Source organism: Haemorhous mexicanus, chromosome 11 (genome assembly GCF_027477595.1).
Source record: "Haemorhous mexicanus isolate bHaeMex1 chromosome 11, bHaeMex1.pri, whole genome shotgun sequence".
Classification (NCBI taxonomy): Eukaryota; Metazoa; Chordata; class Aves; order Passeriformes; family Fringillidae; genus Haemorhous; species Haemorhous mexicanus.
The window spans coordinates 3,342,488-3,405,778 of record NC_082351.1 but is presented as its reverse complement, the minus strand read 5'-3'; the positions used below and the strand labels follow the sequence as shown (position 1 = coordinate 3,405,778).

The 63,291-nt window shown below is 44.1% G+C and overlaps 1 protein-coding gene and 1 long non-coding RNA gene across 3 annotated transcripts; one reads left to right on the top strand and one right to left on the bottom strand.

Annotated features, from left to right (window-relative positions):
- The first annotated feature begins 17,347 nt into the window (after positions 1–17,347).
- On the top strand, positions 17,348–41,992 carry HDAC11 (histone deacetylase 11). Of its 2 annotated transcripts, none has more exons than XM_059856065.1 (10): positions 17,348–17,408; positions 18,809–18,957; positions 21,007–21,107; positions 24,920–25,036; positions 27,080–27,122; positions 27,270–27,346; positions 28,548–28,610; positions 30,476–30,572; positions 33,294–33,472; positions 36,360–41,992. In XM_059856065.1, coding segments are annotated over exons 1-10 (1,071 nt in total). In that variant the 5' UTR covers positions 17,348–17,406; the 3' UTR covers positions 36,603–41,992. The 2 variants fall into 2 exon arrangements, with proteins under 2 accessions (XP_059712048.1, XP_059712049.1); XM_059856066.1 differs by lacking the exon at positions 17,348–17,408 and adding an exon at positions 17,677–18,220.
- Positions 41,993–52,550: 10,558 nt separating this feature from the next.
- Positions 52,551–60,435, bottom strand: LOC132332102 (uncharacterized). The gene is made up of 2 exons (XR_009487797.1): positions 60,154–60,435; positions 52,551–58,384 (listed from the first exon to the last, which is right to left on the bottom strand). It is a non-coding gene; the product is annotated as an uncharacterized LOC132332102 (long non-coding RNA).
- Positions 60,436–63,291: the final 2,856 nt, after the last annotated feature.

Sequence of the window (63,291 nt, the reverse complement as noted above, 5' to 3'; positions counted from 1 at the left end):
AACAGATCGTGTGCACACTGCACTCAGTGTCTCCTAAAATCCTTTCAGGGTCACTTTTCCAGGTAAGCCACCTACTAATCAAGTTACTGTGTGGAATGGAATATTCAACATTGAAAAACTGGATTAATTTATGGAGCAGAAATGTTGTCTTTGATGTGAATTTGCAACTGTAGATTTATAGCAAATAAAAAGGTTAAATACAATGTCCCTGAGACAAATTCATTGCAGATAGTGAGGCACAGGACAGTGATTTTAAAGGTCAGGCATTTTGTAAGCTCTTTTAACCTGATTAAAGGAATCTGCTTTGATAGAACTTACTGAAAACATTAGTAAAACATGGCAAATTTCCCAAAGAACTTTATGGTTTCCCATGGAAAGGCCTATTAGTTTAGTAACACAGGTTTAGTTTAATAAATTTTTAATTAAATGCATTATTACACCTGCACACTTTCTGTGAAGTAGCACACTTCTTCTAAGTGCTAAGAAAATTTGGTCCCTAAAAATGTTCATGCATGAAGGAGGTACACTTCAAAAGCATGTGAATATGCATTAACATTTTTTGTATTCTTCTACCTCTTCTTTGGGACAAAGTTCAAACAAGACAATTTGTACTTGGAAGACTCTAATTAGAGTTTTTAAAGCTGCTGTATAAATTACACACCTTTTAGATGCTGAACTATTGTAGTTCCAGGAATAACTCTAGACTTTCTGCTGAAGTTTTTTACACATCTAAGTTCTAATATATTAGTTTTTATAACAGTGGCAGGACAGTAAGAAACTGCCCTTTTTTTATGTGGCTTGGAGATGTTTGTTCCAAATACAATTTTTGCTTTCAGAAATATCCACTACAGATACTATACCGAAGTGTCAGAGAAATGCTGGAATTTTTCTGATATCCAGAAAAATCTAAATGACTTTGACAAGGCAGCATGTCCTGCCAGCATGATTAAAGCTACAGTAGTCATCAGTTTGGCTCATCTTGTTCATCTTTGACTTCAGGCTTGATTAGCTATAAATGCTTACCTTGTCCCCTCTGGATCAAATACCTAAACAAGCTTTGATGTTCCAAGGATATTCTAGCCAAAGCACTTTTAGCAGTTTCATGGGGGGAAAATGCTTAAGGTAGTGTTTTACAGTTCAATTATTCCATAAACAGCAGAGGAAACAGAAATACAGAGGTGGTTATCATCCCCCCCCACCTTAAATTAGATTTGGTTTTTCCTCACCTAGCCTGTTTTTTTCCAAGACCCATAATTAAATTCAGTGAAAATCGCAGATACTTGCACTTGCAAAGTTCTGGGAGGGGTTTTGGGTTGTTTTTTTTTTCTTCAGCTTAGGAGTAAATCACAAGTCATCCTGATTTTCCCTATGTCAACACTGTTGTTCTCATGCAAAGAGTTTTAATTCATTAGGCTGTCAGTTTTCAATTCAGTAGCAGGTTAATATTAGTATATCCCAAGGAGCTGGACTTTAGTTAGCATTTAATACACTCATTCATTATCCAGAAAGGCAGAAATGAAGTGTAGAACAGAAAAATGAGGTCAGCAGGATTTGCAGATAACAAAATTATTTATCTTCCTAAGAGAAGGCTGTGATGAACTTCATGGGAACAGAACCAGGCAAATTGGCAGCATAATAGTTGGTGAAACTCAGACATTGACAAATGCAGGGGAGAGCACGGGAGATTGGCAAATGTGAACTGCCTGTACCCAGGGCCCTGTTCTAACTTCTCACTAACTGCTAAGGGAAAAAGAACACCCAGTACAATTATAGACTCTTCTCAATGCACAGCAGCACTCAAAAGCTAAATAAGGTGGTGGAATAAAAAAAAAAAAAAAAAAAAAAAAAAAAAAAAAAAAAAAAAAAATAGCCTAGAAACGACCCAAAATACAGTGGGAAAACATTTGTTCCTGTTTTCCTCTGAACTTCACAATAAGCTGGGGTCATTCCTGCTCACCTGGAATCTGTCATAGGAGAGGGCTGTGTCTCTAACTGTGCCTAAATCCATTGCCAGGTGTATTCTGTTGCTGAGGCAGTAAGCTGGAAGCCCATTATCAGAACTCATGCTGGCTTGTGTGGAACCTGTGAAGGTCGTTTGCCTCCCTTTGCTTTCCATTCTGGAGATCAGTGCATGCAGTGAAATTGGGGTGACTGTTCTCTCCCAGAGAAGAGCTGCTCCCCCCACAAGGTGTCATCAGTCTGCTTTTACTCCTGTGTGATCTCCCTGAGCACACTGACATCCATCTGCCTTTTTATTTCTCCTCACCAGCCAACAGCTTGGCCCTACCAGGTTTTGTGTTATTTAGAAATGTTTCCTCTTGGGATCCTGGGAACATATTTGTTCTCCTTTCTCCCCCACTGGCCTTTCTCGTTGATTGTGGGTCCTTTCGAATAAGTTGTCACTCCCTCAGATCAGTTCTCTGCACAGCACTGCTAAGGAGGTGATGAAGAGAAAGGAGGATCCCCTTAGAAGTTCATGAGCATCTCCCATGCCACACTTGGAGCCTGGCTCAGTTACACTGGAAGCACAGGAATCCTACAAGATTTTTGTCAGATGAACTCTGCTCCAGCAGAAAACTGCATTTTTAACTTTTCCTCCAGTGGAACTGCCAAACAGTTCTTTACAGTTCTGATAGTGACCCAGACCCAAAATGGCAGAACACTGTTTGTCAACAGATTTTCATGCCATTCGTAATTTTTTTCCTCATTTCAGTTTACTTTTAGTTTAGAATGTTAATTTTCTTTCTCATGTTAGAGGTTTGTGAAAAGTTGTGTGAAACCCAGGAAAAAATATAGAAGATTCTCCATATAGCCCAATATTGGCTAATTTTACAATCACTGTGTTCTACTTAAAATTTGTAAATCGTTTAAGCACCTCAGACCCCAAAGTGCCATTCTGATTTATGTAACTACATATCTGATCTAGTTCATAGAAAGAGGAAAAAAGCCTTAAAGCAACTGCACCATGCAGTTTCTCTCTGTGAACTATTCTCCCCATATTTTTATGTAATAGTGTAAATTAATTACAAGGGTGCCAATTTTAGCTCTGTATTTATCAAATGAAATTTCAAAGAGATTCCCAGGAGTACACTGTATGAAAGCTTACATTTTTAGAAATATTGAAGTTGATGAGAAATTAATTTTTTCCTTATTAGTTCTCATTTCACAAACAGAATTTTGTTTGTTCCTAACTAGCTGCTATAACAGCTTTGAGTCTTTAAATTATTACTAATTATTGACTAAAGATTTGTTATTATTTGAAAGTTGCAGCCTTTTGGCCGTAACTAATGAATAGGATGGGGCGAAGTAAAAAGGTACTGAATTATTCACTAACATTTGGTTTAATTACAATCAAGTGACCCTTTCTAAATTGGAAAGCACTTGGTGAAAAGCAGAAGGCAAATGAGATTTTTCTGTATACATAATGAATAGCCCTGTTTCTTAAATTTAAACACCAAATTAAAAACCAAACAAGCAAGGAAACAAACAAGGAAAAAACCCCATCCTACACTATCCATTCTAGAGCTTTGCAACAAGATGTAGTAGTTTTTTGTGAATTCAGAACATATTCTGTTTGACCTTTCTGGAGTTCTCGTTCAGATCTGATGTTGCACCTGCTTGGCTTTAGGGACTGTAATTCTATTCCACTAAAAAAATTATGCTGAAAACTCCATAAAGGGTTTTTCCTTCCAGCTTATGCCTGATTTTCTTCATGCAGTGAACAGAACAGATGAGTTATACTGCAGGACTGTGTGCAAGAACAGTATTTGCAAGAAACCGTATTTGCTTCAGAATTCAAATGTGAAGCAGTATCTCAGTCATTTAACTATGCTCTTTTTAAAATCCTAGGTCTTCTTATAAAAGCCATGTTTTAATTAAGAACCAATTTGGTGGAGCATAAGATACTCCTTCAGTGCAAAGAGCAGCTGTAAGGATCTAAAAATTGTATTAACTTTCTAAATTCTTTTCAAAATGCATCTTTCGAATTACAGGTGCTCTGCTTCTCAGCACATTTATGCATGTCCTTATCCTTGGATACTGCATGCCCTCCAAATTCTCATAGTTAAATTGCATCTTTTGCTGTAAATTGATCCAGATTTGTAAGATGAGTGTATCTGAAGTAGATGCATGGCCTGGAGTTCACATCAGCCTGCCTCTTATGAGTAAAAAAAAGTTACCTTTTTTTTTTTTTTTAAGAGAAGGAGCTGCGGAGTTTGGAGTTGAGCTGGGAACTGATCGCTGGCCAAGAGTTCTTTTGTTAGTTAAATGTTGTGATCACCTGTTGAGTATCGTTGAGTATCGACGTTTAACTCTCTATTGTGGAGAATTCTTGTTTTTCAGCACCACCCTTGCCTGCTGCCAGGAGGATGACACCCCCCCTCCCCCTCCCCCCGGTCGGTGGGGAGAGAGGGAGAATTTGCATCTCAGGAGACATGCAAATTTATCTCAAAACCCAGACTACATTGGGACGAGACCCTCACCAAATCCTGGAAAATACCCCAAAAGAGACAAGCCAAAGCAGAATTGAGAGGTCAGGGTGGTGTTTAGACAGCAGGGCCGAGGTCCGAAGCCGGCAGAGACGCTTGAGAACCTCGGTCACTCCTAGCCCCGACTAAAACGATGCCAGTCGGACCCAGGAGCCCCTGGACCAACAATCCGAATGGAACCCTGGGTATACCCCCAGTGCCCTTGCGAGGACAGAACACCCGGCCTTGCCTCCTAGGGAACAGAGCTGCAAATACTCCTTTTCCAAGACTGCTGGGAGCAGCGGCAGAAATCCACGGACCTGCTAAAACTACTATTTTAAGCTTAACTCTTTAATATAGGCATTAAAGGAGGAATATCTTCTGCCCCTGTTTATTTCACTGCCTAAGCTTGCATTTTAAACAGTAAAGGATTAGCATTTTGGATATACTGTCCTGAATGAATCCTGCCTCTGGAGAGGTCGAATCAGTGTGTGTGCTGCCAGGGCCAAACAGTCCCTGTCCCTGCACCCCTGCAGTCAGCTCTGCCCAAGCACTCCAGGAAGAGGCAAAGAGTGCAATACCCAAAGCGTATTGCACCGCCAGGAGACAGCATCAATCCCTGTCAATGTTACCTGCAGCTGCTTTCAAACCCAGCCAGGGTTCACAATCCTCCATTTCTGGAGCGAGGTATTTGCTAGGGAGTTTGTTCCTAATGATCTGTAACTTCAGGTATCTCTTCGTTCATCTCAAATCCAAAGCATGCAGGGAGGTTTTGTGGAACTCTCTGGAGGATGCTGGCATCACACCAAATGAATGGAGCGTTTACAGTTGAATACAAGTAATCTGTGATGACTGATGTGGTGCCTCTGGCCTTCAGCTGAAACACACTTGAAACTGTGAAGAAGGTGCCTCCCAAAAGGCTTGGTTGTTTTAGCAATTAAAACAAATGAAGCATACTGCAAGTGTTCAGATGGGATTATGTGATGGTGGCTTCCAATTTGGGTTAATTTGGCACTGTGAAGAGGAAAACACTGGATTTTATCTCCTTATAAATCTGCTCAGAACAAAAAACCCAGAACACTATTTAAATTGTTTTCTTTTTTGCCAAATGTGACTGTTCAGTCGTGCAAATATTCAAATAAACCAATAACAGCTTGCCAGAAGATAGGCTGCTAGAAAACACACAGTTTGTCTTCTGTTCACAATTCAAGAGTGTGCCCTGAAACATTATCTACTGCATGTAATTCAAACCATGGTCTGTTGAAGAATAATTAACTTCTTTTTCTGTCACATCCACCCATCCAAGACCCCCCCACTAGGGAAGAGATCTCACCATTTCTGCAAGCCAGAAAAGTTGTAGTGTGACAGTGGACAAAAGACTGACACTGAAGATGGTGACAAGCATCAGCAGTTTATTATCCCACAGCACAACCTTTTATACTTACTCTCTATATCACACACATAACACACACTCGTTTTTGCATTATAATTGGCTAACAAACTACATGCATGGGCCTTCTACTCTTTTGTAATTGGTCATAAATTTCTGTTTCTTTCCAGGTGTAAATGTCAACACACATCAGCATTCAATGCTTCTTTTCCCTCGAAGTTGTTTATATGGCTTGTTCAAGGACACAGCTGTAACTCATCAAGGCCGAGGCTGCCTACAGCCCTATTCTCCATTGCTGTTTTCCTACAGTTCCCCTTTTTTGCTTTTCAACCACAAATACTGTGTTTACCATCTTCTGCAGGGCCCTTTGCGGACATGATAGCAAACACGGTACAAGCATCTCCTGTGTAGTTTCCATTAACTCCTGAATGCATTTGTGACTTGATTTTGATTCATCTTTTAAATTCATACAGCACATACCATTGAAATCTTCACACATTCCCATGGGATAATAATAGAAATGAATAGTTGCATGGTTTCGTGAAGCAGTGTGGCAAATGCTACCTACATTAGTGGCCAGTGTAGAGACAAGCTAGAAGCTCTGTGGTTCCTTACATTCCATAAATGTATGTCATGGCAACAATCTCCTGGTAGTGTGTTCAGTGCTCTCTGCAATCTGTGCTGTGCAGTGTGGTTTACAATGAGTGGTGTATTGGGCGTTACCACACCTAACCAAAGGTGCAAGGCCCCCTGATCTGCTGGGGATTCCTGGCCATGCACGGTCTCTACAAAGCAAAACCAGATCTTTATGCAGTGCTCTGGATTTTGCCAAGCCATATGCTGGCTTGCTTTGATCTCCACCTAACTGCTGACACCAAGCAATGTGATTTTGGTAAATCGAACTGCCGGGTGCAATATTTCAGCCGGGTGTAATATTTCAGCCAGGTGTAATATTTTGGTTTCTGGTGCCACTTTGTTTGGTTCAGTGTGTGCAATGGGGTCACCCAAACATTCTCGCTATTCCAGGGAGCCAGGTGAGCCACAGCAAGGTCTGTGGCTCTGAGGGGTGTTATCCAACACAGGTCAAACACCAGGAGCAGGCATTCACCAAACTCCTGGCATTTGTGGAGGCACAAGAATATCCACATCCCCAGGTAACAAGATCCCATGGGCCCTCCCAGGATCATGTTTGCAAATTGCAAACACAGACTGGAGCAGGGCCAGGGGTACCGGTGACTGTAACAACAAAAAATGCGTTAGAATAACAGGTATTGTGCATGAGTGAGGAATAGTAAGATGTTCAGTGTAAACACAGCTATCCAAACTCTTGCCTGCAGGATTTCACCCTGCGTAGTGGTCATAGTTGTAGGAGTAATGATGTTACTACTACTAAATGCTTCAGCGGACAATAGAGCCTGTGCTGATTTTAGAACTCAGTGAGGAGGGAACGTAAGGCTATTCAAGACATCCCCTTTCAACAGGGGAGGGCAAAATACTAAGATTATGCACTTCCTGCTCTGCCTGCAGCCTCTGGCAACAAAACTGGGAAGACACCACTTTCCCCCCTTACCCCCTGCATCAACTCACAGTGAAAACAGGAGGGAATGTACAGTTCTAACTGATCCCATTTTCCTCAGCACTCTGTCTGCTGCCACCGGTGAGCATCCTCCTGGTAACTGTGATCAGGTACAGGAACCAGGACAGAAATCTGAGCCACTTGACCAAAAAGCAGGGATGGGCAGAGATTGTCCTTCCATAATTTTGCCCCAGAGACTCACAGCAGGCCTGGAGATGACTTTAATGATTAAAGAGAAGCATTTCAGCAATGGCAATAGCACTCTCCAATTCTAAATAGTACTCAGTTTCTGAGTTTTTTTTCCCCCCCAGCAGTGACTTTTTGAGAGGTGTCATCTCCTGCCCCCTCAAGGATCAATCCCCTCCCTCGACAGAAATAACACAACTTGCCCAGAATGTCAAGCATTTTCATTTAAAGATGGAGTTTCCTCTTCATCCTTAACCCTCACGGACACCAATTGCTGATCATAGCTGAGCCTTTGAAATGGCTCCTCATTCCCGTTTGCCACACTCCAACTCTGATAGATTAAAAAAACCCGAAAGTACACAGTAAGACATTTCTGGGTCTCCCCGTCCTGTACTCGAACATTTTAATGAGAAATGAGAAGTAAGAGGTGGGGGAAGGCTCTATACAGCCCCCACTGGTTCGGCCCTGGCCGAGCTCTGCCCCGGGCCGCCTCCCCTCAGCGGCTCTGACGGCGCTGCTCCGACCACTGGCGATTTGCAACACAACTGTTCTAGTACAGAACACCCACTCGTGCCGAAGCACGTCAGAAATAAAGCCTGGACTTTGTTAGAAACTGCAGCGGTGATTGTTCCACGAGCTGAGGCGAAGCAGGGCAGCTCGGAGGGAAGAGCTCCGCGCCCGCCCCAAGCCCCCCGAGCAGCGGCAGTGCAGAGGCAGCGCCTCGGGGCTGGGTTCGCTTCCAGCTGCTGAGGGAAAAACTTCTTGCGAGGGCTTTCTCTGTGCTCTGCAGCTCCGAAGGGGAAGCCTCTGCCCTGAGCAGATCCCGCAGTGTCCAACACGGGCAAACTTCCAGGAACACAGGATCTGCCACAGAGCCCTTCGGGCTGAGGGCTCAGGGACAGCCAAGCCCGGGCTGTGAGGAAAGATCAGTGATTTCAGTCCTCACTGCTTGGGTTTGCTTGCTTTGTTTTATAAAGCAAAAACCCCTCGTCCCTGTACCAGCACGAGGTGTCGAAACTGCTGTTGCTGGCACACACCAAATCTCCTGCTGGATAGGAAAGGACCGGGGCTTGGGCCAGAGCTGGCACTGTTTACTCACCTGAAAAACTCAGACATTTCAACTCACATAACACCTGGACCTGGGAACAGGTGCTTGGAACAGACACATTCAGCAGCCCTTCTCCCTGTCTGGGGAGAAAACAGTCAGGAACAAAGCAGTAAGTGAACATGGGAAAAATTCAACATTAAATGTGAAATCCCCAAATCTCTTCTCAATCAATTAAGAAAAAAAAAAAAAAACCTTTACATTGGCAGAAATATGCTCAGAAAAATTTATATCCTCAAGACCCCCACCCCCATGAGCCCATAAACTGAATGAGCTCCAATGAGGAACATTATACAAACAAAAGTAAGGGCTCAAAGATAAACCAAAGCTGGAGCTACTCCTGCATTTCAAATTCCTGATTTCAAAGACAGACTTCAATCCAGTTCTGAAAGAGATACTTCAACATGAACCGTGTAGAAAATCATCCTACCTGAATCTGGATTTCATCAGACAGTTCTCTTGCCATGTTGTGGAACTGGTTGGCTGCAGCATCGAGCACCTTCACTACAACTTTCAGGCCTGTTCTTCCCTTTACTCTGCCATAAACATCCACTGCAAAGTTGTAGTTTGCAGGAAGCTGAAAAGCAGCCTTGGACAGGAGAAAGGGATTAAAGTTGGACTCATGGAAAGCCCAGACATTGGCACCGAGGTGCTGACAACTGATCCTGGATTTTGAGGCAGTGGAGGCTGCAGTATTCCCTGCATTGCCCTGATGTGGCCGTTTCCTTTTCCCAAGCTGCACACACATGCACTACACACACACACACACTTTACCTCACTGTGCCTTGTCCTGACATCCAGAGTGTCCCTCTTGGTGACAGACCAGTGGAATGTTAACCCTGGCACAGCATTGCCAAAGGAGAAAGGAGTCTGAGTGCTGGTGATGCCCATGACATACACTGGCATCTGGAAAGAGAGAAACCAGCCTGCTTAGGTAATGCCAGCATGCAAACCAAACACCTGCCCATAGGAAAAAGAATCAAACTTAAAATTTAAGTTTGATCACTGATCAAGGGATGGGGTCTCTTATGAAGAAAATGGTTTGGCTGCTGCTTGCTTATGCTACAAGGATGCATCACACAGAAGAGTCAACCCCCAACTTGTAAAAAGTCAATTTTGATTCCTTCTGACTCGGTACATGCTCTATAAACACACAACACAAGGATTTTCATGGTTTTATTTTTAATCTTCAAAGCAATTAATTCACCTGGGATCAATGAGCTGGAATCCCTGCCCCCTGCATCAGCCCACAGTGAAAACAGGAGGGAATGTACAGTTCTAACTGATCCCATTTTCCTCAGCACTCTGTCTGCTGCCGCCAGTGAGCATCCTCCTGGTAACTGTGATCAGGTACAGGAACCAGGAGAGAAAAAGAGAAGCATTTCAGCAATGGCAATATTTTTTGTTCTGGATAGAACAGACATGCTGGAGATTGTCAACATACAAAGGACTGAAGCCTCCACTGCAAATAGAATGAAGATGAGAGAACCCTTCTCCAGATTGAAGGATGCTGCTTCAGCAAGGCTTGAATTTCCAGAAATCTGCTACACATGGTAAACTCATTTGGATTCTGATTCGGTATCAGAGAATCACAGAAGGATTGAATTGGAAGGACTTAAAGTTCACCTCCTTTACCCCCCCTGCCCTGGGGGCATTCGTCCTGTCACAGTGACTCCATGCTCACAACCTCGGCCTTGAGGAGGACCTGTGGGGTTGTTGGGTTGTGTCAGCAGCACTGCTGTTACTACTGCACAGAAATCAAAGGTCTGCCTTAGAAACCACCCAAACAATTTCTGTGGGACATGGATTTAGAGAGGGGACAGTGACTGACCCAAGGCCTGCCCCAAAATGGCAGAGTGACCCCTAGCCTACTCCAGACTGGCAAGACTGACTCCACTTGGCTCCAAACAGTCAAATGTGTTGCAAATAAAGCCAGTGCACACATTGGACAATTAGACAATTGAACATATTTAATCTTCTACTAGTACATCTCTTATCTTCAGAATACAAAGCATCAAGTGTGAGCTGCAGTGGTGAATCCTCATGATAGAGGTCTCTCCTTCTGGTGATACTGAAAGCGACCAGATAGAACCTTTCCAACACAGCTTGAGTGTTAGAAAGTAGGCACTGTTTATTGCAGTGCTGGTCACTCTGAGAACTCCCCCTCCAATTAAGTGCCCTGAGCATTGGGTAAAGAGTTTTTATCACACACAGAATTCACAGAATCACAAGGTTGGAAGAGACCTTCAAAATCATTGAGTCCATCCCATGCTCAAACACCTCAACTAAACCATGGCACCAAGTGTCATATCCAGTCTTTTTTAAAAAACATCCACCACCTTCCTGGGCAGGCCATTCCAGAACTTTATCACTCTTTTAGTGAAAACTTTTTCCTAATATCCAACCTATATTTCCCTTGGCATGGCTGGAGACCGTGTCCTCTGGTTCTGTCAGTTGCTGCCTGGAGATAGAGACCAACCTCACCTGAGCACAGGAAGTTGTAGAGTGACAAGCTCACCTCTGAGCCTCCTTTTCTCCAGGCTAACACCGCAGCTCCCACACACAGATTACACAGTCATTAGCTCTGCCTGCTTATTTGAGATATATGTATTACTTTATTTTACATAGCCATACCCCTTATTGGAAATTCTCATGTGGTTCCTTGGGGTCTGTCTTCAACATCCTTTTTAGGGGGCTGTTCCTCGACTCCCACTTTTGAATAAGCACAGGATCATTGTTTTGCACATACTTCTGTTTGGTCAGCTTTGCAGAGCTAAGCTGGCATCCTGCTTGTGTTTTGCATGACTTCCATTTGACTCAGTTACACCTTCATCTATTTCTCCAAAGCTATGCTGTTCTGTTCTACTGTCCTTTTCAGAGTGAAATACTGTTCTGTTCTGCTGTCCTTATCAGTGGATACCATTTGGATGCCATTAACTAAATCAACAATGGCATCACTTGTCCAGTCACTTGAAGAGACATCAGAAAGAGCACAAGAAAGCACAACACTGCATGTGCTCATCAAGAACAATGTGAAGTCAAGATGCACCTCAAATTTAGCCAGTGACACAAGGCACTGACACTGAAGGAACTAAAACTTGGTTGTGACCTCGATGAAGAAACTCGTTGTCAAATGGGGTGGCTCAGAAAGCAAGCAAAACAGTTCCCTTCCTCACTGGACTGCAGAAACTCTGATTTCCATCTACACTGACAGGTACAGTGGGAGTTGTCTGGGAGTGCTTGTGCAGAGTTGCTACAGTGTTCTCACGTCCCACAGAAATTAATGGCTCATATCCACAGACAGTAAATGCCCATAAAACTCCTTCAGTTAGTGACTGCACGGCATTGAATTGGCCATCTGGTTTTGCCTCTCTGTCACTATAAAAACTAACCAGGTATATTGTATGACAGACACTGTCATACAAAAAGGCACTTTCTGTCTTTTGCAATGCAAAGCATCTGAATTTGCTTTCATATTTTTCAGTCCACACTTTTTATATTTCAGTCACCCCCTGTATTTTTATTTACTTTCAATTGTTTTTATTTTTGTTAAGAATTACCCTTTCCCTGAATGTATCATTGTTGTGGTTTGAAGCCAGGTAGAAATTAAGCCCCATGAAGCTACTGCTATTTCCCCAACCCATCAAGAGAGAATGAATCAAACAATCTCCCCTTAAACCCACAGAGCAGGCTGGGGCATTACGGTATGGATTTTATAGAGGTGAATAATTCTAACAAGCAGTAGAAAAGACCAGGCTGTCACAGCACAACTTAACTCACTTTGGCATTAATCTCTTCATAAGGAAAAAGTAATAATTGAACTGGAGAGAGCAACAAATACTCTCCTGAATTTTACTGATTAGAACAAAAGCCTGATTGGGGAAGCAGAAATGGAAGCCTGGAACCCTCAGCAGGTGAGCAGGCAGGGAGATGAATTGCTTTCACCTGTTATTTTGGTTATTTCTTTGGTACTGAGAGAAGTAAGAAAAGTCTCTACTCCCTGCTGCTGATATAAATCACCTCACACCCCGAATCAAGATGGTATAAACTACCCTTAATGCAGCACTAACACAAGAAAGTGTTAGAAGGTGTAATCAGGGCTCCTAAATGAGAAGGATGCTAATTGCTGGTCATTGGCATCCTTCAGCTGATGAGCAGCCTACTAGCCTGAGAAATGAGAGCTTTAGTACTGCTGTGTGATCAGAACCTCTTTGTCAAAATATCTGCCTGTGGAATAAAAACAACAAATGAGCTGCTCCTTACACATTAAGAGGAGTTTTCCTGAGATGCTTGAAAAACATCTTTTTCTTTTGTTTTGATTGCATTTATTAGTCATATGGAAGATGGTGAGGAACATAGAAGGGATTAGCTTTATCTGAAATTTATGAAGGATTCCTGGCTGTCAAGCTTTCTAAAAAACAGGTATTTCTTGATACCACCTCTACTATTTTATTTATGAATATATGCATATTTCTATCTCTCTCATGGTTCTTCACCAGTAGGAATTTTTATTGCATTACAATTTTGAAATGTTATCTTGTTCTCAGGAAAATAAACACAAATCACATGTAGGAGTCTGATGCAGCAATACATGTCACAACCAGATTGTGGGTGGATTCTGACAGCTCCTCTGGCCACGCACCAGAACACCCCAGAGTCCTGCTGTAGCTACTCAGAGCTGCGGGCTCCTTGGCACTTCTTTTTCTTGCTGCTGGTGATTATCTTCGCTTCATAGGTCCCTGGCTTCCTCAAGAGTGTCCTGGGCACAAAGCAGAGCAAGCACTGTGGCAGAATCCTGTCTCTTCCCTCTGATTTCTGTGACCATTACATCCAGTTCTGGATCAATAGTAATAAAGTCAATAAATAAAGCCAGGTATCTGATAATTTGTGCCTGAATTGTGCTGTGATAGTTTGAAATGTCCCACCTGATTATCACAAGACATCCCTATCTAAACCTGTGAACACTTCACGGCGCCAGAGAGGAATTTTAGCTGAAGGCCTTTGAAGGAGTTTCTAAATAGTTCTGAGCTTAGGAAACTCCAAAGCTTGGAATAACTCCAGGTTCTTTAGTACTGGTTCACATTGCTTTCTCAGCTGTGCTCAGGTGAACACCGAGACTGAAATTCCTCCAGGAGATCTCTGGAGGCATTGTTAGAGTGCAATTTACGAATCTAAAACTAGCATGGAAATAAGAAAATAATGAAAAGCAGTAATGGATTTGGAAACGTGTTGAGTATGTTTTGTGTCATGTTGGTTCTTCCCACAGGCCACACCTCATTTCCTGAGCCCTGGGCCTCTCTTGGGGCAGCAGAGGTGTTCCAAGTCCTTCCAAGTGATAACTGTGCTGCTGGTAGCAGAAAGTCCCTGCTCCTTGTTATAAGTGGTCAATACCAGGCTCGATGAGGCCCTGAGCAAGCTGATCTAGTCACTGCCATCCCAGTCCATGGCAGGGGGTTGGAATGAGCTGATCTTTAAGGTCCCTTTCAACCCAAACCAGTCTGGGATTCTGTGATATCTTTAGAACCTAAAACAGCTTTTCCCTCCCCAGCCCCACTTCCATCATGTCCAATACCTGTGTAGCAATGGTAAATGGGAAAGGTGAAGGAGGCCATCAGAAACAAAAAGTGTCCTGGAATCTGAGATTTAACGTTTTCCTGGCAGTCTAAGTAGTATAATAGTGAACTTCTAACCATTTTCCCAGTGTTTATTACACTTTTCCTATCAGCTGAGTCAGTGTATTTATTTGGAATATACTTGGAAAAGGTAGGGCAGAAATGTGCATTGCACTTCACCACTTCCTTATTATAAACAGACTAAATATCACTCAGATTATCAAAGCACTTAAAGATCAGGTCAGATACATCAAAGAGGCGATGTTTACAGAGTATGAGAGTAAATCAAGTCCCTTGGCTTCCTCCACTGGCCATCAAGGCACTGAGCTGAGTCCCTCCAGTGAATCTGAAATGGATGTTTCCAGACTATTTTGGAGAAACCCTTGCTGGGGTTTGTATCATCTGAATTCTGTTGCAATAGCCCAAGTCTCTCATCTTTAAAATTGCACAGCACTGAAGGCAGAGAGCAGTGGTTTGTGGATCATGCCAAATTGTTAAGAAGTGAGGATTTCAGTTAGGTGTAATTCAGAGAGGGAGACATCCTTCGGCTAATTAGAGTGAAGATAACACTGTAAGGAAAAGAATCTTATCTTTAAGGAATATTCAGGCCTTGCATTTCCAGTGGCTCTGAGCAAGGGAAGAAAGCTGTATCAGTTTCTGAGGTATAAAAAGCACAGACCTTTTTCTGCTCTGCTGGATTATAGGAATCAGTTATTTCACATTTTCAACACATCACCAAAGAAAATGCCTGATCTCAGTTGTGTCACCCCATGGCAGATCAAAGGCCGCAGGATCAAAGAGAATAAAGTAGCATGCTCTCTCAAAATATTATTTCCTGTTTGAAAAACAGCAATTATATTACTGTAGAAATTCATGTAATGAGTTACTATTCAAAAATTTTAATAGAAAAATCAAGTTCCAGTGTAAATTTTAAAAATCCCTTTTCTATATGTTTCTTTACAAGTGTTTCATTCCTGATTTTATCTACAGATTACTTGATGTTACCTCTTTCAAAAGCTTCAACTCAAAGAGATTTGAAAGCAAACTATTAGTGACACGGCTTTTATGTCAGTCTTGAAGGTGCCTTGCCCTTTATTGATGCGTAATTAGCATCTCACAGCCGAACCAAAGAAGCTGATTCACACACGGCTTTTTTTCCTCTACGGATGACAGGCTGTCGTGACAAGAGAGGAGAGAGCTACTTTGGAAGTAGCTCAGCTGCCTCCGTGCAGTGGAGGAGGAGAGCTGCACATGTCAGGCTTGATCAGATCCACCGGGGTTATCCCAGCTCCTGCAGGATTCCAGCTCCAGGCACTAAGTGTGAATTTTCAAGAAAGTTATACTGGGAGTTTGCATAAACTCTTAATTTGGCATCGCACTGCTTCATCTGGAGGAGGTAACCCTGAGGTTATGTCAGTAGTCCAGAGTCCCAGCTTTCTTTGTGGCAGGAATTTGCTAGCACTGGCTTTGGCCCATAATTTCACTGTTTCTTGATAGAGAAAATCCCTTATCCTCTTTCACCATTCATCATGTTCAAGGGATTTAACCATCAGAGAACTTCACAACTTCTTGCAGTGGGCCCTCAGGACAAGAAAGACCTCGAGGGGCTGGAGCATGTCCAGAGAAGGGAATGGAGCTGTGGAAGGGTTTTGAGGCACCAGGAGTGGCTGAGGGAGCTGGGAAAGGGGCTCAGCCTGGAGAAACAGAGGCTCATGGGGGAGCTTCTGGATCTGCACAACTCCTGACAGGAGGGGACAGCCGAGGGGTCGGGCTCTGCTCCAGGGAACAGGGACAGGAGGAGAGGCAACAGCCTCAGGCTGTGCAGGGGAAAGTCCAGGATAGGTATTAGGAAGAATTTCCTCATGGAAGGGGTCGTCAAGCACTGGGCTGCCCAGGGCAGTGGTGGAGTACCCATCCCTGGAAGTGTTCCAAAGCAATTTATGACATCCAAGAAACATGGAAACTAGTTTGTCAGTGGATTTTTAATTTAAGTAATAGTATAAATGAAAATTAAATAAGAACATGGTAGAAATTTAGCCCCATGAAGGGCTTAAAACATTAACAAGCTATGTTTGTAGCTTGTTAACCAAACACTCAAACTCTAATTAAGTCCCAAGTACTAAGAAGTCAGGAACAAGGAAGAAAAAGTAAATGTGCTGGAGGAATACTGAGATGAGCACACAAAGGACCAGAACAAAATAAACGTTAATTAAAAGATAATGTCAAAGCGATAGAATGTTTTCATGGTGTAACAGTCTCCTGCTGTTAAATAAATACCAAGGTGAAGCCCAGGCATCCATCAAAACTGAATGCTGAGCCAAAGCCAGCATATTTTAAGAAAAAAGACATTTATCAGGGACCCTGATAAAGAGACATTACTCCTCCAGCAAAAAGAGTGCTTCTGGGCATTTATCCCGGGATTCATAGATACTGCTCCTATTGATGGACCATTTTTCATTATATTATTGATTCAGTCGAACAACTATGTAAGAAATGCTTGTTGTATATATTCAAGCAGGATTAATTAACTACGCTTAGAAATGGGGTTTTGACTTGAAACTCTTTTCATGTGTGCCTGAATTCAGTGATGCTGTCCCTGGGGTGAATCCTGACCACTCAAAATCACCATCAGTTCTGCTGCTGTTAGGTAGGATCACTATTTCACCTTTTCTTTCCTCACTTAGCTGTAGACCTAGTAGGACCTACTGGTATGAACTGTTAATGTTATTTTACAGCGAGGATCATATTTTCCTATCCAAAGGTACCGTTAGTGCGGAATCGCCTTGAGGCCCTTGACGCTGCGTTTCTGTAACCTCCCAACATTAGACCAGCGGCTTGTCCTGCGACCTCCCAGTTCCCTTTACAAGTGCCGTCTGGGGCTGTATAACACCGCCTATGGCGCATAGCCCGTCGATCCCCGGTGCAAGCCGGTGTTGGCACACTTCGGCACGGCCGGGCTCACGGCCGGGCTCGCGGCCCCGCTGCCGGCCCCGCCCGCGTTGCCGTGCGCCCGCCCCGCGCCGGGCGGAGCCGGGGCCGTTCCTTCCCTGCGCGGCCCGGCGGAGGCGGGGATGTGAGTACGGGCATGGGGGACGGAAGCGGGGCACGGGGAGCAGGACCGGAATCGGGGACAGCGGCGGGAGGGCCTGGCCTGGCCTGGCCTGGCCGGCCTCGGGGCTGCGGAGCCGCAGGGCCCGGCTGGGGCTGGGGCTGGGGCTGCGGCAGCGCCCGGAGCCCCCGCGGGCCCGATCTGACACGGCCCGATCTGACACGGCCCCGCCCCGCCCCGGCGGGAGGAGTCCCGCTGGGCAGGGGGAGTCCCGCTGGGAAGGCGGTGTCCCGCCGCGAGCAGCCCGGACTCCGGAGAAATGTCCCTGTGTGCAGCCGCGCAGGGCCGAGGCTCCAGGTCCCGCTGTCAGAGCCGGGGGAGTCCCAGCACCTTCCGCACAGCCCACCCCGTACCGCGGGAGGGCCGAGGGAAGGGCTGGGCGGCCCTGGCTCGCAGTGTGGGCGGTGTGTGGGCACTGGGCTGCGGGTTCTGGGGAGAAGCCTCCATTGTCCTCGTGTTTCGTTTGGTTTGCTTCTTAACAGGGTTCTGAAAGGGTATTTTTGAGCATGTTCAGGCTGGAAATAAGGGTGTTTCTGTTTGTATTGTTCACCTGACAAAAGACCCTTGTGTCTTGCACTGTATGTTGCATAGTCTTTTCCAGACTTTATATTTCGGGGGAGCAGGAGAGGTCTCGGCATAACTCAGTGAGGTGGAGATTGGGGCACGGAAGGCAGCTAGCAGGTGGTGGATTAGGCTAAGTGTGAACACAGAATTCCATCTCAGCCTTAGTTTGACCTGCTGACCCACGTGTGCACACAGGTGTCCACAAACAATTGGTGCGTGTGTTTGTAAACACAGAGCATTTAATAAACATTGCTGGGTTTGTGAACGGCTTGTGAAGGAGGGCTGTGAGCTGGCTCTGCTGTGTTTCCTGGTGTTGGGAAAATACAATGGTTTGTAGGAGGAGGCTAGGGCAAGTATTGGTTAAAGGTTACAGGTGTCGCATATGGAGTTAAGAGCTTGTCCTCTGGTTCTGTGCTCTGCAGATAAAACCTAAGGCTTACTAGTTTGCTCAAACAGTCACAAAATAGTTTGTTGCTTTCTAGGAAAGGAGCGTAGAAATCTTTCCGAGCTTCTGTTGTTAGAAGCATTGTGGTTTGTGTTTTGATACTGAATTTAAAATGGGAGTCTAGTCATGCAGGTAATGAAGGTTATGTTGTCTGCAGACTTGGTGCACCTTTGAAGGTAGAGGTGCTGATTGACACACCTGGAAAGACAAGGGGAGAGAACCAAATCTTTCAAATTTTCTGTTGGAAATACTATGTTTAAGAATTTTAAAGTTGGTATTAGGACTGATATGTAATTTGGGCCTTCAGTGGTCATTGGGTTTTGAAGTGGTGACTGGTGTGTGTTTGCTTGCCAAGGCCTCACAGGACAGAGCTGTACGAGGACCCCCCGCTGGGATGCTGGCCCATTGTGTATTCCCCCGACTACAACATCACCTTCATGGGACTGGAGAAGCTGCACCCCTTTGATGCAGGGAAATGGGGGAAAATCATCAATTTCTTGAAAGGTAAAAACATAACAGAAAGTGCCTCTTAAACCAACATTTGCATAAACCTAAAGAAAATGACATGGTTAGTACAGGTTTGTGTTTGGTTTACCAGACCTGAATTGCATTGTGCAAGGCTTCCTATAGCCTTGTGCTTCCCTGTCTTTACACCTGGTATAGCAGGAGCTGGGGCATTCCTGTGGCTGGTGAAACACCAGGTGTTAACGATGCTTTGCTGCAGGTGTAACTTAGTTACTCAACCTGGACTGCACACAGGGCTCCTCAGGCTGAGGGAGAAGTGCAGCTGTAGCACTTTAGTCCATTCTTTAGCAGCCTCCTCCTATTGCTCTGATGATGTTTGGAAAGAGCTTCTTATGATGCTTCTAATTATTGCTGTTTAAACCACTTGTAGGATACAAGTAGAAATGCTTTAAGGAGATGCAAGTGTAAGAACCAGGGGCAGGATCAGGGCCTGTGAAATCTTGGCATCTCTTCATTTAAAGCACAAACTTCCTCATCAGGGTCAAAAAGGAAAAAAAAGAAAAAAAAAAAAAAAAAAGAAAGGAAAAAAGGGCTTTTTCTCTGGCCAGCTCAAAGGCTGATGGTTGTCCCAAAGGCCTCTTCTCTTTATGTGGTCCTAATGACTCCTTCAGCTGATGATCTTTTGCAGTTCACGATTGCCCTTCCCACTGCAGGCTGACTTGTATCCTTTTACCTGATGTCAAACAATTTTAACACTCTAATAACTTAGAAGATGAGTTTTGGCTTTTTCCTCTACCAACCTTAAATAATTTAGTGTTGAGTTCCACAACAGTTTTCTTAGTTAATCAGAACTTTTGCCTTTCTGTTTCTTCTGTGTAAAGCCTTTTCCTCCAGCTCTTTTTCTGTGACATGTCTATTCTCTATTCTAGGTGTCCCAGGCTTTCACAGAAAATTAGTTTTCCCAATTGTTTTACTGTCCTTTGAAAGGGTGAAGAAGCCCCAGAATGCCCCAGAGCACTTGGTTTGCTGTAGCTGTGTAGCAATTCCTGGCAACAGCTGACCTCCCCTGTGCCTTATCACTGAGCTGATCAGCAGTGAGCATCTTTCCAGAGTCCCTTCCTCCTGGAGGAGTAGGCTGGCAGCAGTTTGGCTCTGTTTGACACCAGTGCATGAATGAATTGTTCCTCAAGCCTCAGTCAGGAGAAACAGAAGCTTGCCAAAACAAATGTTGTTGCAGGTGCTGTTCTTGTATAACACTTCAGAGCAAAATCTCTTGCTTTCCGGAGTTGTTTTTTTTCTCCTCCAAGTATAAAATTAAAGAAGAGATGCAGGCTTAGGAGGCTACAGCTGTGCAGCAATTAAATATCAAATTTTTTCTGGGAAGTTTGGTAGGATTCCTTATAATTGTTGTTTGTAGTGATCATATGCACTCATTCTGAATTCTTGGAGTAACTTGCTCTTATAAAACAAAGTTTTAAAATAGTCTTTTGGTCTCAAAGGGAAAGAATATCTGCTCTTTGTTTTTTCTTGAAATTAGACTGAGGTATGGGGTAATATAAATATCCTAATTAAGCTTATTTGCTTCCATGAACATCCAAGCCATTACTTTGTTTTGAATTTTGATTTATTACTTTATTCTTCTGTGATTTAGGGGATTAAATCCTGGTATAAACTGTGGGATTTCTTAAAGCATGTTATAATAATGGTGGCTATTTGATGGTACAAGCACCAACACTTCCCCAGTACACCAAGCCCTAAACTGTGAGTTGTGTGATTCCAGTGTGTGTTCATCCTCTGTCGTTACCTGTCAGTCCTTTCAGTTCAGAGGAGAACTTCCCATGATCTTAGCACACTCTGAAAACTTCCTGTACACAATATTTCTCAAACACACACTGCCTGAACAGCTTGCCTGTGACAGAGGAGGTGTGTTTGGAAAACTTGCAAACTCTGAGCAACCTAAAGTCATTCCAGCAATAAACATGACAGAGGAAGTTGCCACCCTGAGGTCAGAGCAGAGTGTTTGGAGGGGGGACATGGGGAGCTAAGTAGTGCTGTACAATGCCAATTTTTATTTCTCTCCTGTTGCAGAAGAAAAACTAATTGCAGATGACTTGATTGTGCAGGCACGGGAGGCGACTGATGAAGATCTCTTGGTTGTTCACACCAGGCGCTACCTTAATAAATTAAAGGTGCTGTACCTGCTCATATGTTTTTCCAGCAAACTGTCCAGAATGAGTGTCAAAGGCAGTGGATGTCTTGTGCAGTTGTTTTAAAATCAGCCTTACAGGTACAGGTATAGAATGGTATCTGTTGATCACACTGATTACATTGTTACTGAGAATACTGAAAGAAAACCACAGAAATATTGAGCAGTTCACACTACAGAGGGGTAAAAGAGGGGAAAGAGGGTATATCATATGAAATAGGTGATCTGGAAGGATATTTCAGGGAAATTAAACTTAGGCAGAATTAGAATATCTGAGATGTCAGTAATATTCTTGTTAGTTCCAGGGTTTTAGTGTTGAGCAGTGTAAGTTTTGTTGTATTCTGATAAAATACAATTCTGCAATTGAAAATACAATAGAAACCACTAATGGGGGGGTACTTTGTTGGATGTTTCCTAATGCAGGGATTGCTTTAATGGGGTTTGGGGTTGTGTAATCTTGACAGAGCATGTGTGTAGGGGTTCTGTGGTCAGTCTGTTGGGGGGAAGTACTCATTTCATAGTAAAGACACTGCCTGTATCTGCAGAATATGGAGAGAGTTGAAAGATCAATGTAAGGGCATAACCAGGCACATTATCTGTTGTGAAGGTTTCCAGAGCCAGCTCACACAGGACCGCAGGGGGGATGAAGAACAGTTCTTGTATATTTCTAAAGGAAACATCCTTTTGTTTAACTTCAGTGTAACTCTAAAGCATAAACATGTGAGATTTCTGGTTCTGAATTTATCCAGTCATCTGTGGGTGGAATTGGGTAATAGGAGAGTGCAGGTGACATAACTTTTACTTGACAACACTGCTTGGAGGGCAGAGAATGGATTTCTAAGAAAAAAAGAAATATTTTATTTCATAATTCAAAAGAAGTTATTTTGAGTCACCCATGCCCTTCACAGTGGAAGAGTCCTCAGACTGCTATTTCTGGAATGTTTTGTTTTTCTGTATAAATTATCTGTTATTTGTGTGAACTTTTTCATTCTTAACTGCTTTCCTGAGTTCTCTTATGCTTCTTCATTCTGTGCTATGAAGTTACATGCAATTTCATGCATCATTAGATTTGATACTATTGCAGCTATTCTGGATATTGAACTTTTAATTCCATAGAACCACCCACCTCTTTTTCCTGAATCACTTCTTTGAAGCAAGGTTTAATGTGCATAGCTCAGATTGGAATGCCATAATAATATTTTTAGTACCTATGGGATGGTTTCACTTGTATAACTTGTGTCTTGTGGTCAAGACCAGCCCTGTTGTGTGTATCCAGATGGGATTAACTGCGTGTCTCCTCTCCCCCTTTTCTTGAGAGAATATTTCCTGCAAGTGTAGGAGCTGGAAGGTGTTGGTTGCACCAGCAGATTCCTGCCAAGCAGCAAAGATAAAAGTGCTTATTTGCAAAAGCAAAATAATGCCTTAGACATGAAGAAGTCCTGTGAAAGTTCTTTATTACCTTGTCCAAGGTCTACTGTGCTATTTTTCTTTTAACTCCAGACAAATAGGTATAAATGGTATAGTTTTATTTTAGATCAGCTGAAAAGACTACAAAGTTGCTTGCCTTTTTCAGAATGCCCAGGTCTCCTAAAATAATGGTGCGCTTGAGTGTTCATTTAAAATCTGAACATGAATTTGGTAGGAAATTGCCTACACTTGCAAGAGTAGGTGGTGATTGGTGTCTTAGCAGCAGCTGAAAGGCCAGCTGAGCGTTGGCAGGAGAGAAACAAAAAGGTGTGCACAAGGTACTTCTGCTGCTGGAAATTAGGTCTGTGTTAGCAGGAATGGTCTCCCTGTTTCCCTGCTGAGTCCTCATAACAAAGTCTGGCCTTTTGAATTGAGGCAATTCCCCCTCAGTTATTCCTCTGAAGAATTTAGATCTCCAAGGTAGTGACTGGACTGTGGGTAGTTTGCTTGCAGTACTTTTCCATTTGCTGTCTTCTTCTAGTGTTATGTAAAATAGTGAATTTCTTGCATGTCAGCATTCTGACCTTTGGGAAGAGGTAGGCAGTGAGGTTAGAGCCAGTTTCTGGCTGTGCTTTTCCCTTTTTATTTATGAGAAGTTCTATGGTAACAAACGTGAGCAAACACTGAAATGCAAATGCTGAGGATAAAGCTGGTCTGGGAATTTGTTGTGGTGAATGCTGGATAACAAAACCAGCACACTGAAGAAAAAAGCATAAAACATTCCACAGATTTTCAGTTACTAAGTGGAGAATCATTTTCCTTCACCTGCCTTCTGAACCCCCAGAAGCCGCCTTCTGAACCCCCAGACTTTGCTCCCAGTTGGTGATTCCCCCCCCTCTGTTAGGAATCACTAATCCCTGTTCAGGCCCAGGCATGGGCAGTGAGTGGCCACAGGAACAGCCCCAGCAGTGACCAGCGAGCCTGGGAGCCAAAACTCCCCCACACCTGGACTTCTCACCTCCACTTAAAAACACGCAGTTGCATAACTGTTGGTTTGAGTCATGGTTGCTCCCACTTCTCCCTGTTAACATTAATCTTACTTTAAACTTTGTTAAAACTTTCTGTATGATTATCATTCATGTTTGAGGTCAAATTTATTTGTTATCCAAATGAGGCCTTTTCATTTCCATTTTAGAACAACAGGATTGAATATAGTTTTTAATAATGCGTTTGTTCAAAAGCTAAAATGTCTTGCAAAGGGCCTTTATCAAGACTGACTGTATTAAAAGATAATTAAAGCACCTTGTGATGGACAGCTGATAAGATGGTAACAGAATAATGTCTTGCAAATGTAAAAGTAGAGAGATCTTGAAATTAACTAGTGGTAAAATTTGTTAGGCACATCATGGACAATGCCACCCCTTCACCCACCCAGTAGTACCTGGTAATTGAAATATGGCTAACTGGAAAGTTATTTTGAGCATCAGAGGACCCTGAGATGAGGATGTGATTGCCTTTGGTTCAAATTGCTCACCTGTGTGTGCTGCCAGCTGTGGACTGCTCAGGAATGGGGCAGCCAATGCCCTCAGTCTCCTTACAGTTCCTAATGCTGCAGAAAATAGGATCTGTTCAGCCCCTTTGTACATAGTGGCACATCCTAATCCTCAGTCTCTCAGTGCTTCAGTACTGGTTGGACAGGTATATTCTTGGTTGTGACTTAGGCTTTGAAATATATTTAGCAGTGTTATCACTGGTAGCAGTGTTAGTGAAAGTTCTTTGAAGTAATCAATGTGTTTGCAAAAAAAAGGCATTTGCATATTGCAAATATTTTGTGTTCTAGCCTTGAAGACTTTTGAACAAAATGTTTCAAGGAAACATTTTCCAGAAGTGTTTAATATGCTAAATAAATTTTAATCAGTTCTCTATGCTAAAGTTTGTACTGTGTGTTCACTTAAGTGTTTGAACTTCTTAGTTCAGTTGTCTGTTTGTTTGTGTTTGCTTTCTCCTTGGTATGTCCTTTTGATTCCACACAGGAATAGATATTTTAGCTTTGAACAGTATATCAAGTGTAGGTGAAGGGCATTTTACAATTCTTCCTCCCAATTTGAGGGATATTATATTTTCTGAAATACCACCTTCCTGAAAAATTGCTGATTTAATACATTTTGATACTAAAATCTGGAAAGTGATGATTCTCTTAGTTAAAAACTTGAGGATGAACCTATTTAGAGGTCACTAATAAGAACTTATGTGGTCACTTCCATCTAAAAATAATAAAACTCTTTCTAAGGAGCCTGTGAGCACCTTTTCAGTAAATACCTAATGAGAGAGCTGTGTCATCATCCAACCACAATACATTAATTGGAACTCTCTTTTTCCCCTTTGCAGTGGTCATTTGTTGTGGCTACAATCACAGAAATTCCACCAGTTGCCTTTCTTCCCAATTTCATTGTTCAGAGAAAAGTTCTGAAACCTCTACGAACCCAGACAGGAGGAACAATAATGGTAAGGTGCTCTCAGTGCACTTTTATCATGTTTAAATTTGCTCATCAGACACTGTAAATCTGGGAATTGCGGTGATTCTGTAACTGAGATTGTCAGCCTTGGACAGTGCTGCTGTGCCAGATACAGGAACAAGGTTTATTTCAGCTCCCAGATGTCTAAGGTGAGTTAGGCTGGGAAATACAAAAGTTAAAGTTAAACCAACTCTTTTTAAGGACTATTTAAGGATTTGAATTCTGAAAGAACCTGCTGGGTTCTGGATAGGTCTTCAGATGTATTGGATTGTGGTGATAGGCCAGGTATCAAAAGTGCTGCCTCCTTCAGTAGGCATGATCTGGCAAAAGCAGAGATGGGGAGGAGGAGGGAGAAAGAATTTCATGTAGTTCAAGGTGCTTAAAAATATTTGGTTGTCACTCAGAGCAAGTCCTGCTGAGCAGGGACCTGCAGAGTTTCCTCTCATTACGGCCATGCTGTCACTGCAAGATTGTCACAGGAATGAAGGCAGTGGTCTGAGAGAGGAACTTGGGAAGAGTTGAGAGCTTCCTGATGCTCTGCCTTGGATATTTCTTGACAGGAGCTCAGTGTGTGTGAAGCCTCTTTCAGCTTGGTTCCAGTTAGGCAATACTTTTCTCTACTTTGGTGATTTTTTCACTGTGCTTGTGTTATCTTTAACTCCCAGGTGTGTGGTGACCAGTTAGGAATGTGCTGAGGTAGAGGAGGCACCTACCAATGGTCTGTTTTTTCTCATGGCTCCTGAAACACAGATACCACTCCTGGGTGCTTTGGGATTCATTCTGAGGCCATGTGCTGTTATTTTTACCTTTTTTATTTTTTGGGGTTTTTTTTTTTTTTTTTCATTACGGGGAAATAGGAATGTACTTTCAAAGCAATTTTGATTCATCAGACAATAAAATTTGTGTGGTACAAGTCAGAAGTGCAATTTTCTGCTATTCCTGATGGGCCTGTTTATTACAAAAATTCCTGTTGAGTTTCTCTACTTTTTAATGATATTTCAGCAATATGGGAAGATTGGGTTTTGGTGAGGAATCCCTAGGAAGTGTGATAAATTGCAGATAATGTGTTCTCCCTGGGACTTAATGGGTTTTATAGTTCAGAAACTGCAATCTTTCCCTAAGATCTAATTTGTGTAAGTTGGCATGATCATAACAGGATCATGTTTACCATGCCAGTAGTTGTCCTAGTACTGAATTAAAACCACTCAAATGTAAATATTGGTTATAAACATTTCATAACTGTCCAAACTTCATTTTGGATATGATGTGTAATTTTTTCTTTCCATGACTACGGACAAAAAAAATAATCAATTTTTAAAGTTTTCCCTCCTCATTTTTTTTTCCTCTTGTAACTAGGAATATCTTAAAGTAATATTACTTTTAACAGACCAGTTAAGGAATGCTGCACGTAAATGCTTGTATGACTTTTCCGGGCCAAAACAATCAAGATTTTCAGTTAAAATTCCGTCATTTAAGCCTTGTGTATCTCTTTTCTGTCAATACTTTCCCCTCCCTAAATGTCACTTGAGTTCAAAGGAGAGATACAGGCACAGTTTTCTTGTACTGGAGGGGAAAAGAGCAATAAGAATCTATACCCTGCGTGTTCTGTCCTATAAAAAGCAGAAGTACCACCAGGACACTTCACACTGGAGCATTTGTCTGGTCCCATCCCCAGCTGGATCTATGGTTTTTTATGTCTGTGTTCCAGGATTTTGAGCTTACATTCCTCTATTAGTGCATGAACAGGAAGGACATCAGGAGCTTCTTTGTCATTTTTTACTTTTTCCAGCACTGCTCTTTCCCTTTTCCAGCTGCCAGAGAAGGAAATACAGATGAATAGCAAATAGTCTTTCAGCTCCTTATGCTGAGGGTATTTTTGTTAAGGGTTTTACTTAGGGATCTGGTTCAGTGGCAAAAGACCTGAAAATTCCACAAGCCTGTCAGAATGCCAGGAGTGATTTGGGATGGAAGCAGAAATTAACTGTTGCCTCATTCATTTATGGAATTTCAACTGTATTTTTTTTCTTTTAAGGCAGGAAAGCTTGCTGTGGATAGAGGCTGGGCCATCAACGTGGGTGAGTACAAATTCAGTGATACCCTAAATAGTGTATTAAGAGCATCTGAATGTTTCATTTACATCTCTTTGCAAAGCCCATCCATGTTTTTAGTATCTGGCTTTTGTTTAGTTTGTAGCTTTTCACCCCTTCAACTTTTCTGTTCAGGGGGTGGTTTCCATCACTGCTCCAGTGACAAAGGGGGAGGATTTTGTGCATATGCTGACATCACACTGGCCATCAAGGTAAGAGCTGCTCTTAAACCACTGCCTTCTGCTGTTTGTGCAAATGGAGGAGAAATCCACGTGAATTCCTAAGAACTAATTTACATCCTAATAGGAGAAAATGAAGCTGTTTCCAGATGGGCAGGAATGGGGATATGGAGAGTTGTAAAGTGGAAGGGAGGAGTTGAAGGGGTCAGTGTAAATAGGCATAACTGTAATTGCATTGAGAATGTTGTCTTGCAAAAACCACTCCAAATCAAACCAGATGGATTTCTGATATCCTCAGAGATAATTCTCCTGGCCTTGCAGGTGAACCTGAGCATTCCACATTGATTTCAGTCAAGACAAATGCAGAGACAAAAATCCCCTCTCTGAATCAAACTGCACCATACAGGGCTCAGACTGGTTCAGATTCATGAATAAAAATGTTAGTGACTCCAAAATAGTCACCAAATGGGAATGAATGCATTTGGTATTTAGCTGTTGAATGGCTGAAGTAAGAGCCTTCTGCAATTAGGGCTTATTTTTATCAAATGAACTGTGGTATATTTGTATACTAGAATATTTATAAAGTATCAGTAATAATCAAACACTAAACAGCTCTAATGATTGCAGCACACCATGTGACATAACATCCTAATTTCTGTACATGGCAATTTGCAGAAAAGTAATCCAGTGTTCTTTTTTCACCTACCATTAAAATACAGATTGAGAAATTATAGTGGCTGACAGTTTGTACAAAATCTTTGGGTTTTACTATGTCTATATTAAAGATGGTAACTTAGCAGCAAAGTTAAGACTCGAAGTAAAAGCCATTTTTTTTTCCCAGAAAGAATAAGAAATTAATTCTGTCACTAAAAGTGACTCTAAGGCATGCAGTCCTTACAGCAGCTTTTCCTAAATACTGAATTTTAGGCTGTTGCAGTTGGATGCTGTCCCCATCAGCTCTGTGATCCCTGGGTGGGCCTGGCCTCCTTTGTTTATCTGGTGGAAATGTATATGGTTTTTATTTTAACAAAAATTACCTTTTTATGTCAAATAATGGGATGTTTACATTAAATGTATGAGAATCATGTCTCAGTTTATTTGGTGACTGAAACAAATAGATGTGCCTTACATTCAAATTCCAACAGTCATGCATTGTGCAATCTCAGAGCTTCCAGTTCAGTCTGTCACCTAACCTCATAAATTTTTCCATGTTTTTCCTTGCTTATATATCCAGTTCTTATTTGAGAGAGTACAAGGAGTGTCTAGAGCCACAATTATTGATCTGGATGCCCATCAGGTGAGTAGTTTACCTGTATTCAGTGCTGCAGACATTTTGCTTAAAATAGAAGTGTGTGATAAATACCTTCTTTTAATACAAACATAAAATCACAGAATATAAAGTTAATCAGAGATGATGAAAAACTGTGAAGAGTTGATTCTTCAGTTATTTTATGGCCCAAAAGGCTCTTAAGCCAGTTTAATAAAATTAACCTGAGTTGCAGCTCCATCATGTGGCTGCATGAAAAACCTTGCTGCATTGCACTTCTGTGAGAAACAAGGATCTCGCCAGACACAATCCCAGCTGGTTCCCAATGCCTGGTCCCTGCAGCAGCCTCTGTAGGGGAGGGATTTGACCTTCAGTGGTTTAATTTTAAGCCTAGCTTCAGGCTAATGAAGTAAAGGATCCATCCCTCTTCACCTGGTGGAGTGATTTACTGTGGTACTGAGATCAAATCTCAGCTTTGGTGGGATTTGCAAAATAAATCCTGAAAGGCCAGAGATGGTATTTTTTGAAAGGCAGTTAATGCACCAAAGTGATGCCCAACTGGAGGCATTTCAAGTGATTTATTATGTGTAAAGAAACCATTTTTACACAGTTCTCTGGCACTGAGGAAGCCTAATGGCTGCAAGTTTTTAATCTTCTCTCATTTCTCTTATGTGTCCTAAAATCACCATGGTAGCAGGACACAGATCGTGCAGTAGAAAGATGTTTGGTGTTCATGATTCTCTTCAGCCTCTCTGTCAGGTGGATTTGTTTTGTGCTATGTGGGGATGGTTTGGTTTTGAAAAACTCTTGAAATGTTCATTTTGGTTTTCAGATGTGCTGGTAGTCTCAGTGTGCACATTAAAACACCTGTTGTTTCCTTTCTTTGGGGAATGAGAGGTGTCTGAAGTAGCTCGGCAGATCCTGTTGAAGGATGCAGATACTCTCATCTTGTGACTGTTCTAGTTCTTAGTGCAGTGCTGAGTTTCACCTCTCATAAGGAAATGGTTCCCCCAGAGGCTTTCATATTCCTAGGCTTGTATGCAGGAACTGTTTATTTGTGGACCAAAGATGCTGAAGAAATAAATAGAGTTGCCATTTGTCAGCATAAAAACTGAATTACAGCAGCTGTATCTATGGAAATGTCTGTTTCTGTACTTTAAGTGAAATTCTAGAAAGAGGGTGTGTGGTCCCTTGTGACACACTGATTTAAATAAAATTATCTTGGTGATTGCTGTGGTAAAATCGTTTATATATTAGTGAAAATAAGTGAGAGCTGAAAGAATAGTGTTTAAATTCAGAAATGGAGGGGAGGGACTATTCCAAACCTGAGTTTCCTCTCAAGCATCCCTTTTCATACCCAGGACAATTTTTTGTAGGGAATTTCTGGTATTAAACTGTTGGGTTGTTATTGTTTGTAATTTTTCTAGGGAATACTTACCTCACCAAGGCTTGAGTTATTAGGAGAGCTGTAGTCTGCTTTATTTATTCATTAATTCTTACATAAGAATACTCAGTATTCCTGCAGCAGTTGAAAGTGACTTTTTCTTGCACATTTGGAAGATGATAGATCTGTTTGGTGGTCACAGTTGCTTTTGTTATGCTCTTGAGGACAATCTGATTTTTGCTTATTTTTCTTACATGTGTAATGAGATCCGTACAAATTGCCTTCAGAGAGACAAAGATTTTATTTGTGGCAATACCTGCAGTCTTTAGACTGATCCTGTCAAGGCCCCCCAAAACTGCACACCTCAAAATAATCTCCAGAACTATAAATAAGAGAATGGCACAGGAGTTATGAATATTAGAACCTCTGTAATGTTAATTACTCTAGAATTTGCAGTGTATTTAATTCTGTGTTGCCATGCTAAGAATAGCTAACTGTAAATTTCCTTCAGGGAAATGGCCATGAGAGAGACTTTATGGATGATCCTCGGGTTTATATTATGGATGCATACAATAGATATATTTACCCAGGGGATGGTTTTGCTAAACGTGAGTATAACTGAAATTCATCTTCCCAAATGTACCAGACCTACTGTGTTGTTACCTAACTCCTTTATTTACTGCTAAGCTTCCTTGCAACACTGTTACCTAGATTTCTTTTTTAAAAATTATTTTTAATTTCACATCATTTTCACTGCTCAGTGTGATGTATCATAATAGTGTTCATGCCTGTAGTGTTTTCTCTCACTTCAGGAATGACATCTTGGAGTGCAGGGTGTGGGGAGGTGTCAGTGGATGTTATTGGCAGTCCATTCCAGAGCTTAGAGCAGCAAGTTGATTTGAAGCTGTTAGAACTTCATCTTTCCCTTACTTTACATTTATGAGAGGATTAGCTGATAGTGAGCAAAAAGGCTTCATGTTCTTTTGAGAGTGAAGTTATAACATATTCAGGTGTTGCCTTGCCAGTAGAATTTCTTTGATAAGCATGCAGGAAACAATCTGCATCTGAATGTGGTACAAGGTGGGAAGCAAAGCAAGTCCTGGAACAGAACCATAGAATTTAAAGTTGGAAAGTCCCTCTGAGGTTGAGTCCAACCACTCCTCCAGCACTGCCACCAGTGACCAGTGTCCCTAAAAACTGTCCTGTCCCATGCCACATCCATGATGTTAAATCCCTGCAGGGATGGGGATTTCCCCCTTCCCTGTCATCCCCACTTTAAGAGCTGGTGCTTGATTTGGTTTGGTTGTGGTTTGTTTATCCCTGCTGTGTTGTGTCTGTTGTGTCTTGTGGCCTGCCACAATTAATTAGTGAGGCTTTAATAATGGTTAAATTGGAATGCAAAAGCCCCACGCTGATTTGGTCTTTGATTCTGTTACACTGTCATTTACTACAAGCTCCATTTGTTCACTGAGTCAGGGATTGCTGGGGGAGCTGTTCTGCTGTTGGATTCCTTCAGTGATGCTGTTGTTCTGAAAAACCTACTTCATTTGGATTCTTGACAAGAGTTAGGTGCAGTGCATTTTGCTGCTGTCTTTTGACTAGTAAAGATACTAAGAATTGTAGTACTTGGAGGTTTTAAGCTAAAAAATGACCATTTAAAGCACCCCATGTCTGGAGGCAGACAAATGGCAAGCAAATATGGGGGGTTTTCCCCCAAGAAAAGCATCCTTTTATTCATGTGTCACATGGCAGCATTTGAGCAGATGGATTAAGACCAAAACAGAGTCAGTCCTTGTTAGCAAGTCTGAAGCACTGAGCTGCAGTACCACACTGAATTCCAGCATTCCCTTTTTGCAGATGAAGGATGAGGTGCACAGGGCTGGGCCAGAGCCAGTGAATATGTGGCTCCTTGCACTTTGCATAAGAATGTCTAAATAGGATTTCTGTGGCTAAGTCCCTTAAACCCTTTCCAGTAGGTGACCAGGCAAAGATGGGATCACAGGGGAGATCTTGCAGAGGGGCAGAGGCTTGAACATGAGGTTTTGAATCCTTAGGGTAAACTCCAATTGATCACTGTCTCCTTGGACTTCCTGCTTGTTTTTTCCAGGTTTTATTGCAGGAACCTCTTCAACACATTTTTTGCCCCATGGGTTTCAGCAGGGAGGGGAGAAAAGGGAGCAGCTCACCTTGCCAGTGCTAAGCCCTAAGTACATTGAGTCCCTGGGCATAGCATTGTGGAATTACACAGGCATAGGACGAGAAGGAGGGATGAGGAATAGGACTGGTTCACTGAAGAGTAAGCAGGAAAGGCTGAAACTCTGAGAAATCATAAAGAAGCAAAAATCTTTGAAACTAATGTTGATGCAATATAAAATAACAGGATGAAAAAGAAAAGCTTCACTGATGCTGAACAAAGATGAAAAGCAGAACAAAAGGCAGCAATCACAAAAGGAGTTGTCATTCTGTGCTGGGGGCATTCTTGCACACTTGATGGGGGCTGAATCCATATTCAAGATGTGAGACTCCACATCATTTAGTGTGAGGAAGAAGTCATGCCTGGGAATAGCTCTGGCATGGCTTTGATTAATTCAGTCACACATCTCTCCATAAAAGCACCCAAAATTCAGCTGCATAACCTTGGGTTTCTTTCCTTTACCTTCTCAGCCTTCATTTTTTACTTCTATTGCTTTATTAGAAGCATTAGAAATAATTTGATTTAAATTAAGAATTGATATTTGCTCTTCTGGTAGGATTACATGGTAAGAACATTAAATTGAAAATGCTTGGGGCAAAGCAGAATCTTGTTATACATTCATAAAGCAGTTCACATAAATTCATGATCCCTTGCTGTGACGTTTTGAGTGTTGTGATAAAAATAAAACTTCTTCATAATTTCTCAGTGATATTTATCTTGTTTTTCCCCCAGCTGTTTCCTGTGCAATAGTAGTTCAGTGTTTTCTTTGCCTTACGCTTTATTTAGGTTACTTTTAAGTTAATAATTTTCTTTATGATTTCTCTGCTGATTGGTAACTGGACTTGCAGATCAGCTGTTTTTCAATAACATTTTCCATTTGCATCTCAGATTATATTTTTTTGTCTTGCATCTAATTTTCTCTCTTCAATGGAATTTTTTCAAGGTCATTGTGCTTTCCATTTGTTGAGAAAACAAGCAGTTGAATAGTTTTCTTTAATTCATGTTTCTGTGAAAATGCAATATATTGAGAGAGCTTCCAGAAATGTAATTTTTTTTGCTTGCTTACCTAAATTGTGCATTTTCTTCCAAAGCAGTGCTTTGTTTATTGAGCAGTGCTTGCTTTGTTGTCCCTCAGGTGCCATAAAACGCAAGGTGGAACTGGAGTGGGGCACAGAGGACACCGAGTACCTGCAGAAGGTGCAGACCCATGTGGAGGGAGCCCTGAATGAATTCAAGCCTGACATCGTTGTTTACAATGCTGGCACTGACATTCTGGATGGGGATCCCCTGGGAGGCCTGGCCATCTCCCCCCAGGTGTGCGAGCCTGCAGCAGCACTGCCCCAAGCACAGCACTGTACTGTCCCAGGCACTCATCTCCCTTGCCCTTCACCCTTCTCTTCCTTCTTCCCTCTCTTGGCTCTGAATATTTTTGTTCTTTGGGTGCCTGTTCCAGTGCCATTCATCTTCTCTCTAAAATACATTGATTGCCAACACTCAAACAGTAACCAGAGAGATACATACATTGTCACACTTCACCTGACTTCTATTCTCCCTGCTTGATTTGTTCTTTCTTTGGTTCTTTTTTTCCCCTCACATGACCCATTTTGCAATGTATTTCTTTTGTCACCTGCCCCCAGTGTGTATCTTACACTTAATTTCTTCTGTAGCACTCCCAGCTGTTTTAAACTACCCTCATAGTTAAAACAATTTTGTGCAGCCTGGCTCTGTATTCTCAGCAAATGAACAGTTATTTTCCTTTTCTTGATCTTTTTCTTCAGATACCAGCTTTTTCTTTAGATACCATTTACTTTCCCCAGTTTGCTACCAGAATCAAATTTTGGTTTATTCTGTAAAATATCATACAAGTCTTCACCTTTCTGCTTTTCTTGAAATAAGCAAAAATTTACAGTCCTCTTATTTCCTTCATGGGTTTTTGTGATTCCTTCTCTGACAGTTTGTCCATGTTATCTCTCTCCTGTTTCACATTTAGGTCTCTTTAATGACCTCGAGATCAATACAGAAAAGTGCTTGTTTGATCTATGAACTTTCAGATTCCCTTCTTTGAGCCACCCCCTCTTGAGCCACCACTTGGGTCTGTTCAGTTTTGATTCTGTTCAGTTCTCTTGCACAAAGGAAGAGCTGAGGGGCTTGGACTTGTTTGGGACCTTGGAGAGGAGATGGCCTGAGGTGTCAGGTGGGGTTTGTTGAAGTAGAGCCCTCTGGAGAGCAGTGGCAACCAAGGCAAGTGTCAGCTTGGTCATAGGGAGATACTTTGGATTTGACTCTAAAAAAAAACCCCAAATTTCTGCACTTTGATTAGGAGGAGTGTTAACTGCCAAGAAAAATGAGTTGCTGTAGCTTGCTGGGTTCTGTGCAGACACAGAATGTGAGGATGGGGGAAGACAGGTGAAGCAGCTTCCCTGGCCACAAGGAGGGGTGAAAGGAATTCTTTGCATAGCTGGAGGGAGCTCAAGCCTTTAGTGTCTGCTCTGAGGGCAGGGTTCTTGTCTCTGGTGTGCAGGCTTGAAATCCAGTGTTGGAAAAGCATTGTGCCTGCACAGTCCCTCTCTTCAAAGGTCCTCAGTGCAGGCTCCACTTCTGCTCCTGAAGATGTCATTTGTATTTTAAGCTCCTGCTGCAGTGTTAGTTGTGCCCAGAATGGGGCTCTCAGAGTACTCTTGAGTGATGGTTTCCTGGTTCATGAGGCTGTAAAAAAGCCTGTGGTGCATCAGCTGAGTCCCTCTTCCCTTTGTTTGGAAGTGGGAACTGTGCCAGGCTGTTGTTTTCCACAGAAATGTGGGAATAAGCCCATGCTTTCCCCTCAGCTCCTGCACACTCTCCCTGGAGCTGCTGGGGCAGTGAGGCTCCTGAGAGCAGGGGGTACTTCCAGTTCTGGTGTGGGATAATGGTGATGCATCCTCTGCTGGGTCCCCAGAGCCCTGCAGCTCTTTCTGTAATTCTGTTGCTTCCTTTAAGGATCTGTTTCTAATAGAATTCTTCAGTTTCCTTTGTCTTACTGTTCATTTGTTATTCCTGGTTCTTTCCCAGGGCTGTGCAGTGAACAATATTCTTGGATGGTTTTATGAGATACTTTTTTCCTGCTACATTTGTGTTTTATTCTTTCCCTTTACCATCTGTATGTGTTCTAATTAATGGCAGGGTGTTATTTCCTGATGTTCTTCCACTCTTCCTGTAACCAGCCTGGGCAGTGCATGTTCATTTTAAAACACTTCTGCTGCTCCTTCTTGAATTTTTTGTATTTGTATTTGATTGCATTGTGATGCCTTTTCCCTTCATCAGCTTGCAGTTATTTAAGTTTTGAGCTGTCCTCTGTAAGCTGTTGTCAGTTGTGTTGCAAGTGTTTTGTTTTTTGTTTTTTTCTTCAAGAGTTCTAATGAGTTGCATGTATCTAGAACTCTGCTTTTACAAAAGTAGATTTTAATTCTGTTCTCACTCATTCCTGAAGTATTTTTCACCCTCATGTGCTTATTTCAAACCCAGAAGACTCACACTCTGCTCTCGCCTGGGTTCAATGACAGTCCAGCACCTCTTGTTCATCAGTCTTTGCCATTTTTCAATTCCATACCCTTCTCTTAGTAAGAATACTTAGAATTTATTTTCTTTTTATGGATTTACCATTGCTTACATTCTGCAACTTCCCCTTCAGCCATTGATTCTTGTAGCATTAACCACAGGCTCTTATTGCAGAAACTGGGACTTAAGATTCATCCAGTGATTGTGAATGTGTAAAACTTGATTTTAATTTTGGGCTTTTCTGTAGGATTGTGAAATTTTGAAAGTTACTAAGCTTTTGACAGACAGTGCTGTGCATATTGAGCACAAATTAAAGCATTGTGAATTCAGAGAGTCTTTCCTAGTCTCAATTCCTTACCTGGGAAATTGGTGTAAAATTTGCAATCAGTTTAGGCTTTATGGCCTTTGAGTCAGAATTCTTGCAGGAATTTGTACTAAAAACTTTTATCTGCTGTGTCCTCTAAAACAAGCCAAGGATATTTATTTGCTGGGGGTTTTGGGGGGTGCAAACCAGCTAGCAGGACTTCTAAATGAATTTTTACTTGTTACTGTAAACTGTAAGGCCTAAACACTTAGCAAGCATCCAATACTCTAAATCCATAAACCACAGGTTAGAACTGAAGCATCATGTTGCTATTGCTCATTTTTCCCTGTGGTGACCTTGCAGGGCATTGTGAAGAGGGACGAGGTGGTGTTCAGGGCTGCCAGGAGCCGCGGGGTCCCCGTGCTGATGGTGACATCCGGGGGGTACCAGAAGAGGACGGCGCGCATCATCGCTGACTCCATCCTCAACCTGCACAGCCTGGGGTTCCTGGGCAGGCAGCAGCCAGCCTGTGCTCTTGGGAGTCCCAGCCTGGATCAGATGGTCAGAGACTCTGCCAAGGACTTCAGCAACTTGGCACTGCAGTGACAGGTCACTGAATGTTGGTCACATAACCCAGAGGCAATACAGAGTAACTCTAACTGCTGAATTTATCTTGAGCTAAGGCAACACATCCTTTTAAACAGATATGCACTCAAGGGTACTGTCTTTGTGTCTAATATTGCTGTAGAAAGCTTAATTTGCTTCTCTGACTAAAGAAGTGTGGCTGTGGGGTGGGTCTGTTATGTTGGAAGAACTATGCAGTTGGTATCCAAAGGCTGTCCCAGACCTGTTTCAGGTGGTGCAGCATCGTCTGAGGTGGGAGGAATATGGACTAAAGCTACTGTTTTGTGGGGTTTTTAAATACTTCATTTTATTTATTGCTTTTTAAATTTAAATACTGTTATAAAACGAGTTCTGTGCAGACTTCAACTGTCAGTTTAACACTAAAGGGAAGTGCAATACTGTAAAAGCCAGGGTAGTTTGTTTATGGCTTTGAAGCCGTAGACAGTTAGAAGGAATGTTTGTAAATTCATAGTTTATTCCTGTTGTTGATGGTGACTTAAATCTTGCTCATAAACACCTTGTGAAAAAGAATATGAAACACCTTTGGCTCCATATGCAAATGAGGCATAAGGGCTCACCGTTACCAGTCTGGTGTTCCAAATGAGCTCTGCATGTGACAGGCAATAGTTCCTATGCACTGTAACTGACAGACGGAGAAACTACAGTCCAGTGAAAGCTGATCTTACAGTTCTCAGCAATGCTGCAGAAAAAAACATGTAGAAATATAGGCTGTCTTATTATTGCCAGCTTGCCATGTATAAAACAGTGAGGAGTAGATTTAAATTATTTTTCCCCAACTAGTGCTGTGTTTTTCACTTGCTCAGAGATCAGTGGTACTTCTAGTTGCAGTCATAGTTGGTAAGCAAATCCTTAATTTTTCTTGCTCATTGAGGAATGCAGTGACATTCCTACATTGAGATAGTGGGCTAACTTTATATGGAACTTTTAGGAGGATTTGGGAACAAAACAGTGTATTCAAAGCAAATTCAGTTGTACTACCTGGGAAGGTTGGCTTTGTTCAAGTTGGTATATTTTGCATTAGGTACTGTTTGTAGCAGTGGGATGTAAATGTACTAAATTGTATATTTTGCAAGAGCTTTTATAACTTTCAGTGATTTGTACTACAAGTTTTATGTTGTGTTTAGGTTGGAGCCATCCTGTGAGGGAGCCCCAGGATTTTCCTTGTAGTAGAGTTGTTGTGTAAGCTATTTAAGGAATGTTTAATTCTAATTCTGATACTTACCTCATTTAGCGTTCATGTTTAGATCAAGGGGTTTGTCCATTGTAGGAACTGCACAGCTGCTATAAATACCTGCTTTAAACCTGATCTGACCTATTGCACTAAGCTTGAGTTGCTACACTGGGATTAAAGAGCACTTTTAAATTTCTTACTAGAAGGACCATCAGAGTATGACTAATGTTGAGATTTATTTTTTCTATACTGTCTGACATTACTGAAAGATGTTGTTATTCTTTCATATAATTTTTATAAAATTCTAGATTACATTTCTATGAACTAAACACCCATCATAGCACCATATGGTCTTTCCCCAAACATTTGCTGTTTGTGTTAACATGTTTCTATAATTTCCCCTCAGTGAAGATTAAAATTATGTTGAACAATGCTGACTGACTTCTTGTCACTTCACGTGGATCTTAGCTGTCAAAAAGTTGGTCTGGAGCAGTTTATTGGAAAGACAAGAAGATGTAATTTTCATACTTAAAATGTGTCTGAAACTACAGTGAGTCTCAAGGGTGAGTAGTACCAGCTTTGTCAACAGCTTCTCTGAGAGTTCAGTGGTGACTCCTTGAAGGAGCTTGTAAGTTTTGTGTCCAAATACTTTTTAAGATGTCATTATAAGGGGTTAAAGTCACTTTCTAACTCCCAAGTTCTATTTCATTACCTACCTTGTAGTCCTAATCCGAGTATTTTAGTATTAGAGGTGTTAAACTGGTAACTGAGCTTCTGATAAGGCTGCAGTAGTTTTAGAGGCTTTTTGTAAATCAGTGTCTTTTCGGAGAGCTAAATGTTTGCAGTAGAGCCTGCTGGCTCTCAGGCTCACCTGTGAAATTTCTGATAAGCAGCAGACACATTGACTGCATTTCAGTGTTCATTGTAAAGTTACAATTGGAAAACACACCACTCCTTCATATTTTCAAAAATTCAGTGCCTTAATACAGAAAAGGAAGAACACTTTGTGTGGAATTTTATCTTTAAAAGTTCCTGTATCTTACCAGATATATAGATATATAGTTATATGGTATTCTGTGCTTTAATTGGGTTTCTCTGCTGCAGTCATCTCTGTTAGATGAATAAATCAGTGCACAATGCTTTCAAAAGATGCAGTTATTAATCATGAGCTGTTTATAAATGGACTGTAAATATGGCTGGTCATGTAGACTATCACAAAAATTATACAGCAGCTAGGGACATGTCAGGGGCTGAGGAGCTGGAGTCTGACAGCTGGAGAGTGTTTGAACTACCAATAAATAACTCATAGAGGGAGAGGGAGCCTGCAAATCCTGGAAAATAATTTTTTTTTGCGAGAGGTTTCCAAAGGAAAATTGGTTTGACCTAGGTAAAAAAGATACACATTTCACCAAACCATTTTAATGTTAAAAGCCATTTCATCTGTTTACATTTGCTTTGAGTATTTTCTCATGAAGTGCAGAGCTGTGCTGCAGATCACCAAGATGCACAATTTCTCAGTATTTTTTTACAAACACAAGGAGAGGCAGTGGCACTCTGGGTTCGACTGTGTGGGAGTTACAGAGGAAGCTGCCATTGCTGTTGGTATCTGTATGTGTAAATCTCTTTATTCTGTACTTCACGGTGATAGTTTAACAGGTTTCTCCTGCCACCAAGGATTCGATTAACTCCTTCTCCTTGCAGAGAGAGGCTGGTGAGGAAACTTCTTGAGCTTTTTGCCACCAAATATCCTGGAGCCAGCATTCCCAGGCCAGTTGACTGCTGGAAGTCCCTAATGTGTAAGCACAGCATCCAATTTAGAGAGGAATACAGGCTTGTTCTTTCTTCAGGTGTCAGGAGCTTGCCTTGTTTTTTGCCAGTTCAAGGCAAACAATAGCCTTCATTGTCCTGAAGATAAAATCTAGGAGAGGAATGAGGCTCCTAATGAAGCATGTGATGGTTGAGTTGTCAGCTAATTATCTTTTCCATCTGTTACCTAATAGAATTCTGCAATGCTGGGATTTAAGGTTTGTCAAGTTTTGCTGTCTTTCACTCTAAACCTGGACATGTCTGCCAAGGCCAACAGTGAAATGAGCATATTAAGATAATAAATCTCCAGTGAGCAGCCTGAGTTATTTATTTTGGATGAACAAGGCTGCAAGTATAATTGGGGTGTCTTTTGGGTTGTTGGATATGGGAATGCTTTAAGAGTTGAATACTTTCATATTCAGCTTTAGCTGTGGGAATGTTTGAGCCCGAGACATGAAAGAATGCAGACCTTTCAAAATATGGTATGTGAGAAAAATGTATGATTTAGTGTTTACATTTCCATAGAGGAAATAGCAATGCTCTGCTTGAACCAAGTGATAAATTTCCTTTAAATTTAGTCATATGATGATCAGGGAAACAAATTCCCTCTCAACCCCTGTCAAAGAAGCTGAGGGCAAAGTTGGGTGTCTTAAAGCCACCTGCTACCTACAGGACATGGTTCTGTTAGTCACTAAGAGGAGGATTGCACTTTTTCTCTTCAGAAGGGTTTTTTTTCAAACAGGCCTAGAAAAAGAGAAGTGTTTGTGGAATTCATAAAATAATCATCAGACTCCAAATTGGGTTTGTGGTCGCTGCACTTCAGACCAATTGCAAGCATGACTCAGTCTTGGACAAACCCACACCTTTTCCTTCAACAGAGAATTGAGGGCAGTATTATCAGTGTTTCTGCTTTTGAGCTGTTTGACACTATTTGAAATTGCAGAATCCCAGAATGGCTTGGGTTGAAGGACCTCAAAGCTCATCCAGTGCCTCTCCCTGCCATGGGCAGGGACACCTTCCACTGTCCTATGGTGCTCCAAGGCCTGTCCAGCCTGGCCTTGAAGTGCATGAGGCTCAGCATGTAATAAATACCTCTTTCAACCTCATGTCACACAGAAACGTGGCAGGAAAAGGCCACCTTGGTTCTTCTATTACCATGAAATGCATCTTGAACTCTCTGTGTTGCACTAAACATGGAAATAACTGGGAGGAGCCTTTGATAGGACAAGGAGAATAGTGCAGAATTATCCCTGGGTGCAATCAGGCTTGGAATAAATACAGCTAAAGCAATAATTATCACTGTTGCCTTTGTCTCTCTTAAGCCAGAGGCAAAAAAGATCTTGGGGTGCTACTTGCATTCCCCTCACACAAAAAAGTGTGAGGGGAATGCAAAGGGAATTTGTGGCCAGCGAGCTGCTCCCTGTTGGAGCTTGTGGAGCAGTCCTGGGCTTCTGCTCAGGATCACCATCTGCAGCACTGCAACCAGCTGGAGCCCACAGGGAAGAGGCCTGCTGACAGTGACTGCCAGGAGTCAGCAGGATGGTTTCAGACAGGTTTCCTCCTGGTTTGTCCAGTTTGATTTTGAATTAAGGAGACTCAGTTATTGTTCCTTACTCCTCGGCTCTGTGGGCTGATCTGTGCTCTGAGAGTCAGAAATGTCCTTCTGTGGGCTACGACAGGAGCAGGCAGAAGTTTCTAAGGATGATTCTGTTAGGAATGTGCAGTCCTGGATCAGCATCACCTCATAACAGAGTGCAGGTTTATTGAACAGGTACAGTAATGTTGCAAGAGATGTGGTATTAAAATGAAGTTGTTTAAAATTTTATTGTATTTACAACAGATTAAGTGCTCTGTAATGAACAACTCACAAGTGCTTAGTTTAACAAGCGGTGAGCTACTGTGTAAATTCTTCCATGAGCACTTTCTTGGTCCATTTCATTGTGCAACATAATTGTGTGGCCAGGCTTGTTTCCAGGAAATCTCCTCTTTGGTCCTGTGGCAATCTCACCATCATCAGGCTCTCCCTGCCAGGAAGAGTGAAAAAACATGGCAGTGGGAAAGATGACCAGTGTTTACAAGCAGCTGATGGAAATTCCAGCTGCTTTGGTGGGGTTGCATAACCTTGGAGTGGGAAATGCAGTGGCTTGAGGAGAAGGCGATGCCAGCGAGCCTCTCTGTGGGAATGCTGTCAGATGAAGTGTTGACATTGTGTACATGGTCACATTTAAACCCTCCAGTCTGTCCTTGCTGAGTTCCTTGCTTATGCAGAAGGGCCTAGTGGGTTTATATTGTAATTGGAGTAAATGTCCCTTGAATGCATGTTGAATTTGGAAGTCTGATGTGGCTCGATTAAAATGTGATTAGGTTTTCTGTCTCCACTGTAGAGGCTGTAAGTACTCTGGAGAACCATTTAATGTTGAAGGCTGGCCTGCTTCTTTTGGCTGAAATGTAGCTCCAAATAGGCAATGCTCTGAGAAATTCCAGGACTCCCACTAGGTCAAAAAATTTTCTCTAAACCCTAGCATTTAATCAAATTTCCTAGTAACATGTCTCCATGTATCACAATCCTTGTTGCTTGGAAAGCCACCAACTTTGCAATGAGCTGAGAGTTTTTGTAACATGCACTGGATGACATTTCCTAGGTAGAGAGGTCTGATTAAAACAATTTCCATCCCTTCTAATTTCAGACAGCATTTGTGTTAGGTGCTCCTGTTTTACTGTGTGTTACATGCTTTGGGTGAGATAATTTAGTTACACTGAGTATTTATCTAGTCTAATTCTATTAATTACAGTATTATTAATCAACTTAACCTGGGATAGTATGTCCAGGATCCAGTCACTGAAATCTGGGCTGAAGCAGAAATGAGCTGTACTTTCAGAAGTGTACTTGCCATAAATCAAAACATTGTGGACAGGACAGGAGATCCTAAAAATCCCTGAGCTAGTCATGTTGTGGTGACCATGCTGACTGGGACTCAATAATGTCTCAGATAAGTACAGCAAACCTCTGGGAGAATTGTGTCCAACTGATCTTATTATGGGCTGTCACTTTCCTGGGGAAAATACAGAAAGGTTCCCTTTACCCAAGGTAAGACCTGCAGGGCCCTTGTGTTCTGGTCTGAAACTGGCTGACAGCAGGGCTGAAGTCTTGCCCAGACCTTTCTTGGCTTTGGCACTTTTGATTAAGTTGTTCAGAGATTAGTCCAATAAATTGATTAATGACTCATTTTCAGCTGAAAGAACAGTGTGATTTGCATATGGAACCAAAAAGCTCTTCCTTTGTTTACCTGCCCAAAGATGTTGATAATACAGTAGTTTTATAGAAAAAAAGGGCAGTAATGTTCCATGGAGTATCAGTGTACTCAGTATTTATGATTAGGGAAACAAATTCCCTCTCAACCCCTGTCAAAGAAGCTGAGGGCAAAGTTTATGATGTGCTGGATCCCCTAGACCCCACTTATTCTAGATGTGTTCAATTTGAGCTGATTTCAGCAGTCTTCACAGTGAGTGGTTTGATGTTCTTTTATTTCAAGAGAATCTTGGGGGGCAGAGTTAGAATATTCCATATTCTGGGCCTCCCAGCAGCTTCTCCATGTGGTGAGGACTTGTCCATGCCTGTCCTGTTCCCACAGCAGCGCTGTGTTGACACTGGGAGGTGTCTCTGTGTCCTCATGGCTTCTTAAAGAAAGAAAAGGTCCTAACCTTGCAAGTGGGACATCAGAATGTGCTGACTGGGACCCAAATTTCTGAAAATATTTGGGCACTCTGGGCTTATTTTAGTGCATGTTAAGCACCTCAGTGGCTTCCTGGAGCACATCTGCCCTGAGTGGCCCAGGGCTATGCAGGGGTGCCTGGGGGTCTCCTCACTCCATGCCCAGAGCTGTAATTACTGGAGGACAGTGCCTCGTTATTGCTGGGGCAATGAATCACTGCAAGTGTGAAATGCAAGTGACGGGGCTTGCCTTAACTGCATCTTGGATAAGATGGATATTTGTATTTTGCCCTGTCACTGTGACAGTGCTGCCATATGCTCAGGTTCTGCTTTGAGCTGAATTGGTGCCCAAAGGCAGCTGTGCTGCCCTTCCCCAGGTAACAGTGAGCAAGCACCTGGGCTCCTTGCTCAGTGCCTCGAGGGCAGCAGAGCACCCCTGGGAGACCCTGCAAAATTCAGAGCTGAGCGTCAGCTGGTGGAGGGTCTGGATGGGAAACCACACAAGGAACAGCTGAGGAAGCTTGGTGTGCTCAGCAGGAGAAGGGAAGATTGAGATCAGAGCTCCAGGGGCTGCAGCTCCAATCTGTGCTCCCTGGGACAGGGACAGCACCCAGGGAACAGCTGGAGCTGGGCCGGGGGAGGTCAGGTTCCAGAGGATTTAAACTCTAACTATTAAATTCCAGGTTAAGATGAGTAAATGCATTTGGATCCTTTAGCACTAAATCACAGTGGCATTGTTTAGATGCTGAAAGATAAACCAAAAATCACTAATTTAGTAATATTTTAAAAATTATTTTAGGTGTCTGCCTTTTAATATCTTTTGACATATACTTTTTAAGTGATTTATCCGTGCATTTATAAATTTATCTTTTGCTTTAAATGAAGCAGAACTAGGTATTTGATATTTGGAATCCTCATAATTGTTCTTGGAATTTTTATTTGGATGAGGATTTTGGCATGGATGACTCTTTATGAAACAGTCCTAGGTCTGAATCTCATTCATCGCAGATCTTGAAAAGAAATGCCCCTTGGCTTTCAGATAGGGCCATGGAATTTTTCAAAGGAGGAACTGGATCTATAAAGTGTATGTACCTTTAAATATAGGGGTTTTTTAAATATGCAGAGCTTCCATAAGGATCGGGTTTGTACACATTGCATTAATTGTAAATGTAAATTTAAAATCTATTACAGGCAATGCATTATAGATTAACAGAATCTCAGAATGGTTTGGATTTGAAAGGGACCTTAAAGCCCATCCAGTCCCACCCCTTCCACCTTCCACTGTTCCAGGCTGCTCCAAGCCCCATCCAGCCTGGTCTTGGATACTTCCAGGGATCTAAGGGCAGCCACAGCTGCTCTGGGCACCCTGTGACAGGGCCTCACCTTTATATTATGCTGCTTTTAAATATGCCAGAATTTGCCAAATAAACTGATTTCCTTGAATTAATTCTGTGGTGATCAGACATGAATTGAAAACGAAGTTATTCCTGCATGTTTATTTTTTGTAGCTGGCAAATGTTTGTCCTTGCAGAGTTTGCAGTGGAGTACTCGCCACAGACCTCCCACATCTGGGGCTGGGGCTGGCCCTGAGCTGGGCTTTGGGCAAAGGGGAAACACAAGGACAAGGGTGAGGGGGGAGCAGACAGGCTCCTGGGCTGCCCGGTGTGAAAGTTCTTGTGCGTGTCTGATCTTGATGACTCCAGTCCTGAGAAGGTGTTTTTGAGCTGTGCTCTGTCCTGCTGCACCTCAGAGCTACTCCTGGTGAGCAGAGTGAAGCTCAGCCACACATCTTGTCATGTTCAGGGCTTGTCACTGGGCTGGAGTGGGGTTACTGCAGCCAGAGTTTGCTTTAGACATGGTGCTGGGATTATAAAGTGCACTACTGGGTTGTATTAAAGTAACTGAGCTCATATTAGAAAAGCCTAACAGTTCTGACATGGAGCCTTTAGATTTATACCATCTTTTGCCTTGGGCCTGACCTAAATCCCAGGCATTTAGGGACAAGAAATGAATTAAGTCTTGTCTCTGTTCAGACCAAATTCCTGGCCTGTGCTGAGTGCATCATTAATGGAGCCAGCAGTGGTCGTGTCTTTGCCTGAGACTGTAATAAATTGCATTTATTAATGGCAGATTATATAAACTTCAGCCAAGTCTTTATCAGCACTTAGGCCAGACACCAGATAAACAGTTGGCTGCAAGTCGCTGCTCTAATAAAATTGCACATGAACCTTGAACTCAGTCCTGTGGTTGAAGCACTTTAAGAAATGAGCTGGCTGCTCAGCAGTGTAAACTGGACATTCCTTGAAGCCCCAGCAAGGCTGCTGTGCCACATCTGCTGAGGATCCCACTCTTGGCTCTCTGTGGAACTGTCCTGGCTGGTGTCCCTGCAGGATGAGGACGAGCAGAGCTGGGGCTGCCTAAAGGCCACGCATGTCTGGTGCTGCCCCACATACATGGCTGTGCCTCATGCTTTATTCCTTGGGATGAGTTTCCCTTCACATCTGGCCTGCCATTCCCCCTCAGAAGAGCTGGCCCTTGCTGCCAGTTGCACTCCAGGAAATTCCCTGCTGCTGGGAAAAGATTGCCTGCTCAGGATATGTCGGGGCTCCAAGGGCCTGTGCTCCCGAATTAAAGCAAAGTGACAACACATGTTTACTAGGAGGGGCTGGAGCAGCTCTGGAAAAGTCAGGGAGAGCAGTGCAGTTTCCCTAAGGTTTTTTTTTACCAAGTCTTTGAAATCCTTTTTGACATCTGCTCTCTATTACACAACAATATAACTGTCCTTTTAGGAAAAGAGATGTTTTTCATTATTCATTTCTAAGTTAACAGACACATTTCCAAGTGCCTACAATAACTGTGAAAGCTTTGCTTTCAGGTGATTTGAAATACATACAGCTTTGTATACAGCTGAGTCGAACTCTTAACACTATTTTCTGTTCCATGTCTGCATTTACCTTGGTCATAACTGAAACCAGGTTTTTATCAGAGATCCAGGGTTTGCTTTTTATTAAAGAAATAGTGATACTCTGTCTGAATGAGGAACATGAAACTCTGGGAGGAAATCTGAACGTCGCAGCTGCTCACATTCCACAGTCATCAGCAGAAGCATCTTGTTTGTTCTTTGTAGGGACAACATCGTTGTTTTCCCACCCCAGGGATCACACTGAGTTTTCTTCTTTTACATCCAAGTAAAAAAAAATATAAACTTTGAGGGTTTTGGATGTTAAGGCAGAGGGATGCAGCACTGAAAAGCTGACATCTGTGTCCCCTTTCATGCCAGGCTGTATTCCCTGTATTTGTGTTTCTGGAACAGGAGCACAGGGGTGGGGCTGCTCTCTGGGAGGAGGATCCTGTGAAGGGGCAGTGGACACCTCTCCTGCCCTGTCTCATGTAAATGCTGCAACACTGTCTGTATTTGCACACCACAGAAAATTATCCTCGCACCTATTTTTGATTTTTGCTATGCTTAACTCCACATTACGTCTGCATCAAACTGATTTTAAGGACTCTAGCACATCTGCAGTTTCAAGGGATAGTAAAGCCACTGCTACACTCTGAGAAAGAAGTCCACAGTCTGAGTTGTTGATGTCATTTAACTAATTTGCAGCTCATTGTGGTGATGATGATGGTATCATAAAGCATTTCCCTTTTTTCTCTCCCCCAAATAAAATGGCACCACTAAGCATCTGGAGAAAAGAACTGTCAAAGGTGCTGCTTGGCAGTCACAGAGGCAGAGGTGTGGGGGAGAAAGCTATGCTCTGGAAGGGTGCTCTGGTGGGCTCAAGCATTTAAACAAGCTTCTTTGATACACAGATCGGGCCATTTTCAAGCCACTAAATGGCTGCATTAAGAGGTTTCCCAGGCTGTATGTGTGCCAGAAAGCTTTGAAAGCCCGTGGGAGTTTAGCCTCCACGAGAACGACAGCATCAGTTCATGTGCCAGGTGACACGTAGCATTCAAAAGCTCAGCTTGTGTTTAGAGAAGCCCCCAGGCTAATACAAGCAAGGCCAGAAAGCTTCTCCAATGCTGCTGAGCGGGCGTGGCAGAGCTGTTGTGTTTTACAGCAGCTCCACGGCAGCAAAGCAGCTGCAGGAGAGGGCTCAGGATAGGCCTGGGATGGAGCAGGGCAGCAGGAGGCTGAGAGAAGCCTCTGCTCTAGAACTGAGGCAGTTCTTGAAGAAGCAAACAAAGACGGTGATTTGAAGAGATCCCCACTGTGCTCCAAGTTTGCCTCTGAAGGCTGAGTGGTGAGCCTGTCTCAGAAATCCCAGAAAATATCAGGGAAAAGTTTTGACGTTAGTTTTTGTGGCTCGGTACAAATCTGCAGTGGGAAAAGAGCCTCTCCAGTAGAATAGGTGTCTTGGGTTGACTTAGCTCTTCCTAGATTAAAGATTACCAGTTTAATGCAGTTCTGTTTTTTATTCTAGAAGTGTAAAAAAGTTCTAAGTTTTTCCCAATTCTAAAACTACTTTGAAAAATATAGAACTATTGTAGGGAAAAGGGAAGAAATATAAGAGGATCTTTCTATGAAAAATATTCTGAAATCTTGCAAAATAAAAAATAAACCTAGTAGCTGCTGGTCTCAGCACCCCCATGCCTGGCTGCTGCCAGCCCAGCACCGGCTGAGCCCAGACAATCAGCTCAGCCAGTGCTGGTGCAACCACCCAGAGACCAGAGCTGAAGCCAAAGGTGCTCAAGCCCTTCCCAGCCAGGAAGGGGCCCACCTTCGGTCCTGGCCGGACACCAGGGCCAGCACGTTCAGGGACAGAGGGTGCTGTTCTGGGTGGGGGGCTGAACCTCCATGGTAACAAGCTCATAAGGCAGCGGTGGAAGAGACACGAAGCACTCGTTTGGAGACGGCTGATGACGGGTCCTGGTTTCCCTGCCAGAGTTATTTGGCCAGTCTTGTAGAGCTGCAGAGGTGCTCCTGCAAAGAGAGGAGGTGGCTGAGGCCCCACTGCCAGTGGCACACAGGGACCCTCCTGCACAGCAAGGCCCAGGGCTGGCAAGGCTCCCCAGCACGGCTGGAGCTGCTGGCACAGCCTGGCCCAGCTGCACAGCTGCCCCTCACGGCCCCGGCGAGCAGGGGACGGCTCTGGGCAGGGTCCCTGGCCAGGAGCGGGCCCCAGAGCGCCTCTGCCTTTCCAGGGCAAGCTCGTCCCTGCTCTTTCTCCTCCCCACCTTGCTTTGCCTCTGCCCTGTGCCCCTGGGGCTGCTCCTTGCCAGGCAGCCTCAGTGGGAGCCAGCACTGGCTGCAGCCCCAGCGGGCCCCTCAGGACAAGGCCCAGCAATGAAGAGGCCACAGAAAGCACTGGGCAGCAGCAGAACCCTCAGCAGAGTTATTTGGACAGTCATGGGCTGGCCACAACTCCACTGCAGCCTCACTGGGAATGTTTCCTATCTACATTAGACTTTGAAAAGAAGCTGTTTGAGGGAAAGATGAACAAAACACTCACTGTTTTTTCTTCCAATAACACCAGATTCCGACACAGCACAAGATGAAGATAAGCTCCAAAAAAAGCAGGCCTGCCTTTAACTGTAGCAAACAGTATGCTTCCCAACAGAAAGCCCTTCCAAGCCCCTTCTGGGAATCAGGAATATGTGCTGTGGGGCAGGCTGCACCTGTGGGAGCGATGGGGAGCGTGAGCCCGTGCTGTGCTGCACTGCTGAGCTGGCAGCACGGTGGATCCAGGCAGGACGCTCTCCATTTCCCCCAGAGCTGGGGCCTGCAGGCACCTTGCCGCCCCTTGGCACAGGCTGTGCCTCCCAACCAAGCCCAGCAGGCCGGGAGGAGAGCCCGGGGGCGGCGCAGCTGCTTGGGCAGTCACTGCTTCGAGGCACACAGGCAAACCCATCCCTGAGCAGCCCCTGCCAGCCCTGGCCCTCCCTGCCCCGTGACAGCTCCCCCAGCCCCAGGGGACAGAGTCAGGCCCTGTCAGGACCCAGCGCAGCCCCTGCCCAGTCGGGAGCCAGGGCTGGCTCTGGCCCTGGGCTCACGGCAGGGCTCCCGCTCAGGGCTGCTCCTGTGGCCTAGGCCCTCTGGGCACTCAGGGCCAGCTCCGGAGCAGCTGCAGCGGGTGGGACGTTGGTGCATGAGTCCCATTTCCCCGGGGCTGTGAACGAGCTCCAGAAGCCTCCAAGCCTCCAGAGGTGCCTCCAGCTTTGGCTGCTGCCGGGCCGTGCAAGGGTAGGCCCTGGGGGAAGAGCTGCTGCCACACAGCCCCACTGAGGGCTGAGCCTGGCACAGCAGTTACCTCCTGTGCCTGTGCCCGTGTCTGGCATGGCCTTCCTTCCTGCAGCAGAGGCTGCCAATTGGCCTCTGCTTCCTATGGGCTCTTCCTCCTCCTGCACAGATGTTTGGTCCATCACTTGAGAAGGAAAGAGAGAAAGCTGGATCAGACAGAACCATCCACTATTCAGGGAGGTGGCATCTTCAGGAGGCAATGCTTTCCAAAGTAATGGATAAGGATCTTGAGACCATCGGGGCTTTTGGGGCTGGGCCAGGCCCCACCCTCCTCCAAAGAGCTGCCAGTGCTGAGCAGAAGTTGTGAGGGGATGCCACAGAGCGAGAGCACACCCGTGCATGGCTCTGTCCTGGCACCTGCAGCGATGCCCCCCTGGCCGAGCTTTGGGCTCTGAGCTGGCAGCTCTCGCAGGGGAAAGGCCTTGACCTACCCTGCCCATCTCCCAGAGGCTTTATCCTGAATGTGGGTTGGGAATCCAGATCACCTTCACCACCAAGTTCAGCTGCAAAGAAAGGCAGGACAGAACAGCACCCGTGGCACTGCAGGAGACCCTCAGGCTGCAGGCAAGGCTCAGCCCCGGGGCACAGCCCAGGGCCCGGCCCCTTCCCTCTCTGCTCTTCTCCATGGCTGCACAGAGCACACGGAAGGGCACACTGGCATTGCACATGGGAGGAAGATGGACAGCTAAATGTTCCTTCCTCCCGCTGAAAGCCATCCTGTGGGATCCCTCAGGGCATGAGAAGGGAGCAGTGCAAGCTTTCCTGAATCCATCAACCTTCAGTGGAACTTAAGAGAAATGGTAAAAGAGAGTCTTTTAAGATTGACACTGATTATTTTCTCAGGAAATGTACATTGTGAGCTTGCCTCCAGCATCTGGCAAGGTTTTCAAAGTGTCATTCACCAGCATTTCCAAATAATCCAAGTCATGATCCAAATCTAGACGGAAGCAGAGATCAGACCCGTTTCCATGGTGTGCTGGGATCCCCCTCTCCCTTAGGGAACTGGGCACTGCAAGGGGGCTGGGTAAGGCTGTGGGAGCGAGATGTGAATGGACAAGGCCAAACTGCACAGGGGCCTGGGGAGCTCTGGGCTGGCTCTAGGTCACTGTCCACCCTCTTTCCATACCCTGTGACATATCCCTGGAGAGGAAACAGGCGCTGCCCAGAGCCCGTGGGGGCTCTCTCCCTCCCCTGGAGGAAACCCTCCCTAAAGGCCTGGGGAAAACCATGCCCAGCGCTTTCCAGGGAACCTGGAGAGCAGTTCCAGGAAAGGGGAGCCAGGCTGCCGGCTCACCTGCTCCACGTGCTCTCAGCGGAGCAGCCTGGGCAGCCCTGGCAGGCAGGGCCACGGCCAGGAGGAGCAGCAGGAAGAGGCGCAGAGCAAGGGCCATGGTGCCTTGCCCTCTGCCAGTCCCGCAGCTCTTGCTGCCACCGCTGTCCTGACACCGCTGTCCCAATGTCAGCACCACTGCTGCCACCGCCGCTGCTGCCGCAACAGTTGTGCTCAGGGACTGACTGCTGGGTCCTTGTGCTGCTGTGCAATCACAGGGTTCTGGGACCTCTGTGACCTCATGGCGTGCCGTGACCTCATGGCTTTAGCTGTACTCCCAGAGTACACTCCCATCTGTACAAATGGACTACCATGGTTGTTTTTATGTATCACAGGCCCATTGCTCAGTAAATCTTATTTGTGGCCTGATGACATTGCTGGTCAGGCTGTGTCCCTGGGGATGCTCAGAATTCACAGAATTCACAGAATGACTAGGTTTGAATAGACCTTGAAGATCATCAAGTCCAACCCATGTCCCCACACCTCAGCTAAACCATGGCACCAAGTGTCACCTCCAGTCTTTTTTTAAACACATCCAGGGATGGTGACTCCACCACTTCCCTGGGCAGGCCATTCCAGAAGCTTATTAATCTTTCTGTGAAAAACTTTTTCCTAATATCCAACCTACATTTCCCTTGGCATGGCTGGAGACCGTGTCCTCTTGTTCTGTCAGTTGCTGCCTGGAGAAAGAGACCAACTCCACTGGAGCACAGCCACCTTTCAGGAAGTTGTAGAGTGACAAGCTCACCTCTGAGCCTCCTTTTCTCCAGGCTAACAACCCCAGCTCCCTCAGTGGTTCCTCACAGGGTTTGTGTTCCAAGCCCCTCAGCAGCCTCGTTGCCTCCTCTGGATGTGCTCAATTGTCCCAACCTCCTTCCCAAACTGAGGGGCCAGAACTGGACACAGCACTCGAGGTGAGGCCTCACCAGTGCCAAATACAGGGGAAGAATGACCTCCCTTCTCCTGCTGGCCACACCATTCCTGATCAAGGCCAGGAGCCCTTGGCCCTCTTGGCCACCAGGGCACACGTCCGGTTCATGTCCAGCCGGCTGTCACCAGCACCCCCAGGTCCCTTTGTGCCTGGGCACTGTTCAGCCTCACCGTCCCCAGCCCAGAGCATTGCAGGGGGTTATTGTGGCCAAAATGAAGACTAGACACTTGGACCTAATAAACTTCATTTCATTGGACTCTGCCCATCCCTCCAACCATTTAGGGTCTCCCTGCAGAGCCCTCCTACCTTCCAAGAGATGGACACATGCTCCCCGCTTAGTGTGGTCTGCAGATTTACTAATGAAAGGCTCAATCCCCTCATCCATGTTGTCAATAAAACCATTGAACAGAGCTGGCCCCAGCACAGAGCCCTGAGGGACACCCCTGGCTGCCAGCTGGATGCAGCACCGCTCACCAGCACTCTCTGGGCCGGCCAGCCAGCCAGTTCTGAACCCAGCCCAGAGTGCTCCTGTCCCAGGCCTGGGCTGCAGCTTTTTCCAGGAGCGTGCTGTGGGACACAGTGCCAAAGGCCTTGCTGGAGTCCAAACAGACACATCCACAGCCTTTCCCTCATCCACCAGTCTGTTCCCGTGCCCTCAGGATCTCTGTTTTGAAGCACACCTGCGGAGGATCAGTAAGGGGACATCGCGCCGTGATCAGTATGATCAAGTGAAGCCAATTTATTACAAAAAGCAAGCCATTTTTATACTATTCTCTATTGTTCACGCCTCAAGCTGATACATGATTGGTTAAATCCTTTTTACGCACGCATTTTAATATTTCAGTTAATTTTAGTTAGTCTTCCCTCTTCATGCGTCTCGCTGCGGTTTTCTTGTCTGCCTTTGCATCCTGAAGTGTCTGCTTCTGAGCGTGTTCTTCTCCTTTCGTGTCCTTCAAGGACATGGCGACCTTACTCAGTCTCTATGAAGGCTGGATTGTGCATATGTTGCATATGTCCATTGTCCTGCAAAAAACTCTCAACAGTTCCCCTGTCCTGTTTTTGCACAAGCCAGACTGAATTAATAGCACGTTCAGTTATTCTCTGCACTCACTGTAATAAGCAGGGTACAATAAGCAAAATTACTAAAATGATGCAAAAAACCATAACGCCAAAGCTATCTAAGTCTTTAAGCCAACCTGTAATGTCCCAAGATTTTAACCACTCATCAACAGTGTTATTAACAACCGTAAGTTTCTTGATGTTTTGCGAAAGTTTCTTGTGAATTGATTCAGAGTGATCAGAGAGATTCATGCAACACACCCCTTCAAAATCTTCACACCCGTGCCCTTGTGCTAGCAATAGAAAATCTATGGCAGCCCTGTTTTGTAACACAGCATGGTGTATGCTACGTACATCAGTGGTGAGTTCATCTAACACTGTGGATGTGATGTTAATTTTTTCCCTGCCCAACACGCTAGCCGCCTTAATTGTGTCAGGGCATGTGCGGAGGCTACTCCTGGTGTGAAAAATGATGCCAATATAACTGATGGTGAGTCCCACAATTGTACCTCATCTCTACGTTCAGGGCCCAACTGATGCACACTACGTCTTGACCACTGGGACTTGTGACTGATGTTAAATACCTGATGGATGTTAGGAGCAAATAATGTTAGTTTGCCGAAATAACATGGTCCTCCCAACGCTTTCTGGGGCACCGCAGGCCAGGCTCTCTCCCCACAAATGAGGAGAACCCCAGGAGGTAGCATTTTAGCTGCACCTTGCTCTGTTGGTAAAGGCCTTATACAATTGTTACAATAATCTGTGGTATTGTAGTACCATGAGGAGCCAGGGGATATCCAAGTGCTATCATTTTTTGGTCATCCCTCTTTTATGCTAAACAAATCTGAGCCTACGGAATAATACCCAAAAAATAAACAGTAATTGCCTGGCATAGAACCCGGGATGTCTAGCTCCTGTGGCTCCGTGCCAGTGATATCCAATCCCTGGGCAATTGTAAAAGCTTCTGCTCCCAGGGGGTTCACTGAAGTCCCATAAGCGTCACACCAATTTGCAGAGGTTGGTCCGCCCTGGATATTCCACCTTTGGACTGTGCACCAACGTAACCAAGCATCATTTAAATTTTTGTGCACTGTGGCCTTAGTCCAAGGTCCAAATTCTTCCATAGAATCTAATGGAACTCCAATTAAACAAGTACAAAAAGGATCAGAAGGTGTAGCCAATGATAAGCAAATTGATTCTTGCCCTGTTTGATTAGCCCATGTAACCCACATGTTTGTTCGCTGATCAGTGTTATGCAAGCCCTGCGTTTTTCCTATTACTGTAATGATTATCATCAATATTAGTTGCGGGACAATTGCCATTGTCGCCAGCTTTGCCGATCACGTCTACGCTTTAGCCAATATTCTTTGGCGTCGTCCCACTGACTGTCAGAAACGTGATGCTGTTGTGGCACTGCTATTCCTCTCCTACACTCTGCAGCTGTAATCTGAATTTGCAATACAATTTGATTTGCTATTGCCTGTTTTGCCAATTGTAATTGAATCCAAAGCAAACTTTGCTGATCCCATGTTTCAATCCTGGCTAAAATTCCAACGTTCTAAAAATATCCCTCTAAGGGGTTCAGGGGGAGGTTGTCTTCTATGACTAGGCCCTAAAAATATTTCTAACGCACGCTCAAAAGTAGGCATATTAAGTACACTAAAACATCTATTAAATCTAAATTAATAGAGCTAAATTTTTGCTTTTTCCTGTGAGGTATAAAGATTTTTTTTCCTGACGGACTTATCGCCTTCACTTCAGTTTGCACTTAACACACTGGACCCTGATCCATGGTTTGCAAAAATAGCCATGAACAGAAGAAGCTCATTCAATTTGATTTAAGACCCGTATTGGAAATGGTGGTAGGCTGTCGTTACTGGTTACTGTAACCCCAGATCCAGCTAGTTGGCCCACATCTGTTAATAGCTGTGGAAAAAAAGTTCAGCCATTGTTCAACCCTCAGGTGCTGGAGCATCAGGTTCAGCTGCGTCTGGAGTTGGTGCTGTCGCCGACGTTCTGCTTCTGGACAGAGCTGGCAGGTGTGACTTTAGGTGAGGTTTCACCTACTTGGCCGGAACCAGCGAATTCCTTTATCTGTAAGTAAGCGCATGTAACCTCTTCCCATTAATTTCATTGCTGCTGGCCCTTCCCACATCCCGGTTTCCGGGCTTTTAAACATGACTTGAATACTGTCAGGTAATTCCTCACTTGGCCTATGCATGAGGGCATGATGCACAAGAATGGGAAGAGGTTCATCCCTATCTCCTGTTGTTCTGAGATAATTAAGCACAAAGAGAGCCTTAGCTGTCTATTCTTCCGGGGATACCCCTACCATTCCCCCTTTTTATTTTTGCAGCATGCCCTCGAACATCTGATGGGCTCGCTCAATAATTCCCTGACCTGTAGAGTTGTGTGGAATACCGGTATCATGTTGAATACCCCATAAATTACAGAAACATTGAAACTTTAAAGATCAATAAGCAGGGCCATTATCCATCTTGATGGCTAAAGGGACTCCCAACACTGCAAAGCAATTGTTCAAATGTTTCTCAACGTGACGTGCTGTCTCACCTGTTGAAGGGGTAGCCCATATAACACAAGAGTATCAATGCAAACATGTACAAACTTCTTCTGGCCAAATTCTGCTTCGTGTGTTACATCCATTTGCCATAATTGCAAAGGTTGGGTACCTCTTGGGTTAACACCGGTGCCTAAGCCAATGCCATCCCTTTGACAATCTGGAGAGGATCATACAATGCCAGTGGCATCAGTAAGAGGGATACCAAATTGTTTAGCCAACATCTTTGCAGATTGATGTAAAAAAGCATGAGAATTTTTTGCTTGTTGAAATTTATCAGAGGTTGGCATTGGCCAGACAGCAGCTACCAACCGATCAGCTCGAGCATTACCTTCAGACAGACCAGGGAGATTTTGATGACTGCGAACGTGAGTAATGAAATACTCCTGTTGGCGTCGGTTCAGATTTCTCAGTAGTCGGCTTAAAAGTGAATACAAATGTTTGTTATTAACTTCCTTAACTACTGCCCTTTTGAGGCGTTGTACACAGCCAACCACCTGAAGTGAATCAGAAACAATGTTAACAACCTGATGGTTCCAATTCTCAAAGGCCCAAATTACTGCCTTCAACTCCAAGGTTTGCAATGTATCTCCTATCTCCCCAGGAATTATATACTGATTCCATGAACCCTTTTGCTGCCACGTACAAGCAGCCCTTTTAGACCGTTTGCCTGCGTCTGTAAAAATTGTTAGTCCTAGTACTGGAGACTCGTATCTCCATGGTCTGTCCTCCAGCCGCTGCTGCTCTAACAAGGACAACACACGATGCCACAGATAGGTATTGTGAACTTTTCCACCGTAATCAGTAAGGGCTGTTTGTAAAGGAACAGAATGCCTAATTCCTCATTCTAAATACCCATTGGCTAGAGGTACTGCAATTGCGTACGGTTCCTGTCCCCAAATTTCTAGTATCCTCCCTCTGCCTTTCACGATTAATTGAGCAAATAGTTCTAGGTGAGTGGTAATGGTTCTAGGCTGTCGCACAGGTAAAAATACCCACTCCAGAATGGTTAAAGGATTAGCCTGAGTCTCTGTCCATTGACAAATTAATGCAAAAGGATGTTTGGCATACTGGTCACCCTCCTTGCTGCGTTTGATGATCATCAGTTGAACGGGGACACCTGCCATCAGGTGATGTGCATGTGCTGTGGCAACCTTTGAGGCTATATGTTCCAAGGCCTGTTGTTGCGTCCTGTCCAGTGATCGGCGCTCGTCTGCCCGGGATGAGGTACCTAGCAGCTGTATTAATGGTTCAAGTTCTTCATTAGTTATTCCACAAATAGTTCTAATCCATTGTATATCTCCTACTAATTTTTGAACATCATGTACAGTTTTTTATCTCGGTAGTAATGGTAATCTTCTGAGGTTTCACTACAGCTTGATCAATGTGCCACCCAAGATACTTCCATGGAGCTGAACGCTGTACTTTTTTTAGGGGCAATTCTCAACCCTCTCTGTTCTAGAATAGTTGTCATGCTTGCTAAAACATTTTCAAAGTCCAATTGCTGTCCTGCCACCAAGATATCATCCATGTAATGATATATGACACAGTTAGGAAATTGCTGCCCGACTGGCTCTAATGCCCAGGCTACGTAAACCTGGCACATAGTGGGCGAGTTACGCATCCTTTGTGGCAAAAATTTCCACTCATATCTCTTGTAGGGTTTTCTTTGTTGATGGAGGGATTGAGAAAGCAAAATGACTGATGTCTTCAGGGTGTAGTGAAATAGTGAAGAAACAGTCTTTGAGATCAATAATCAGTAAACCCCAGGACTCAGGTAACAAAACAGGGGATGGGAGTCCAGGTTGTAATGCTCCCATACTCTGCATTACTGCGTTGACTGCTCTAAGATCGTGCAACAACCTCCATTCCCCACTCTTTTTTGGAATTGTAGAAATAGGCTTGTTCCATGGGCTAGCTGATGGTCTTATATGACCAGCCTCAAGTTGTTCTTGAACCAACTCTTGAACCTTGAGCAGCTTTTCCTTTGACAGCAGCCACTGATCAATCCATATAGGGGTATTGGTAGTCCGGCTAATTTTGAGGATTGGCTGCCCCTCAGTGGCCACTCTTAAAAAGGCTGTGTAACAATTGTGCCCTTCTGTTGTCTTAACAAATCCCCGCCTATTAAACCTAGCAAATTTCCGGGAGTCTGCATGACATAGGGTCTTGTTGTTACGTTCACTCCATCTGGGAAAGGTAGTTACCTCCCTGCTTAATTTAATGGCTTGGGTCCACCAATCCCTGCAATTCCCAAAACAGGATTAACCACTGGCCAATTTTTGGGCCATATAGTGCTTGAAATGATTGTTACATCTGCTCCAGTATCAATTGTCAGTTTCTTGGTGATAGAATTACCATTGAGACTTATCAGGGTTACCAGCTTATCTGGTTTACCTCTTGTAATGTCCATTGCCCAATACACTTCTGGGTTACCTGTGGAATCAAAACCGCCTGTTCCCCACTCCTTCAATCCTTTACAGGGAACACAAGACTTAAAAGGAACAAGTTGAGCAATTTGTGATCCTTTAGGGATAGATACAGGAGGAAAAAATGTCCTAGCCATAATTTTGATAACCCCTTGATAGTCTGATCAATAACCCCAGGAATTACATCCAGTCCCCTTTAGCTAGCAGATGATCTTCCTAACAGAAAAGCACTAAGCCCATCCCCCAGAGGTCCCTTTACATTAGTCTCTACCAGATGTACTGCAGAGTCAGCGATGGTAATGTCTACTGTGGTTTCCAGGTCCATTCCGGCGCTTCCAGGAGTTGCGGATTGGAGTGAGTAAAGTCCTCCAGAGGGGGCTGAGCCACCCATGCAGCTCCCTGAGCTTGTGTCTTTGTGCGTGGGGCCGCTCTCCGTGGTCCGTTTCCCTGGAACCTACAGTCTCTTGGGTGGTGATTATCCTTCTTGCAGATGGAGCAAAATTTCCTTATTGGCACAGATCAACATTGACTCTGTACATGTCCGACCTTCCCACACCCAAAACATTTGACGTTTTTCCCTTCTGCCTTCTTTTCTGATTTTGAAAGTAGTGGCTTTACAGCGCCTTGTACTGCAGCAGCCACATAGGCAGCCTTTGGTCTCTCTGTGGTTCTAGTCATTAATTCTAGCAAATCAACAACTTCTGCTCCCTTTTGCAACGTGCCTAAAATCCGCCGAGTCTTATCGTTAGCATTATCAAAGGCAAGCATCTTAAACAGCTTCTGCTTTGTTTCCGGATCCAAATTGGGGTGATCATAAATAGCCCTATGCAAGTGGTCTACGAATTTATCAAAGTCCTCATTTCCCCCTTGACATATCTGCGTAAAAGCCTGAACATGCAGCCCATCAGGCAATGCAAGGATTGAAGTGTGCAAGTTGTTGGCTTAAATGCAAAACTTCATTGATACTTTGGGCTTGGGCAGTTGCTGTGGACCAGGGACCTTCTCCTAATAGCTGTCGTGCTGTAATTCCAAACAATGGGTCCCCCTGAGCCTGAGGTCTTGCTTCCTCTTTTTTACATGTGCCTTCCCAATTCTTATAATACTGAATCTGCTGATGAGGGGGCATAATAAATCTAACCGAAGTTTGAACATCAGCGGGAATAAAGGTATCTGCTGTAAAAATGAATTGCAATAACGATTGTGCTAATTGAGCTTTCAAGCCATATTGTATAACGGCGCTTTTCAATTTTTCTAATGTCTTCCAATCAAATGGCTCCCATCCTCGCCCTGCAGCTTGGGTGACCACAGGGAAAGCTTCTATAGTACTAGGGGAGAATGTCCCCTCAATTATTGCTTCAGTAATAACACCTTTCCACTTTCTTTTTTGTGCTGTTTCTATTTCGGGATCTAGCTCTAACTCCCAAACTTCCGTGGTCGAGGGGGGTATCTGCCTCCCCCTCTGCTCCTCGAGAGCCCTCTCAGAGCTCAAAATAGCTGGCAGCTCCCTCCTTTCAAAAGAATAGTCCTTTTGGGGAGCAACTAGATCACTTTGTTGAATTACAAACTTCTGCAAATTTTCTACCAAAGCTTTTAATTCCTCTTCAACCTAGGCAGATTGTCAATCTGTCTTTTCTTCTTTAGCCTCATCTTCAGGTGATGAATACATTATTTCTTAAACTTCACCACCAGCTGCCCCCTTTTCCTGAGTACGTTTATTCTCGGGCTGGCAGCTGGAGCCTCCGAGGGAGGCTGCTTCCTGACTCTTTCTCATCTGAGGGTCCTGAGATTTTGAGTTCCTCTTTAGTTAGTGGAAGTGGGCTAGAGGGTCCTGGGCAGCACGAAGGAATGTCTAATGTAGTAGGAAATAACTTGCTAGCAGGAAATGCCTGTGGCTCAGGGTCGGGGCTTGGGGAAAAAGCAACGCAAGCTGCTGCAGCTGCTTTCTTTTCCGCCTTCATTGCCTGTAATACCTCTACAATGTTTTCCCACAGGGTAGCATATTTAGATGTCTCTTTAGCCTCACGTCCTCCTGAAGCAATACAGTCCCACAACACACTGCCCACGGCTTCCCAGGTCGATACCTCAAAAGCGACCTGAGCTCCTGGTATGAGGTTTTGTTCCCATGCCCAGTAAATAAGTCCCTTCAGAGTGGAAGCATCATATTTCTGCCCTCTCTCAAAGAGGATATGTTGGAGGTGTTTCTGAACCCCATCTCTGTCATGGTCCAACCCCATTCCTCCCCAGCCGCTCACCTGATCAGGGTGAGATCACTTCTTCTTCAATTTGGAGCTCCTTTATTCACCTTTTCTTCTTGCCGGGGCAGTGAGGATACTTTCGACCGGCTTCTCCACCTCCCGAAGGCTGTCACTGTACCTCTCACCACCGTGAAATAGCCGTCTCCGGGTCCCTCGTTCGGGCACCAAAATGTGCGGAGGATCAGTAAGGGGACATCGCGCCATGATCAGTATGATCAAGTGAAACCAATTTATTACAAAAAGCAAGCCATTTTTATACTATTCTCTATTGTTCATGCCTCAAGCTGATACATGATTGGTTAAATCCTTTTTACGCATGCATTTTAATATTTCAGTTAATTTTAGTTAGTTTTCCCTCTTCATGCGTCTCGCTGCGGTTTTCTTGTCTGCCTTTGCATCCTGAAGTGTCTGCTTCTGAGCGTGTTCTTCTCCTTTCGTGTCCTTCAAGGACATGGCGACCTTACTCAGTCTCTATGAAGGCTGGATTGTGCATATGTTGCATATGTCCATTGTCCTGCAAAAGACTCTCAACACACACCCACCTTTCATGGACTCCTTTGTTTTTAAGGGCTGCTTCCCAAGGAAATCTCTGAATAAGTCTCTTAAATAGGCCAAAGTCTGCCCTCCAGAAGTCATATGTGAATGTCCTATTGATGTTCCTCCTGATTTCACAAAATACCAAGAATTCTTGATACATTAGAGTTCCAATGTCTGAGAAATAACATAAGACAGACCACTCATGTTTCCTCAGAAAAACTGCCCTGCTTATTGTCTGGAGCTTTCTTTTATAGCCCGTTCAAAACTCCCGGGTCGAAACAGCTCATTGGTCTATCTGTGTGCCCCCAGACTCTGAACCAATACAATGTCTGCATCCTAGGAGAGTTCCCCTTTGGATGTGAACTTCTGTCAGTCAAACACAGAGGCTAATTCATGGAGCTGAGCTGGACTGCTTATTATAACTTGATTAATTTTAACTACAGATCTGCTTGAAATGCAACCAGTTATATACTTTCATGATCACTATGCCCCAAGCAGCCTCCAACCACCATATCTTCCCCCAGCCCACCTCTATTTGCAAACAGCAGATCTAACATAGTCCCTCCCCTGGTGGGCTCACCCACCAGCTGCAGCAAACAGTTGTCCTCCACACACTCTACAGATTTCCTGGGCTGCTTTTTTTCTACTGAATTAAGCTTCCAGCAAATGTCTGGCAAGTTGAAGTTGCCTGTGGAAGAATGGCTGGATGAACAGGGCCATAGATCCCTGGAAATGTTGTACAAGCAAACCCCATGTAAGCTTAGCATGAGTAGGCCGCACGCCATGCTAGGGAGATTGCAAAATGTGCTGACAAGGACAGGACAGTGTCCCTGATTGTTTTGTGTGGGTTTGCAATATAAAAATAAGGAAGTAAAAGCAACAAGAATGAGGAAAAACCCTGTGTTAGAAACCGCAAAGTCAGAGGAGTATGTAAATGCAACCTTTTGCCTTACACCAATGAACTAATGACAAGTATGCATAATTACTGGAAACAATATAAAAGTACCGTTGCACTCAAAATAAATTGAAGCTTGCTTTACCAATCATATTGATCGATTGCATGTCTTCCCTCGCCGACCACAGTTGCCTACAAGAACAAGGGCTGATGATCTTGAAACATTCTCTAGCTGTCTATAGAATGAGTTGTCCACCACTTCTTTCTGGTTGGGTGGACGATAACAGACTCCCAGTGGGATGTCAGCCTTGTTGGCCTTCCCCCTAATTCTCACCCATAGGCATTCAACTTCATCATCATTAGTTTCAATATCCATGGTGTCCAAAGCCTCCCTAATATAAAGAGCCACCCCTCCAACTCTTCTCCCTTTCCTGTTTCTCCTGAAGAGCTTGTAGCCATCCAGTGCAGTGCTCCAGCCATGTGAGTCATCCCACCATGTTTCTGTGATGGTGATTACATCATAGCTCTGCCGCTGGACCATGGCCTCCAGCTCTTCTTGTTTGTTACCCATGCTACCCATGTGCACTGGTATCCATGCACCTCAGCTGGGCTGCTGATTTCACCCCTAACTCAGGCTTACCACCCTCGGGCCTGCTTCCAGACAACCCATCTGCATGCCCCTCCCCCTTCAGACCTAGTTTAAAGCCCTCTCAACAAGTTCTACTAGCTCATGAGCTAAAAACCTTCTGCCCTTAACAGAGAGATGGAGCCCATCTGGTTCCAGCAGGCCAGGTGCCGTAAAAGCTGCCCCATGATCAAAGAATCCAAAATTCAGCCAATGACACCAACCCATGAGCCACTTACTGATCAGGAGAGCTCTCCTATTGCTTTCACTGTTTTGCTCAGCCACCAAGGGCCTGAGGAAAAGACCACCTGGGCCCCTGTCCTATCAACCACTTGTCCCAGTGCCCTAAAGTGCCCTTTAATTGTCTTGATGGTCCTCTTTTCAATCTCATCACTGCCAGCCTGGAGTACCAGCAGTGGATAATAATCAGAGGGCTGAATCAGCCCAGGAAGTCCCTCAGGGATATCCTGTACCTGGGCCCTAGAGAGGCGGCAGACCTCTCTGTGGGGTGGGTCTGGTAGACATATGGGGCCCTCTGTTCTCCCCACAAGGGAATCACCCACTACGATTACCGTTCTTTCCTTTTTAATAGTAGAGGAGGCGATCCATCTTACAGATTAATCATAATTGGGAGGCTCACTGGGCAGACAATTTTCTTCTAAATTGTCTGACTGACTCTCTAGATCCGAGGGCTCATACCTTTTCTGAAGTGGCACCTGGCTAGGGGATAGGGGTTGGGAGGAATTTTTATTATACCCTCCCTGTGCAGGGACCATTTCCACTCCCCCTCCTCTAGCAGGTGTCCTTCTATTGCCTGACAGTGGGCAGCATAGGAGTCCTCTGACCCTTGGTGGGCCTCCTGTAGGGATGGAAGGCCTGAACTCCATCAATCTATTTCCCAATCACTTTCCCTGATAATCCATAGTCTTTCAATTTCTTCCCTAAGTTTGGCCACCAATGAAAGGAGATCGTTCACTTGTTCACACGGCAGGCAGCTTTTCTCTGCAATGCCCCCTGAAGCCACTGCTAAGCTCAAACACTACACAGGAATGGGTCTGGACAGACACATCCTTTCTGG

What these genes read in the sequence shown, in the direction of transcription:
- HDAC11 (XM_059856065.1), top strand. An exon ending in AGACAGGAGGAACAATAATG is followed by an intron (nt 25,037 to 27,079) that starts GTAAGGTGCTCT and finishes TTTTCTTTTAAG; the next exon opens with GCAGGAAAGCTTGCTGTGGA. An exon ending in TTGATCTGGATGCCCATCAG is followed by an intron (nt 28,611 to 30,475) that starts GTGAGTAGTTTA and finishes AATTTCCTTCAG; the next exon opens with GGAAATGGCCATGAGAGAGA.